The sequence below is a fragment of the Mya arenaria genome, chromosome 15 (genome assembly GCF_026914265.1).
Source record: "Mya arenaria isolate MELC-2E11 chromosome 15, ASM2691426v1".
Taxonomy (NCBI): Eukaryota; Metazoa; Mollusca; class Bivalvia; order Myida; family Myidae; genus Mya; species Mya arenaria.
The window spans coordinates 2,824,375-2,896,463 of NC_069136.1; the positions used below are offsets into that span (position 1 = coordinate 2,824,375).

The 72,089-nt window shown below is 33.4% G+C and overlaps 1 protein-coding gene across 1 annotated transcript; it reads right to left on the minus strand.

Annotated features, from left to right (window-relative positions):
* Nucleotides 1-9,248: 9,248 nt before the first annotated feature.
* On the minus strand, nucleotides 9,249-39,957 carry LOC128220624 (retinal guanylyl cyclase 2-like). The gene is given in 18 exon segments (XM_052929095.1): nucleotides 9,249-9,724; nucleotides 10,149-10,163; nucleotides 12,651-12,733; nucleotides 14,332-14,423; nucleotides 14,729-14,827; nucleotides 15,594-15,768; nucleotides 16,313-16,431; nucleotides 16,434-16,504; nucleotides 19,495-19,635; nucleotides 23,201-23,372; nucleotides 25,667-25,816; nucleotides 29,020-29,176; nucleotides 30,120-30,191; nucleotides 31,065-31,169; nucleotides 31,535-31,612; nucleotides 32,428-32,556; nucleotides 37,809-37,914; nucleotides 39,852-39,957. Coding segments are annotated over 17 exon segments (2,196 nt in total). The 5' UTR covers nucleotides 37,893-37,914; nucleotides 39,852-39,957; the 3' UTR covers nucleotides 9,249-9,270.
* Nucleotides 39,958-72,089: the final 32,132 nt, after the last annotated feature.

The following is a 72,089-nucleotide window of genomic DNA, read 5'->3' on the forward strand; positions in this document are numbered from 1 at the left end:
GAAACGTTGTTATCTGTAGCTGTAGAGTAACGTCTATCTGGTCGTGCGACAGACAAGACGTTACCAATATAGTTCGTTTGTAGGGTTAAACATTTCAGAATCGTTGCGAAAGAAACACCGACTTTGGTGATTGATAGACTAGCATGATAAAAGGAATTTAAGTCGAATGTGCAGTGCAATAATGTATTCAATGTTTCTTAATATGAATCAAAGGGAAGAATTGGGGGAGGGTAATTCCAGCAGCTATACTATTTGAATAAGACATGACATTATCAAAGCGTAAACGAACAGTTTTAAAGAAAAGAGTGATCGATAGATTACATCATCTTAGAATTGACTTGTTTCAGCATTTCAAGTACAGAACAGAAGTGTCATGCCATGTCTCTCCATGTTAAGTGGTTCGAGAGATAAGAAGGCTCTGCCACGGATTTCACTGGAAGATGATTGATTATGCCTCTCCTAGTTAAATTACGGTGTTGAACATCATATTTATAACAATTATTGTTAGTCTGGAAATTTAAAGTTCAATGCAATATGGCTGTTTGAGTTGCACTTTATAAAGATAACAACATTCAGACTATTACGTGTAATCATTCACAGTTCAGTAAGTACACCCGAAAAGCTGCTGCTGACATTCAGCATTTCGTTCTGGCATATGGTATATATCCATAAGAGACGTACGGTATGTTCTTATTTAGTGTCGAAATCACTACAGACTAACATAATGATTCATATGTATCGGGTCTAATACAGGCATACGTAAGGATTCACATGTTATCGGATCATTTACGTCTAATGTAACGATTCACAGCATATTGGATCCATTACTTGAAAAGTTTGCAATTTAAAATTCAGAAAAAAGCATGCCTTTAGTTATTCTATTTTCCGAAGACAAAGTTCTTTGTACTTTGATAGCCTTTCTGTCGTCGACGGTACCGATAGACTCACTCTTGTGTAAAAAACTTTAAACTTACTTGATTATACCCAAAACAACACTAAAAGTATTAACATGAAACTTAGTACACGTTGTAACACATAACTCTGATTTTACCCCAGATACCTATATCCGGTACGTCACGTCATCTCATAACCCTGAACAATCTTTTACCTAAAAAAACGTCATACCTACGCTTATATCCAGCATGGGCAATTGCGCACGTGCAATAACTTCGACATTCAACTTCAACAAGCAAACGACCCTTGACTGAGTAAAGTCAAATCTGGTGAAAAACAGTTGACTGTTGGCATCCAATGTATTCATTACCTCTGTGAATGCTTTAGTCTTAATGATAATCGAGATATGCCTGTTCATCCGTTTTAAAGATCTGCCATGTTTTAACCACGTATCATATTTGATGGAGGACAATACAATTCAGGAAATTCATTTAAATTATGGACATAAAATGTCAGGTAGTTTAAGCGGATTTGATAACGATGAAGTGCAAGACCAACGCACTGCCCGTATCTAATTTACGATTTAATTGAATTAGGTTAGTCATGAACTACTCGAAATGTTCATAACTATTTAGAATAAGAAAACTAGCCCTAATTTAACGTTGTATACTTTTTGCATAAATCGCAATCTTACACAGTCATATTCAATGGGTAAGGGCTAACTGCTATATGATTTGATGTTTTCAACGCCTTCTAGTAACGAATTAACGCTTTGTACTCTTTGCATGAATCGCAAACTCACACAGTCATATTCAACGATAAAAGACTTCACTGTGAACGAAGAGCTGGGGTTATCATCAAAAAGAACTAGAGAGAAAATTGCAGTGTTACAGAAATCTTATAAAAGATTGAAAAAATAGTCCCGAGTTGTCTGTATTGCACAGAGTAGAATGATCAAATGTTATCATTTCACTCGAGCCAGAGTGACATGATCAAGTTATCATTCACCAATATTTTTCATTCTTTCACCGATATGCATGAAATAAATTGACTTAATTATTTATTACATAATTCATAGCAACACAATGATACCATTTTAAAGGTGTTTATAAATGCATTCATTACACAACATACTCATTAAGATGATTAAAGAATGTTTTCATTAAAATGGAACATATTTTTATTCCCGAACTTGAGCACACAAGATCCATAATATTCATGAGTACTACGACACGAGTCTCCAATGGTAAAAAGTTTTCATTCAACTCATGATTGTCTTATTTTGTTTTATAATCATGTTTAAATTATTTCCCCGAGTACAGAGCTGTTCAATTGGGAAGGAAAAAGAGAAATACGGCAGAACTTAAGACGATTTAATATGTTCGAACACTGCCAAGTGTCATGAATAAATTTTCGCATATTTGTTCACACATGTTTAATTGAGGATTTAATTCCTAATATCAAATTTCTTTTAAGAATATAAAATTTATTATTTGAAACATTCAATTCCGTTAGCCATTAAGACGGTGAAAAAGAATTGTGTTTACAATTATTATTAAAAGCTGTCGTTCATTAGTATATAAATATTGATCGCCTTGAGGATTACAGTGCATAATGTGAGGTAAATACTTTCGACCGATGCGAAGCCTCAAGGCAGTCAATAAATATCTTATTATTCCGAAGAAAAACTGTATTATTTTAAAGTATTCGATTAATATTTACATGTAAATTAAAAGAAAGAAATAGAGCAACACTCCTGCGTATTATCTGAATCTTTTGAGGATTTAGTGTCAAGAAATCATTTTCACTGACAGTTACGAATCTTGCTGCCATTTTGGCCGAAAATGTCGGCCGGTAAACAAAGTGCTCAGGTGATACAGAAAATTATATCAGTGAATCCCTTATTCGTAGCGTAATGTCAATTGCATATGTTCTATAGAAGTGAATTATAATATTTAGTGTATTTTAAGGTTGCAATGCCAGTTTTATCAATTGTAATTTTCACATACAAATCCAGCATTGAAGAGTACTTGTAGCGTATTGTCAGTTTCATGGCGTCAGAGGATAACAGTGCAGAAGAGGGTGATAGTGCAGGGTGATGGTCGTAAATAATGCATTGGCGTTTTAACTACACTTGAACACCATTAATCCGAAATCGTAGGGGACCAACAATTTATTTCGGAATAGCGATATTTCGGATTAACACTTTTCAGAAAATGACAGCGTTCGCGAATTATTGATGACGCAAGATATAAGGTCATGAAGATTGCAATGTCGGTTCTACGTTACCAGTACGATACATTCGGTTTGAGTGAGTTTTCGTATAAATTTTTGTGGAATATTGTTTAATAAAAGACTACATATTCGTTATTATACTCCCTTATCAAAACAACATTAAACATTTAAAACAAAATGACAGCACATGTATGCATTTGGAAAATAGCACAGTTTATAAAAAGCATGTTAAAATTGTTAGGTAGCGGTTCATATGAGCGATGCAGCGATCGAATTCGATAAGATGGACATTTTAGAATGATATTCAGGTTGTGTTAACTAGCAAATATATACACACTACATCACCCAAATGAATCGCTCAATTTCTGACATCGATGTTTGTAACATACGGGTAACATACGCGTGCTCAATGTCCTTCTTTATCAAACGCTAATTGTTCTCCATTGTAACCTCCAGCCGATGCCCGAGTGCATTCGTTGTATGGTGAGAAAAACTATGAGATGATCGAGTTCGAAATAAGGATTGATAATAAGGTGTGAAATACCAAAACGGGACCGTAATTTTTACTTCGAAATAGCGATTTCGGATAATAGATTAAAACTTTAGTTAAACAAAGAAGGAATAAAAAACGGGACCGAAAAATAATTTCGAAATAGCAACAATTTCGGATAAACGGTTTTCGTAATAGCGGTGATCAACTGTATATGTTGTATTGAAGTAAGGTATAATAAAACAACATATCCAGTAATACGTTTCTTATGAGGACTATTATAACCTTTTCCTTTTGAAATAAAAATCATGGATGTGGAAAAAATGTTGGCTGGTTAAGGAGGATCAATGAACCTTGAAGTTAATTGGACAACAGTATGATAATGCCTCTTGTTTTGGCACATAATACCGACTTTGGATACGAAAATATATTGTCTAATGGTGTTGATGGGATTGGTCATGGCTCTGCCTTGACGTCTTTGAAACAAAGATTGCATAAGCAAGAAAGTATGTGCAAAATTTTGATTGAAAACAACAAGGTCCATTTCGGGGCCTTGCTTTAGATCTTAGTCGTATTTGATCAATATTTTGTTAATTGAGCTTTTATGACAGTTATCTCTACTGTTAACAGTCTATAGTAGTATTTCAAAGTACAAAGGTTATAATAAAAAGTGGATTATAAATGCATATGGCCGTTACTTAGTTATGACAACATATAAATATATACCAATTACACAATAACACAAACGGTATAGTGTCATATTATAAATGGAAAACTTATGATTAAATTTTAAAAAAAGTGAATATATTTTTAATGTCATGGAAGCTTTAATAAAGCTAGTTCATGAAATAGTTTCTCGCACCAATAACCAAAATTAGGTCATTAAAGTCCTTTACATTAACAGCTGTCCGTATTTGTGTCTAACTACCAGATTAGACGTACTTACAGGGGAACGTTTTATTTTGTTACATCTATATTACAGAAAAAACATTAAAGGCATGTAGCATGTTAGAACGGCAAAGGTCATCCAATTTCCAGGGTTGTGCATTACTTTGAACAGGGTATAGTTCTTGTTCACTTCTCTGTTATTCTCCGATGGTTATCCATCCAAGACATTCGTGCTTAAAGTAAAGCATTAGATAACCAACTGAATCGTTTCATATTGTTTTACTTAAACTGTAATAACGTAGATCGAATGAATGAAACTCCTTTTAATATGTTTCAAGTGTTATGTATTTACATTTAAGTAAACAAAAAATTATCATTTCCATAGCATGGAACACACAGTCCTTGAACATGTCTCCTGCTTGGAGCGCCCTGTTTTTTAAATGGAAAATTGTGTCACATTCATGAGATATGGATGAAACTGGCGGGATATGCTTCAATAATAAATATGATCTAGTTGTTCCTTTCATTTATTTAAAATATGCGTACGTATAATAATCCGCAAATGCATCGTCAGTTAATTTGTAAGTATTCAAGGGCGACATATCCAAGCCAGAGTTGCTATCTGGCAAGCTATCTCAGTTGAACTTCCTTGAATTATAAAGGCTTTAAACATTGGAACACGTCTAGTAAATATTGCATAGTAAATGCCATGATAATGGATAAAAAGCAAGATATACTGATTCAATTGGGATATTTTAAAACCATATTGTAAATCCAAAAAGGAAAAAAAGCAATATGTCGGTATACCGGACCAGGTCGTGGTATTCGCTAACTTTAAAACCAAATGTGTTTACGGACGGATTAGAAATAATCATTTAAGAGAGCGTACAGGGTATTTTGGTGTTGATGTGTAAATATGAATTTGATGATATTTTGAACACTCAAAGGCCATTAGTCTTGTAAGTCTGGTTGAGATAGTGTGAATACAAATGTTCTTAGCAAAGTGTTTGGTGCAGTTTGTGTAACAAGCGCAGACAAAGTAATATAACTTTGGTAATTTTTGTAGAAAAAAATGCCCAAGTAAGAGAGGGTAGAATGTGCATTTAATCAGTTTTGAACATTCAATGGTCTTAACTCTAGAGTGAAAGGCGCGATATGGCAGTTTACGGAACTCGGTCTCGAGATATATTACAACATGGACAATCAAAGTAGACAAATGAATAACGATAACTTCGTTTAAAGGCATTGGTAAAATGCCTAATGAATCACTCAGCGAGCAAGACAAATCATCACAGTACAACAAAGACAGATAATATATATATTCCCAAATAGCATAACAAATTGCATTTAAGGTGGTCAGTGTATCACGTCCTTTTCAACACTGATAATGGAACCCTTAAATTTTGAAATTGATACATCATGCCAAAACTTCATTCGATCTCGTATGTACACATCCAGCACCAAGAACAAGGTTTATTAACATATGATGTGTTGACAGTAAGTAATACAACGATACCTAGAGTTTTCTAATGTATTACTTAAAAGTGTTTTTTTATTATTATACATGTAGGTGCAAAACATATTGTATGACCACGAACTGTTGACATGTATCTGAAGTCAGATTAATCCATTACTAAGGAATGTTACAAAAAAGAAGCAGTCGAAACGGTGATTTTTTCATAACTGATTTATCTATTATGACGTGATATTCACCAGTGCCGAGATCAATATTGGTTTGGTCTGGTAAATATCTTCTTGCCATTTGTATACTTACATATCCATAAGTGTTTTGTTACCATATGTATTTATTTTGAAAACTAAACATGTAGTTTACAAATAGTTGTTGTAGATCTACAGTTTGCTCATGTTCTTACACTTGAACTATTTTTTTTTTGTGGCCTACCATGTTTGAAGGCATATTAACCGTAATTGATATTAAAAATGGAAGAACCCCAAACCATTAAATTTACAACATATCTAATACAAAATACATATTAAAGATGTCCAGACCAAGCAAAAACAGTTTATATACAGAAAATATAGCGGATGGAGATATTGGCATGGAATGGCCAAAAGCGGGCCATGAGGTATAAAGCACGTGTTGAAATGGTAAATTAGTTTAAAAAGTTTCACAACTTATCGCCATCTACATTAAAAAGTTAGATAAACCTAAAATGTTTTCGGCTAATAGAAGTCAACATTACCCTAAATACAAATTTTTTTTTTTCAACATCATTTTTATGATGGGCAGCCTTTTACTTCATAGAGAGATGCTGTTATAGCTATAATAACCACAATCATTATCAGCACAATTATTTATTTCAGACAGGAAACATGATATTGCTGGTTCAAGTCTGTCAGCTAGCTTTCGAGGTGATGTTGATAAGAAAAGATGAAGACATTTTGTCTTTGAAGTAATCACATTACGTAGGTATTAAAAGAAAGACGTCGAATGTGATTCTGGGATTGTTTGTCTAAAGTTCCAGGACTGACATTACCCAAAAGTAAATATAAGAAATACTAGTAATAATTGCTCCCGTTGCGTGTAGTGTTTATCCTTAATATATATGCGATGTTTTGCCAAAAATTGTCTGCAAAAAATATGAGGATGCTTTTCAATACTAAACTATGTCGCTCTGAACGGCATTGATTGCAATACGCAGTCAAACATTATGATTAAATGGACGTCTGTGAGTATCTTAACGGCAGGGGTTGTAATCTTTGGTCAAAAATTGTGATGGAAGGGACGTCTGTGTGACTTTTCACGCAGGGATTGTAACACGCGGTCAGAAATGGAGATGGAAGGGACGTCTGTGTGACTCTTAACGGCAGTAGTTGTAATACTTGGTCAAACATGGTGGTGGAAGGGATGTCTGTGTGGCTCTTTACGCAGGGATTGTAACACGCGGTCAGACATGGTGGTGGAAGGGACGTCTGTGTGGCTTTTCACGCAGGGATTGTAACACGCGGTCACACATGGTTGTGGTAGGGATGTCTGTGTGGCCACTTACGAAGGGGGATTGTTATTCGCGGTCAAACATGGTAGTGAAAGGGATGTCTATGTGGCTCTTAACGCAGGGATTGCAAGACGCAGTCAAACATGGTGATGGAAGGGACGTCTGTTGGGCTCCAAACGACAGATATTGTAGCTTGTAGTCGAATTTTGTCGCTCGAAACGGCAGGGACTGTTATACGGGGTCAAACACGGAAGTGTAATGGACGTCTGTGTGGTTTTAAACTGCATGGATTTTAGCACGCGGTCAAACAAGGTGGTGGAAGTGACGTCTATGTAGATTGAGATTGCGGGGGTTTGAGTGTTTCTAAATAGCATGGAATGTTACACACAGCCAAACATAGTTTGTACAGGACAGTTTGTGTTTCTCTATACGGTAGGGTTGGTACACATGGTCAAACACATTAGTCAAAGGGACGCCTGTGTGGCTCAAAAAGGCAGGACTTTGATACGCGGTAAACCATAGAGGTGAGAAGGACATATGAGTGGTTCTAAACGGCAGGGATTGTAACGAGCGGTCAAACATGGTGGTGGAAGGGATGTCTGTGTTGGTCAATATAACAGGCATTTTTACACGCAGTCAAACATGGCGGAAGAAAAAGAAGATTACGGAAAAGAAGAAGAAGAAGAAGAAGAAGAAGAAGAAGAAGAAGAAGAAGAAAAAGAAGAAGAAGAAGAAGAAGAAGAAGAAAACGAAGAAAACGAAGAAAAAGAAAGACAGATACTGTATGGCAGTCGTAGGGAAGACATTAATATGTCGAAGGTTACAAAATGTTGCGAAACATGTGATCTGTGGTCAAGTCTCTTTAAAAAGAAAACAAACGAACAAGGCAATGAGGTAGGAAATCATTTTTTAAACTATACAATCACATTTAAGTTCATGAGAGGGAAACAACATGTAACAAACTATAACGATATTTTGTAAGACATCCTGGAATGAAAGTAAATATAATCAAAAAGTATTTCAATTCAGTGAAACTTATCATCTTACTGCTTTCGAGCTAAATATTTAAAAAGAAGAATGATATAAGATTTGTTTTATATATCACTGTTTAAATGTGTGGTGTGGGCTTCAGACTTGATCAGACCAAACTCTCTTGCAAAGTCACAGAATGGTCATTATGGTTTATTTTACCATTACATGTATTAATTTCTTCCAATTTCAAGTTATGAGACGGCAAATTACTGTCTGAAGAGAGAGACGTGCGGATTCTACCCACGGGTCTCGGACTATGTATATCAATGTCTTTCAAATCACAGGAGCTATCACCCGATTCTTTTCTACTGGTTGTATCGTCGATTGAAACCTCGTCTGTAGTTTTACTATCACAATTCTGAGCATTGTCATCAGTCATATTTTCTTGGACGGATTTATTCCTGTTCATTGATTGTTTACGGGAATTATTTTGCCTTAGTAACCTCCTCTCTATGTTATCAGCTGAGTTTGGGCGACTGCCACTCCTGCTTCTGTGTGTTGGTGTATGACTATGTCTGTCTCCCTTCCCACTGTGTGTTGGTGCGTGAATACGTCTGTCTCCTTTTCCACTATGTGTTGGTGTATGAGTATGTCTGTCTGCCTTCCCACGGTGTGTTGGTGTATGACTGTGTCTGTCTTCCCTCCCACTGCGTGTTGGTGTATGACTATGCCTATCTGCCTTCCCACTGTGTGTCTGTGTATGATTATGTCTTTCGGCACTCCCACTTTGTCTTTCCGCAGATTGAGGCCTACTATGAGATCCCTTGACCTCAGTTATGCATCCATAGGAATTATGATACGACTTCTTGTCTTCAACTTTAGGGTAACAAAACTGCCTTTTCCCTCTGCATAATTTGTGTTTTGTACTTTAACTATAGGGCTTAAAGGCCTTTCGGGAGGTTTATTTAATTCAGAATTTGTTGCAATCACATCATCCGGTTTTAAATCACAGTTGCTTTTAGTGTATTTCTTAATGATAGAATCTGTTCTACTTTTTGTTTGACGGTTACCAGTGCATTCCTCTCCTTTAGTTAGATCAACCTTATATTCTCCTGATGTTTTATGATGTTTCATAGGTTGTACAGCTAAAACCTTTGCATTTTCATATTGAACATGTTTTGAAATTTCACCCGGACTTGCCATGTCGCTGCTACTTTGGCCAAGGGTTAAGCTCTGCGAGGTGTCCGTTCGCTTAAGTGTCTTAACTTGGAATTCCTCCAGGCTCAGTCTGAAGTATATAAAAATGGCCTACATTAAATGCCACGTTGTTTTATTTAGATGTATTTTAATTTGATTACTTCAGAACCTCGTTATGTTGTCATTAACATTGGCTGAAGTGTATAAGATCTACTTGCTCATTATATGACAAATATATTTTTGAGTTAACTGCATTCTTTTTAAATTGAGATAATTAACGTTTGATTTTGATGCTGAATTTGACATCATACAATAAATGGAAAGAACTCCACAAAACGAACACTTCAAATGTCTTTGAACTTTTAGGATCATGTTTAGCAATAAATTATTTACTTTATATTTCAAAAGAAATAGTTGCTAAGCGAATTGTTTAGATGTCTTATAGATTTAATCTATATCAGTGAAAAACATTTTTCGAAAAAATAAATAAACAGAAGAAATATTAGACTACAAACCCATGATTGTCTCCACTAAGATAGCATAAAAATAAAAAAGTATCAAACATTATTAGATAACTATTAAATAAAGATAAAATACAATGGACAGTTTCAATCCATATGTAGAATTTGTTAGGGATTATTAAATATGAATAAATAATCAGAAAAAGAAATATTGGGGATTAATTCATCGTTCATGTTCACTGCAGCTGAAATAGAACATGCTAGCAAAACTTTGGTTTATAACAAAAGGTGATGCAAATACGTAAATGAAGCATTCATTCCTTAAATGAATTCCATCAATCTATCAAAATAGCATAGTATTTTTATATAAGCGGTAAATTTAAATGTTTATTTGTAAGGAAACAAATTCAAACGTATTTTTCGTTAATTTCCCCCAAGTTTATAGCTTACACTCGTCCAACTATTCCATTAATTCACATTTAATAACCCTTTGAAAATCGGAACAAGTATGCTGTTACAGGTATTCATGAGTGTACAGTCAAAACACTTCTTTATAGGTTGAAATTTGCAGCCAAAGATGGTGCCGTTTTGTTAAAAACCGTAAATGAGACTGAATGGAAACGTTCCACACATCTGATATAAATTAATGTGGACAAGCGAAAACCTGACATTTAGTGCAGTGTTGCTTAATAATATAAAAGGAAATGTTTTGTAACATTTTCACATCAAATTGAATTAAATATTCAAATATTGTTTTCCTGAGGCTGTCTTTGCTGTGGTAGAGCCTTCAAAATATAATGAGATTGGCTAAATGATATCTATCTTTCACATCATGCTACGTTACGCTTGTTAAATAACAGGGCATGCAAAAAATAAAATTTGACCTCTGTTGTCACTGCATAGTTAATAGCGTGACAAAACATGCTCTTTCCACCCGAAATGCGTTAGTTGTGCAATTGATAATTATAGCATGGGCTTCAATTTGCAAAATCCTATTGAGATCAATAACTGCCAACTGTTGCTTGGTTGTGTCCAATAAAGTATTTTATTATTTATTTCAAAAAAGTTTTAAAAATATAATTACCAGCATAAAATATGTGGGTGATTGAAACATTTAAATCATAACGTTATATTATATGCTTCATTCGTTGCACATAATGCACATAATTCTTAAATGAAAAAGGAACCCTGTTTGCATAATGACTATAAAAGAAAACATATTCCACCAAATTGATCATTTAAAAAATATTTCACGGGCTGAAAAACAAGAGATAAACTTTGTGAAAAACAAAAAAATACGAAACATGTAAAAGCTGCCTTGTACTTTAAATCATAGTTGCTATGACAATATGCACCATCTTACATTTCTTTTTCTGCAACGCTATGGATTAACATGAATACAACCTTGTAAACGTTTGGAAGTGTAACTTTAGCTAAAGACAATGTTTCGTTTTCCTAACCAATCTAAAACCGCCAATCCATTGTAGTACTTGAGGTGTAAAAAACATCAGAGTTCATAATAATGTTATTTACACAAATCTTATAGTGCATACTTAGATCTAATCCTACGTTATGTTTATTTCACTCTAAAAATGATGAAGATCGCATAACATATTCAGAAAATGGCGGTTAGACACAATTGACGGAATAAAGGCTTTCCAAGTAAAGAAAAACATCAAACAAGCATTATTTCGTCAGTATTTACAAGAATATGAGTTTAAAATATCCGACATAAACATACTAGTTATATTTATCATATTCGGTGTTGGTAGAAATGCACCTACAGTTCTAAGTGAATGGTCATAGAGAAGAAACAAATACTGGTGTCATTTCTGAGCGGCTAAGAGGCCGTTCCCAGAGTTAAAACCAGTACTTGTGTACTCCTTTAACGGCTAACAGAACATTCCTATTGTTAAAACCAGTACTTGTGTACTTCCTCGGCGGCTAAAAGAACGTTCCTTGAATAGAAACAAGTAATGGTGGCATATCTGAGCAGCCAACCAGTACTGGTGTCATTTTTAGTAACTCAGAGAACATTCCCAGAGTAGAGAACAGTACTGGTGTAGTTTATGAGCGACTGGACGTTTCCAGAGTTAAACCAGTACTGGTGTCATTTCTGAGCAGCTAAGAGAACGTTTCATGAGTAAAAACCAGTACTGGTGTAATTCCAAAGCGGCTAACAGAACGTTCCCAAAGTAGAATCCAATACTGGTGCTATTTCCGAGAGGCTAGTACTGGTGTCATATCTGAGCGGATAAGAGACGGCTTCTAGAGTAAAAACCAATACTGTGTCATTTCTGAGCGGCTAGTAGAACGTTTACCATATAACAAGATAATGTTCCTCTCCTTTTAGATTGGTTTAAATTCGCAAGGTATCTATTTCGCGATTTGTATATTGATTATCGCCGGTATGCATGTCACCAAAATGATAATTTCCGTACACATGTTAGGATCAGTTATGTTATGAATTAATGCCAAAATTGAATCGCATATAAACATGATAATAAAACCATTGAAAAATTAAAGTAATCAACGGAATACTGTATCAATATTTACCTTGCAATTGGCGGTGGCGAAGGTAGCTCTTTCGTGAACCCGTCTTTTGTGATAAGCCAGTACGTCTTTGCCATACCTTTACCCTGGAAAATATGTTATACATTAATATTTATGGCCATTTCATCAATTATGTTTTACGACTTTACTCTGGAAAGCATGTATAACATCGATAATCTCGACCATGGTAGAACTTATGTTTTACGCCCTTAATCTAGAAAAAATGAAATACATTGATGTTTTGACCATGACAACAATTAATTGTTATGCTCTTACCCTGCAAAGTATCTTATACATTGATATTCTTGACCATGGCAGCAAATAGTTTCATAAACCCTTTATTATAACAACTATTTGATGTTAATGATTATGGTAACAATTAGTATGTGATTATCCTGAAAACGACAATGATTTTAAACATGGTAAAAACTCTTATATTTTGAAAAGAAAAAAAATAATACTTTTTAACACGGTAGTAATTATAAACTTCTTGTAATTGAACACATGTTGTATTATTGAATTTGGTAAACATTATTCTGCCCTTCTCATGAAACATGTGGTTTTATTGAATTTGGTCAACATTATTCTGCTCTTCTCATAATGACATGTGATATTATTTAAAATGCTAGAAATGATTATGCCAAATATACATACATATACAAATGTATAAAAGGTAAACATGTTGAAAACTGTCCATAATGTCAAAACCTCGAAGTGCCAATGCCGTTTTTTCTCTGACATATCTGACAGTAAGAGGAGTTTCAAACATGTTTTTCACGATGAAACAGCGTTAAGGTCGTGGTTGCTGACGTCATTGGCAACGTATTGGAAAATATTTCCTAACTTATCTGATTCTATTCAGCCAAGCTTTCCAGTATTTTTCTGTACTCAACTTGATACCTTTACTCCTTGAGTCAGACTTATATTTAGAAACACGAACAAATCAAGGCTTAATTAATTCAGATTACTGATCGTATATCTTTAAAACAAGAACTCCTATCTTATCCATGAACATCAATAGCATTTAGTCAGGACTTTATTGTGCGCATGTGTCAATCTGACGTTGTCCATTGAGGAATCTAAGCGGATTTCGATTTGCGATCTTGATTGTCAGAAATAACGTTGGTGTACGCGCAATCAAAGGTCACAATCTCTACAAAACTTCTTTGAGACTATCATTCAGTAGAAAATTGAATTCGTATCAGTGTTCCGTTGATTAAATTTGCTAAAGTTTTTTCAATCGCTTGTGAGATAAAAGCGGAGATTTCCTTTGTTTTGAAATTACTTATTGTTATCTTTTTTTGTCACTAAATTAGTGCTTAACAATAGATATATAGTAACACCTGAGGGCCAATAAGATCCTAGCTCACTTACCTGACATATGGAACTCTGAAAATGGCAAGTTTCAATCTAGGGCTTTAACCACAATCAAACGATTTCTATGCTTTATCTCTTACGTTATTCTCCTTAAAAGCATCTCGTAAAGTAATACTTCACCTGCTACCGTTGATCGAGATCCTGTAACAATCACCTGATATATGAAACTCCGGTCATGGCAAAATTCTAATCAACGTCAATAACCATAACCAAACAAGTCCTATAGTCATAACAAGTTCCTCAATATCTTACTTTATTCTCTCTAAAAGTATGTCGTTAAGCAAAATTAAACTATCATGGCCTTTACCTTCAATTCCACCTCGCCTCTACATTGAAAATAATAGCCACCCAAGTCTTCAAGTATGGTCTTGGTAGCTTCACTCATATGTATTCTGTAAGCTGCAACACACGAAACTTATTAGATCCTTCATACATAGTTTGTATTTTCTGGATTTAACTTTCTGTTTATCGAAGAAAACACAAAGGCATAACCGGCATGCTATAACAGACTCATGTAGGAAATGTAACTGAAGCAATGATAGATTGTCGGTAGATAATAGTTGACAATACTATTAGGATACAGTCACATTTGACTGACAATTTGGTTAAACGCCTCCAAAATTAAGCACGAAGCAACGCTTTGATATACATTGATTTATCTCGAGGGTAAGACCAGTTCTCACAAATAGCGCATTTAAATATACCAGCGCCTGTAGATTCCATCCTGGATGCCGTGTTGACTGTATCCCCAAACAAACAGTATCTCGGCATCGTTAAACCCACTACGCCCGCGACGCATGGTCCTGAAATAGGGAAAGACAGAAGATCGTGAAAACGGAAAATATATATTTACAAGACCATAAAATCACGATACTTGAGACAAAGAAAACGCACACATGTTAATTGAAAAGTAAAACGCCTGTTGAATCACTTCAAACACCTTAATTATTAACAAGAACGAAAATCCCTAAAACACTACATTCTCAACAGAGTGGCTTACAATAATAAACAGACATATATAATTGAAACGTAGACAGACCAGTCCGATATATAAGGACATGATATTATAAATGGACAGGTATTATGAAAATTTGAACAGGTTGCAAACAATAAACGCTTAAAACAGCATCATTCATCCGTTCATATATGGATACCTTGAAAATTAACTTCAACAATATCAAACAGACCTCAAACATTAAATCGGTTAGATAAAATCATCACTAACTAGAATCAATTGATAACACAATTAATATTATGAATCATATTCATTCATTTATCAGATTGGGTCTAAACACACGTATGAAACTAAAGCATGGATAGTACATAGGCAAGCTAAGAAGTCTGGAGTTTATATCATGTTTAAAGGTGTAATGATCATGATCAAATACTAACTTATCGAGAAACAAAACCACACAAAACACATTAAAAGAATATCAATTAAGCCAAACAATAATTATCTCTGGCGAATGCATTTCTATGTTAATGAAGTCATAATCGGAAATTTGAAACATTGTTTGTCAAACGTTTGACCGATAAAATAAAAAATGCAGATGTATAAATACCACCTACCAGTATGGAGCCCTATCCGTACGCGTAGGGGGACCTCATGCATATGTTTAATTGTGAAGTGGCCACACTCGGACAATAGGTCTAGCGCCATGTTAGAGATCTCCCCGGCGTGACGGTTTCCGTTCCTCAGTGGTAGTCCACTACACACCATGTACGCGTCACCTATGGTCTCCACCTGTAAAACGGTAATTATTAGAAAAACAAATATGCTCCAATAACTTGTTTATCAGAAATGTTGGTTCAAATTCGTATAGTATTACCATTTTGTACCAATTACTTAAAAAATCATATGCATCACACGCATGCATGTATGTCAAATCAATTTACGTTTGCATGCATCCTGTTTTTAAACTGTGTTCTCCATTCTGTCTTAGCATTCTATGGATTATTCAATCATCAACGCAATAAAATAGTCCATTCATATTTGTCTTGCATATTCTTTCGAGGAATACCTTAGTTTATATTCTCACCATATATTATAAGTATACGTACAAACATTGTAAGTTGTGAAGAAAAGTGTGTTTTTTTCCCACGTATAAACATGTTATAAATAACATGTAAACTAAACCATTGCTTTACCAATCGGCAACGATTCTTCCCCCCTGTGGTTAATTATGTTACATTTTGTTATAGATTAACAAAATCAAGTTTTTGTGCAATTAACCATTTAAACAATTAAAAAACTTCCAATGCAATTTATTCAAAAATGAAATACATACCTTGTACACATCATAGGCGTCGATTGTTGCATCAAACATTGTATAGAGGTCATTGAGAAGGGCAACCACTTGCATTGGCGTGCTGTTGGCTGATATTGTGGTGAAGCCGACTATATCAGAAAGTATATAGTGACTGCGGTGAAATGCTCAGCAGCGATTGTCCGTCCCACTTTGAGACTATCAGCAACAGTTCTGAAATTGAAGGCATTTGGTTGGATGATAAATGAAGAAAGAAGATGTATGGTTTAATAGAAAGCTGCCGGCCTCTGCTTTAGAATGCCGTAGCTTAAAGCGCCTCTGGTGAAACTGTCGTTCAGACCATTATTTACTTAACATTATTTATAGATCAATAGTTCTTAGAATAAATTCTTACGTTCCGATAGCTTCGATCGTATAAAACATAGATCTATATCCAATGCCTGTCATTTTTCTTTGTTTCTAAATACTTTACGCGATGTAAGGACACTCTGAGGAGGCTCGTGTAAATTAATCGAAATAACACATTTGCTCCCTCTTCAAAATGCGTTTAAGCTTACAGATACAATAGCATTACACTGTTGATGTTTGGATGATGTAGTGTTCATTATCTTTCGACAAGTATTTGACATTATATTCACCAGGCCATTTAATACAAGAAATCTTTTTATTTGTAAACGTTTGGCATATTTTTATTTTCATTAAAAGAATGTGATTTTTCATGTTCTCTTTGTGCTAGTCCTTCTACTGCAATTCACATTTAACTAGGTATCGAAATGGTTATAAAAGTGCAGGAAATATACAAATTACAGTTATTTATTGAGAAAATATAATCCATTATATATAAAACGTCTCGCTCAAACTCAGTATCTCCCTTAAAATGTTAACCTCGTTAATAGCTTCCATTTAACACGCTTGAAATGTAATGAATGGATGTTCATTAAGTCGAAAAGAACTGCGATTTTTTTTCTTTTGTAGACCTTTACCAAGGGCAGTCCAGTCAAGTATACTTCATTGAATTCTAAGGCTACTTTATGCAGCAACGTGAGCAATGCATCTTAAAAGGATAGTATAGTTATATAGTGTACAATTCAATTCAATTTAGGTGATATGGAAATTTATAAATAACTAATACATAGAACTTCAACTGAAAGAAAGCAAATTGTTCTTAACTAACTAAGATAATTATAGCATATCTAAATTTGTATATATGCAGTTGGAAAAGCAGTTGGAAATTATTGTTTTTAAATATATAGAAAACAGAGAATTATATAATATTACTTTTTGGTTGTTTAAAACGTAAAGGTAAGCATGTGACATATTCATGCCTTTTGGAGTTAAAACGTTCAAACATTTCGAATAAAATTTCAAAATAAAATAATACAATTCATGAGAATTAAATTAAACTAATAACGAAAGCAAATTGCACTTCTCCGTCGCGTCAATTTTACTATTTCATATTATCACTATTCACAAATAAAATCAATTTATTGTGTTTCTTGTTCTCAATTAATACCTGGGTGTTGCAAGTTCAAAAAACGCCGATAAGAGCAGGCCTTAATATCAGCCTTACAAATTATCAATTTTATAACCTTAATGAAGATTTGTGTTATGGTATTTTACCAGCCTTAGTCAATACAGAAGTCATGTTTATTCAGCATACTCATTGGCTTGCATCTGTTTCGAATTGCATTGCTATCATTAGAATAAGTTCTCGGAATTAAATAGATTGAAATCAATGTCAACAAAGTAAAAACCTCGGTTAATTTCTACTTGAGTGATCTTCAATATTATTTACGAAAAAGTCATTCAATCACAGTATCTAGCGATAACAACTTCATGTACAAAGTGAATGCCAAAGGCGTGACACAAGTTTGTGCATGATATTGTAACGCTAAAGGCTTTTCTGCAGTGCTTCTTCCGACACATATTTCTAGTTATTTCGATCAAACAAAAAAAGAATCTCATTAAACACGTGTTCTATTCTCGGTGAATTTGCTAGTTTCTACATGGGTTGACAAATTGGAGAGGCGTTTACGTTGTGTTTCTGTTGCAGAAAGGACAAGGGTACGTTTACACTTATTATAGGAATTCGTATACTCATTTGAAACCGGATGATTTGTCGTTGCCTTTTTACTCTATAGACATATTGTATGTTGTTTATTTTCCAGTAAAATAATAATCCTATGTAAGTTTCGATAACATTGAGATTTTGCTATAAAATATATTTGGCTAAATCAACAAAATTCACTTTAAGTGTTTTTTTGCCGACGGAAATGGAAAGTGAAGGATATTAGTGTTCGAACAAAGTCTAACTTCATTATCAAAATTCAGTCGATTCAAGTTGACATATTAATATAAGAGTGTATGGGCATCGGTTTTCCAAGAGCAATTACATATTTTGCAGACGAGCTAAGGTGCCCGGTCTGCTCGAGTCTTTATTTTAAAAATTATATTGTACACAAATCAAACCCTTATTTCAACAACAGCGATCATCTGATATTGCTTCCCTAATTATTCCACTTTAGTAATACAGTTATTTTGTTCAGTACCGTAAAAGAAAATCAAATGATATTTCATATATCATATATTGATTATATAGTGTCTGAGGGAGGATTAAACTACATAAGTAAGTATACGTGTTTGTAACCTACTACAGTTCAGCTCGCATGTTTTGTTAACATTGATACATACATGGGGGCTCCGATTACCATTGCATTGGATGACAGTCTAATTTTAGGTTCTGACTCTCCCGGGGTCGATTTATTTCAATGATATTTCTTCCCTTCTCGGGGTTATGTGACGTTTTGATGTCATTAATCGATGTTACGCAGCCACATTTTGGTGGATTATTTATTCCCTATGACTTTATACCTCCTTCAAGGATGAGGGTAAATCCCTGTTTGACTGTAGACACCTTAATTCGTCTATAAACTGCATTTGAATACGAACGGTCAAATTATAATGCAGACAACTGTCGCAGAAAGACCTCAAAAACTAAAAACGTAATCCTTAGATTAGTTATTTACATTTTGTCTATAACATGACCAGGGGTTTACCAATTACGTCTTTCAATTTAAGAAATTGTTTGTTACATTTCAAACCAGTTTATTAGACATTCTTTGCTAAAGTTAAAAACAAGAAAGTCTACTTTGTGTAGTTACAATTTAAGATGGTTATTTTCAGATATCGAATTAAAATCATACGGTGGAAGCATTCTGTAGAGAAGCACATCTGTCTTCTTTTTCTCCTCCTCCAATTGAAGAGTCCTCTCCTTTACCAGTTCCTCAAGGTCAGTAGAATACTTCTCCAGCATTCTGAACATTGTGTCTACTATGTTCATCTTCCTGAAATAAGCAAGCTAAACAATGCATTGTGAATAGGACGGATCTGCAAACTCTTGTTTAGACCTGTGTGTTCTTAAAATAACATGTGCATGATTGTAGAAAACTAACGCAAATTGCATTACATACAACGGATAACGACGTCATTGTACATTTCAGTATTACACCCTGATTGGACTAGCGCAACCTCATATTACCAACGGTATACCGCGTTACACATATTCCAGCTATAACAAATATTACAACAAAGCCATTGGTGCAAAGCATCAGGGTTCGCGATAAAATGGCTTGTAGTCCAAATTGATTAAATATGGCATTTACATATTGTCAAGAATAAAATGATACAAATGTAGCAAAATATGTTCAAATAAAATGTAAAGGTCAAATAAAATAAAATAAAAAAATAACTATTGTTATAATATCTAAAACAGCAATTGGAAACTGGTGAGAGCTATTTGAAAATTAAATGGTTCTGATAAGAGGCACGAGGTGTTAAGACACAATTTGAAGCACGACATATCCTTTACCGCGTAGTTGTTCACGTCTCCGTACGAGACTTGTTCACGTCTCGAAAACCATACCGGTTCCCGAAACATAATATGAATGTTCACATCCGCTCGTTTTTAAATATATTGATAAAATTCATTGCACTTGTACGAACATTATTTAACATAAATAAATACGCTCCCTTTCTACAGCCAGCTGGAGCCGTTGAAAACTTTAATTTTAGTGTAAATAAGAATTATCACAGTGCCATATCTCCGTTATTATGCTACATATTTAACCTTTAAACATTAAAATAATATCACTCAGTTGATGAAATAAAAAACAACAACCTTATTTTGACGTTTGCGATGTTTATAATGATTTAATATTATTGAAGAAACGACTGAAAGTTCTTATTGAAACGACCGCATGCTGTTCAGAGAGTAAGTGACATAGTACGTCATTATTATATTTCCTAGCGTTCGAAAGTTACAGTATAAATGCAGTTTACATAAATGTGTGTGTTTTCATTATGCGCAAACAGTTGTTCTTACTTATATATATATTTCATATCAACAATTTAACCATCGCCAAATAAACACGATTTAGGGAAGAATGCGTATATAACTATGATAAAGTCCCACATAATGTTTGATTAAACGCGATGCTTTATTTAACAGAAATGGATTGGAAAATAGAAGGGAATCAGTAACTTGAGCACTGACTCACTATTCACTTATGAGGTAGAAACGCGGAGGTCCATTGTGCTTTACAAACAGTATCTGGGCAGTTTTATAACCTTTCTGGGGTTTTAGACTCGAAAAGTAACAATTTTAAATAAAATTTCGCATTAAGAAAATTAATTTCCTGTTTCCGACATAACCTTAATTTCAGCGTTTTAGAATGACAAAAATATGTTGTTTAGTAAAATATTGTAAAAGATTAATTGTGTCAAAACCCAATGCCTTCTTACCTCCCTTTTCATCAGTTCAATAATAATTAAGCTTTTAATTGAAATATTTTATCCAAATTTATGTGTATGACTTTGTTGTTCAAAAATTATGAAGCCAATAACTTCTTAGTTAAAAAAGAAAATCATTAGCTTATTAAACAATGTAGAACTTCAACAATAAGAAATCACGTAATATGCAAAAAATTTAAATCATTATATAACCTTGTGCGAGCAAATCATGGATTATTTATTCGATTTCGTGACATGTTTGCTATTGCGACATTGGGGTTACCAAATGTTAAAAACTTGGATATACATACAAAAAGGTAACATTACTAAAGGATACCGGGACTTTATATGAAACCACCAATCAGAAATACAGAAACAACTACGACAATTTATTAGCATTATTTAAAGCTGCCTTTTTTATTTTTCCAAATACTGATCCAGCATCCTAAGCATAACAACGGCATACCACAAAATATTGCATTTTATCTATAAATAAGGCTCCATGGGCTTGACAAAGACCTTCCTTGAATCAAATGGTTCCAAACATCTGTTGTGCATTTGAATTTACTGCATTCTGTGCACGCAATATCTTTTGGCAAAATTATTTTAATGTCTCTTTTAAAACAATATTTTTGTATATATGTAATATTTTATGTCAATCATTTGATATCTTGACATCTAAATGAGGACTCTCAGTCTTTTTTCCCTTTAAATGTAGATTAAAGTTAGACTTTATGCCGGAAATAACCTTTTTTTTATTCTCATTTGGACTTGAATAACAAATTGTACACTTGTTAAGGCACACAAATGAACCTAGATAGCCTGTTAACAACTCACACTTAATTGCATTGATAGCAATGGTTCTATAATCAGCACAACTCGATGCTGATATGAAGAAAAAACAAAAGTTATGATACAATTTTACTGAAATGGCATTTTGAGGCTCTTTTCATAAAGTCGATGTCTACTAAGTGAAACAAAGTCGATAACTCATCATTACCTAAGATCGCACAGACAAAATAGACTGTTAATTATGTTCGCCGATCTATAAACTTAAGCAGAACACCCGAGTTTAAAAAGAATTATTTACTCCTCAACTTCCATTCCTTAAATGAACTGCCTTGCGACAATTGCGTTCATCAATCGATGAACGCAACATCTTCGGATATGTTCGGATCGTAATTCATTGCATAACAATATACATGAAAGCTATTGATCTTGTTATTGGTTGTATTGTGTCAGCAAGTCCCGTATAATATAGATCAACATTTTAGAAAGTGTTAGTTTATTATATTTTAAATATATTGGTGCCAGAAGTGTTTCAATTTTTACGTTTTAAAGTGATTTCAAGTGGTTGATCTTTTCCCGCGTTATTGTGACGTGATTTGAAAAAAAATGTTTCCGGTTATTGTCGGGTCATTCTATTTACAGAATGGGTAAGAATTGATTACTGAAAGGTTTTCTTAAATGAAATGAAGTAGTTTTTTAACAATTCTTGAATGAAATAATGAGCTATTGGTGTAAATATAAGGAATGAATTGCGGGGTTGATGTCAATATCGGGGATATGAACGCAATTGGGTTGGTCAAAGTACGCGTGGAGTCCTTCGGACTCCACACACATTGACCAACCCAATTGCGTTCATACCCCGATAATGACATCAACCCCGCAATTCATTCCTTAATTAAACTCATCATTTATTGTTCCCAACAATGCATATTACATTTGGCTGATGCATTAAGTTTTAGAAATTCCTTCTTGACTGAGGTGAAAACGTTGTTATTTTTATTACATAAACGTAGACCTGTTTAAACTGAGGTGATTTCTTACTTACTTTTGAATGCTAAGGCAGAATCACCGACATTTATTACTAATAAGGATGTCTTGTGGAGCCGTTTCTCCTCTTTACTGTTCGTTCAGCCTTGAAGATGATATTGGAGGGATGTAGGGCTAATACTATTATCTTAGTTTTAACACACCAAATGACTTGCCACATTTTATTCAGTCAACCAAAATATTGTATTTTACAAGAACATGTATGAGTTAGTTCCTTGAACGATTCAACTACCATTTGTTCGTTTTGGTTAGGCTAGATATGATACAAACATTAATAACACATACTTTCCTCCTGTGAACAGCTTGTACTGCTGGTAAATCTCCTCCAAAGAAGGCCTCATCTCAGGGTTTTCTGTCCAGCACATCTTCATCAGCTGAATGTACTGGGGCGGAGCAGCCCCGTGGCTAACAGACGGCCGCAACAGCGGAGGCGGGTGCTTAAGCTTGTTTATGATTTCTGGAATATTACGGTCAAATATCGAAAATCCGATGGGGAATGTGTTTAAAACTGTACGTTGACATGACTATTCAGAAAATTGTCCACATAAGCTTACATTTCCGTAATATATAGGAAAAGAAAGATGTATCAAACAAACAAAAAACACTTTAGAATCTTAATTAAGTTTGTAACTTTCTACCGGTGTGTTGTCACCCTATTCTCAAATATAGAGTACATCTTGAAAGGAAATAGTTCGAGATCGGCAGCCATCTATATTGACATATTATCCACTGCTGCAAAAATGCATGTCTCTATAAACAGTTGTTTGTTGGTAAAATAGCAATTCGAGTGCCCACGAACTTAAACTTTCGTTGGTCTGTATTTGTAAGGATTGTGATCATTAAAAAATGTACCTTATCTTTTAATAAATGGGACATTCAATTTTTGAAACAGTTAAAAAACGTATTTAACACATTCAACTATTGTCAATGAGTTAAATAGTTTACATTATTGTTTAATATCTCCACCTGCTGCAACATAAGGGGCTTTTAAATTTACAACGTGGAATGGCGTTTGGCTTAATTTGATGGACTTGCTACGACTTAAGAAATCTTTTAATGTCAGCAATTAGGGACAACCGTAATTCAAGTTTGAATCAAACCGATCAGTCAAATCATCGTTCCGTTAAACTGCATAATATACAGTTATACATAAATTATAAAAACACTTAATGGCGGACAGTAATATACCATGCAAATCAATATGTATCAGTTTTAACCATACACAATGTTTTGTACACAATCGAATGTCGTACGTGCATCAAAACATGCTTCATTTCACATGTTATAATGCTTAGTTGAGTTGTGATGTTAACATTGGTATCTTAATTCACACTTTCATGAGTAATGCAAAGCTTTTATGCTTAGCAATACTATAATAAGGAACAGTCCATCAATGATCGGTTCATTAGCTAAACAGGATAGAGACCTATTCTAGTGTTTATAATGACCTAAATGTCCGCGTAACCTTTTCTGTAGAAAAACTACAGAGGTTATTCCTAACATAATTATATAAAACCATTTTAATAATGTTTCTATTTGTGACAATATAGAGATCGTTTTCTATCGTTTCAAGAACACATCCTAACCCGATAAAACGAGTTCAGTTATGAGCCCAGATGCGTTTTAAATGACGCAAAAATAAATACTGCATCTTTGTTATAGACACATGAGGTTACCACTTACTCCCAAAATATCGTAGCATGCAGCACATGACAAATTATCTGCACAGGCAAGAAATACCTTTTTTTCAATATAAAGTTATGAGAAAGAATTTGGAGCATTTTCAACAAAGATTTTATTTTACTTTTCGCATTATAAAGCCAATTGTGTGTCATGGATCACAGATTTGGAGATTACATATATTGATACCATAGAGTATGTACAAGACAAATTTTGCAAGATACATTTGTATGTGAAAATAACAACAAACACGTGTATACTTTTAGGCGAATGTGAACGCTTCCCTCTGTGTGCTACTTACTTTTATAGTTGCATTATATACTGTTGTAATCTTTAAACTCAAATCATATACAAATATTACCCTAAAATGTTAAAATTACTTAATGATGTCGGGCGTAATTGTTGGTCATCAAACATAAAATCTGTGTTATTCGTGTTTTTATGTTTGGAAACATTTTGATTGCACCAAATACACGAAATATATATCAACATATATAAACTTCAAACAACAATTAATTGACTATTTCGTTCAAAACTGGCGTAGCTTGTATATCAATGTTAGTTATTCTTCGCCATAACATTTCAAAACATATTTAGTAACAAAAAGCTACCTACATCTGGAAATTCCATTAAGGTATTTAGTTGCTTTTGTAAGATTTCGAAAGAAAAATGATCTAAAATAATGGAAAATATATAAATACTCCACAGTATTAAAAACGTTGAAAATATTGTCTGTATCAAAAATTTTGATTGTAAATATTATGCATTCGATATTAATCGTAGATAATTTATTTTGAATTGTTTTTTATTGGTAACAATTTAAATCATTTCTACCCTTCATGCCTACTGAAAATGATACTACAATATTAACGCTAACAAACTATGTATTCCATACGTTAAACATGACGAATGTGTAAATATTTTATTGCAACTACAATGCAATTGTTGTTGTTTTTTTATAGATTTTGTGAATTTTTGGCCGTTGGCCTATGTAATTGAATGAACTTCATTCAATAAAAAATGAATTAATTATATGGAATGCCTATACATATAATGCAATTCGAAACATACCGTGCGGTGAAAGGCCTGAGGTACAGTATGGATCGGCTCTCAGGATAACACACTGCATGATGATTGAGATGCTGTATACATCGCCCTTTTCTGAGCCATGTAGGGGAGGCACGGCGTTGCGGAGATGCTCCGGGGCCATCCATAACAGATCTGGGGAAATCATCAAAACATCATGTAAACGAGAAAAAGAGGGTAAGGAGTCCTCCATAAGTTAGTTATGTAACACAAAGTTCGTCACATTGGTAAGAAATCATATACAATCACAAATTAGTTTTATTCTTCAAGTATTTGTTGTAAAGCATAAATTGATACCACTTGTAAAGAAAATCAACGTCCGTTTTCGGTCGTTGCTCGATTCCAAAACATCAACATCGATGTTAAAACACACACACAAACAATTTTATATTTTTCTTGAGTGTTTGTTTAAGATATATGGTCTAATAAAATAAAAAATAAAATTTTCATTTTGTCAGGTGTACAATTCCTCGCATCAACATTATGCCCTATGCCGGGACAAGACTCGACGCCATGACAGGCGACAAACACAACACCTTATATGATCAAAGCTTCCAGATGTTCATATCCTCGGATATAAAGTATGTCACAACACACTTGTTGTTATTGAGATTTATGAGGTTGTTTTAACGTCCTTACTGCGAGAAATATGAAAAGTTTACTCATGTATGTAGAGTGATACACATTTATTTGTATCTTGTGGCACGCACTTTATACCAAATTGGGTAAATTACCTGTCAGCTATACTCGATCATAAGATGTATCGTGTCTTATTTTTCCATTGTATGTCAACGCGTTTTTACCATTTCAGGAGCTATTAAAAGTATATCCGTAGAACTGTAGCAATTTTATAAGACTACGTCAAAACGATCCCTGAACGTATCATTTAATTCTCCCCCATTTGATTGAACTGTTAGATTGTTTGTCGGTCAGTCTATTAGTCGGTCGGTATATGATGTCTTCGCACATTGACTCGAAAACGGTAAGATCAGGAACCATCAAACTTCTGTGATGTTCGCTTAGCCAGTATTTGTATAATTGTTTTTAGGTCAAAGTCAAGGTCAGCAGTCTGGCCGCACAAAAATAATGACAGTTTGACATAAACCCACTAAACGTCAGTGTTAAAAAGTTAACATAGAATGTCCGCAGTAGAAATGTTTGTCCTCACTTTCCTGAAACTAATTTCAATAATTAAAAACAATACTTTTTCTTCCTAAAACATCATTATTCAAATGCGGACGTGTTACTAACAAAGTAGCACTCAGAGGCCATAACTAACATAACTTGTTTACATACGTTTATAACATTGAATATAATTAGAAAACATACATAAACATATCACGTACATGCGTAAAACCACTATACAAAGTCACTTCCTAGACATTTGCACAAGCTAACTAACAGATTGGCTATACGTACTTCTTTATCAATGAATTCAATATTGTATAAAACAGAGCTATTCGCATGCATCAGGGCTTTGTCCGGATTGCATGATTACAAAAGACGTCAATTTCCCGATTAAGCAACCAATACCATTTCTTAGACATTCGTCTTAAATCGAGAATATTGTTATAAATAAAACAGTCCTTCATACAGAAGGTTATTAAAAGCGTTTTTTTTTCTTAAAATATTACATGCTATTTTTTTTGGAATGACTTTGATTAAACGACCAGACTGTTGATGAACAAAACATAATCTTGAAATGGGGGTTAAAGTTAAGAAGACATATCAAAAGTATAAACAAACATTCAACAATGTCTCAAATAGATATTGATTAAGAAGAAGTTAGAAAACGTTGAACAGACATTTGGTGAACGAGTTGGTGGCTTGGCAACATTTCCTTGGTTTGGTCAAAACTAGCCACAATGTGTATAGATATTTTAATATATTATTCAATGATTACTATTAACCAATAAGCCATTCAAATGTACAAACTGGGCAAATATACATTCGGACAACTAATGAAGGTTTTGTACAATTAGCCAGCATTCGAACCTATCTGATCTTATGTCATGGTGTAGTAGTATCCAGAACGAAATATATCCCGACTTCCTTAAATCAGCACGTGTCCGGCCACTGTTTGTTTCCGGATCAAGAGGATCCTGGTTATTTCTTCTTTTTTTCAATATTACCCATTATCTCAAAAATATTTGAAAGATTCATTGGAAATCAATCTTAATCTAACTTCAATACTAGTAATGTTATAGTTTCAAAGCAGACCAGGTTTAGAGTAAATCAGTATTGCAGTACTGCTATAACCAATTTAATAGAAACATGAGTTAGAGATGTTGACAGTGAAAAGCTTGTTAAGGCGTTATTTTTGGACCTAAGATAAGCCTTTGATTTGGTAGACCGCCATATTAATTTGCATAAACTAAAATTATAATATTTTCCGGAAATGTCCTTACAGTTCTTTCAATCGTGTCTGACTGACAGAAAACAGTTAGTAAAAGTTTGAACTATGCAATCTGGTTTATTTCTTATATCATCAGGTGTGCCGCAGGGGTCAGTTTTGGACCAACTTTTTTATCAATAATATAAAGCACTTTGTAATAGTAAAGTCTCTTGCTGATGAGTTAACCTTGCACGAATCTGGTTTCAATTTATCTAGCATTGCATTTCGCATTTCAACTTCCAAGTAATTTGTCTTTGATTGGTGCAAATTAATTATCTTGTCTTTATATCAAACGTAATCAAAAGGCATCATTATCACAAATTAATTTTGTTTGCAAAAAATAAAATCAAAGATTTCGCTTCGGTTTTACCTCACAGATGAGATGAAACGTCATACAAAAAAAGTTTTACAATGCTTATATATATCCAATTTGACTATTGGTGTCATATTTGGGGTAAAAGTGATCATTGTTAAATAAAAAAAATGGAATCAAAAAAGAATTCCTCAACAACTCAAAGGATCACAATTAATTGGATTACTTTTACTGTGCAACTATGTAATGGTCCCTTGTTACATGACAGAGATTATTTTTGTTGCAGACAGAGAACATAATTCACTCAGATCGGCTTCACAAAATGACTTAAGTTTAACGAAAGTACCACAAACTAATTATTCTAAGAAATTTCTTACTACAGTATGAAGGTATGGAATTACATCCAAAATGACATAATATCATTATGTCCATAAAAACACTTTATCGGGTGTCTGTCGGTGAATGAATGAAATTAAATAAAACAAATTGTTATGTTACAATAAAAAATACAGTTTTTAAAAATTACTTATATAAATGTAACATTATTGTGCAAATGTGATTTAATTAGTTCTGATATGTTTCTGTTAAAGAAAAAAACATTGTAAATATAATACACAACTTATAACTTACCACTGTCTGTGAATTCTGGATTAAGTTTTGCAGCACCAAATAAAACCGGTACACCGAAATCAGAGACCTTTAGCACCCATCGACTATCTATGAGGCAATTTCTGCATTTCAGGTTTCCATGCCAATGTATAGAGGAATTATAAATGTATCGAACACCCTGAAATAAATGAAATATGTACGTATGTTATATTGTAGGTTCAAGACGGTAGGATAATGGTTGTCTTACATTATCATTACTTGTAAAGGTTTCGTATTTTTAACATAACAACATTCTAATATTAAGTTATAATTAAGTTATATAGCAAACTTAAAACTTAAAGTAAAGGTATAGTGTGATTTTCTTGTCCCTGTTTTTCTAAAAGAAATCTAATTTATGGATCAAGTTGTATAACAAAACGTTTATACGATTACTTGTAATTCAAAAAACATTTTTGAAACCATTGTGTTTTCGTCAAATTTATTCATACGCCTTTATTGTTCGGATCTTTTAAATATGACCTATTTTCATATAAAAGCAATGCTAGTTTTTCTTTAAATTCAAAGATGCAAACAACGTTTTCACTAAGATTGTTTTCTTACATGCGTTTTAAATACGGCTCAAGATCTATATTTCTAGTCTATTCTTTAAATGCATTTGCATGACTGTTATGAAGGAAACAAAGAACCTTTTTCTTTCGAAGAATCAATTTTAATTGTGTAAAACTGACATCAGACACCGTGGTCAGACTTATAGGTTTATTGCTCTCAGTAATATATATGTTTGGACACTTGTGTGGCCAGTGTCTTCACGGACGGTTTCTTGGCGCGTTAACCCCGACAAATATAATTAATAACGAATTTAAATGCTTATGTAATATATGTATCGTCTTGGGACGTTGCCTGTTTTTTGTTGTTTTTCGCATGAGCTTGATCAACATGGAGCAAGAAACACATACTAATTTCTTGCAAACATTTTAACCTTACAAAATGAAGATTTCAAACGTTTTGTTTTTCTCTTCCCCAAATTTCGTATTGATGAAGAGCAAGAACAACACCAACTTAAAATGTTTGGCTGTTAGAGATGGGACCTTTAGTTTCCATTGTATTATTTGGATGCTTACCCTTATAAGATCCGTGAGAAGCGACACTTTAAAGTCCCAGTCTAGTTTGATATCATGGTTATTGAGAACATCCTGGAATATAAATCAACGTTTATACTGGCGATTTAAAACATACCAAGCAAAATTCGGACAGATATAAAACTATACACATGTTATGGTCACACCCGGTTAGATGACGTAATAATTTGTGATATTTTCATGATGTAATTTCCTGTCAAATAATAAAAAGTGTAAAGAAAGATTTAAGAACGTTTTTATGAATTAAGAGAAAATATCAAGTGTTTTTCTTATGAATTATCTTTTCACGTATAGGCAAACCGATTATTTTACACAAAACATTAAGTACATGCAAATTTGCTATTTTCGAATCTTATGTGTTTTTAGTATACATGCATATATGTCATTGTATTTCGGAATTTTTCATGACAACAGAAATAAAGGCCTTTTTGTTAATGTTTTTATTGAGTTTATATTAGTCTGAGGGCATCCTATAATTCTTGCATTCTATAACGTTTAAATTTTCGAATACTGGACTTGTTAATGTCGTTTTTTTCATATAGATATTGACCCCGTCACATGCAAGTGTGACTTTAGAAGTCAAATCGAGAATTTTACACACATCTATTGATTAGATATATGCTAGAGGAGTAATTTTGTACCTTACGGGGGGACAAAAATAAAGGATTCAGATTTTGTTGATATACAACAGTATGGTTAAAGGAACACTTAAAACAATAGATATGAAAACTCATTGAGAAAAGTGCGGAGTCTTGCGAGCCGGAGCCTAATTATGACATCTGTTCAGTTGTAAAACCGCCATTTCTATCGATCAAGTATATTCATTGAAGGTCAAAAGTCATCTTGTATGCTTAAAATATATGTTACTATCTAATTTTGAACATAATCCAAGTGATAGCTTAACTACCAATCTGAACGATGTCATACCTCTAGACTTCCTCGCGGACAGAAGTCAGATATGAGACATGGGCAACTTGGGTCGTCATAGAAACCGACAACTGCGTTCACGTTCTCGTGCCTTATGTCCCGTAACTGAAGAAATACACACATTTATATTAATCTTGGCTGATAGAAAAGAAAGTGTTTGCTTTATAATTAAACAATGTATATATATTCATAACTTCTTACTTGACGTAAGACCCATGTTAAGAGAATGTTGGTTGGATAAACTATGTATATATTGAGTATTTCATACATGACAAAACACTATGCTCGTACTATGTGATATTTATTCAATATTACCACTTGGTGTTAGAGTAAGATTGTTCATTGTATACGCTTTATATAATGTCTTGCATGACGGAAAGGAAATTCACCATGAAAGCTATATGTTATCAGAATTTCTTACAAGCTAGGAGATTGATTGTTTTATCAGCTATATGTTCAGTATTTCTTACCGTTTTAATCACGTGGAGAACTTTACTTTTAATTTCAAAGTTCTTCGTTTTGAGCTCCTTCACATGAACAAGATCCCCCTGAAATAACGAAAATAGGCGTTAATTATTCTATACAACAAATACCCATTCTTCCATTACTTTATTACTACGCTGAGAAAATTCGAATGCTATCTATAAAGGCTTAACCATAGGCGAAAATTACATATAACATAGCTACAGGTGTCCATTATATAAAACATAGCTTCAGGCGTACATTTATAGAACATCGCTTCATGCGTTTATTATATAGATCATGGCTACAAGCGTCAGTTATAATAATTAAACATAGTTACAGTCGTACATTACGTAAATCATAGATTCAATCGAGCATTTGATAGAACATAGCTACATGCGTATATTTAAGAAATATAACACACCACTGAGGGTCATATGACATTATAAGGACCGGCCAGTCAGTAACCGAAAGTGTATATCTATAATGCCGAGGTACATTTACCATCGGGGGCTGACTAATCGGTCCTTATAATGCCATATGACCCGAAGTGGTGTGTTATATTTCTTTTATTATACATTTTTTATTACAATTCAATATTTTTGAAGCGATTTAAATGTGTTTTATTGAACAAAGCTAATACTGTTTACTTGCGATAAGTTTTCGCCGTTGTGAAAATAGCAAGCCGCACTTACCAATTGTATGACGTCAGCGGTCCATATTACGCTTTTGGCGAGGTCCGGACCGGCCAAAAAATATAATATGGACCGCTGACGTTATAAAACGTGATATACGGACCGATCGAGTTTATATATACAAAGAAGGGACAAATTTATGTGAGGTATAATAATACATAATATATAGCTACAGGCGTACATTATATAGAACATAGCAACCGTACATTATATCTGGCGGTTTCAGTTATGTCGGCGTACTCATGAAGGCTGGCCAGAGAGCGGCTGGTCGCGTGTCGCTCACCTGCTGACCCTTTAAGCAGATCCGGCCGCTCCATCATACTTCCGTTGATCAACTGGAAATAGAAGATTATTTGTAAATATGTTTTGCTTTTAACCCTTACTTAGAGGTTTACTTAGTGTTATGTCTTAAACTGTTTTTGTGACACGGAAACTACCCCAACACTTTTCCTTTTTCAACGAAGAGATAATATGGAAAGCGTTTTCATCATTGACCTAAACGTAAAGGTATATTTAGTATTGTTTTATTCGAAAGCATTTTCATTGTTGTTGCATAGATGTTTTAACAAGTAAGCGATTAATACAAGTCATGATTTAAACATTGCATTGCCCTTTATATTATTTCTATAGGTAAACAACAGAACACTGATAACATAACAAATACATAATGCAAAATACACGTTCTTCCACAATTAATAACAACATTTTAATATAATTGTCCTCAGAATACCTAAAGGTGTTTGCGGCTAACGTTTAATATTTGGTTCCTCGCTTACAGTGTATGCGTGACGATTCAAAAGGGATACACGACAAAACACAACAGCTAAAATGAGTATACGACCGAGGCTCAGAAAAGCAAATTCTAAAATACAAAACAATATCATTAATATACTAGTCTTTTTGTGTATAATGATGTTAGTGTACATATTTGTAAAACACATTTGCTGGAAACAAAGAGCAATTCACATAAATAAGGAATATCCTTTCACAATTGTAAAATAGGAATAGAATTCGAAGCTTTGTGTTTTGCATCAATGTTAAAGACGCTTGCTGTTTTCCGCTAGACATTACTGTCAGTACGTCAGTGGCGGGGTAAAGATCAGAGATCGGAAACTTGACGGTGTATTTAAGTCTGCAAGGCATCAGTTCTTGAGTATAGTTACTATAATTCTTCTTTCCCTGCTTTGTTGTCAAGTATCCAGCGGCTGTCAAACTCCAAATTCATTCAGTTCTGTCATGTTGATATAGCAACATCAGTATTGACCTTAGGCATGGACAAGTATTAAAACATGAGCTTGATTTAAGAAATGGAAAGGGAGGAATTCATAGCGAAACCGAAACTTATACATCAATTCTCGTTATCATTGGCTTATGTCTCAGTCATCCATAGGTTCTATTACTCTACCGTATATAACGTCTAGACTAAATCAAAATTGATCGCGCCCTGACAACTGTGCTTAGCATTGATTAATGGACTCATGCCGATATTCGGAAATTACAGTGTGAGTAATGACTCTGGGGTAAAAACATGACAAACTAACATTAAAATTGTTTGTGGCATGTAAATGGATAAGATTATAATTCCTCTTGTAGTTAATCTCTGGACTTTGTTTCAAGCACAGCACATCGGAGGTTCTGTCTTATGAGAGTAGGCCAGATGATATAATAATGTAGTCCAATTGTAATACCTTGTGCAGACAACCAAACAAAACAATAACACGTTTTTATAAAGAATAAGGACTGATGCGCTGATTGTCGGGAACGCTTTAACCCGACCCCACACTTTTTTGCCTTGGTATTATTTTTGTAAGTAATTTCCTAACATTTAATTTTAGTGAAAAAAATAAAGTTTAGCCATTTTTTATCTATCATTATCTTCAATAGTGATATACCCTGATATATGTCGGTTCGGAATCCAGGTTAAAAAAGATAGTAACAAAGTTATGCCTACCAATCGACCAAACCTTTTTTAGGCGTTTATGGAAACAAAGATTTATATCTTTATTTGGCCTTATTGTTTGAAGCCAAAACTATTTAAGAACGATATAAGTGTACTTGAAGCAGTTTCCGAAATATATTAAAAAAGATAGCATCATGTAATAAAACTGTTGGGAATTGGTTATATTTTTAATAGTTATCAACGAGGGACATTCGGATGAATGATCTAGATGAAGTTTTTCTACGATTTCAGAAAATCGATGTAATGCAATTCGGAGATCATAAAACAGACAGTGACTTAGTAGAAGAGAAAAAAGTTCGCATATTGTATATGTAACCTATATGCTGTACGGCCTTGTTGTTTAACTGTACTGCTTTATTTACACGATTTACAAAAGGGTTTTATTTCCGCACACTCATTTTAGGATTGTTTCTTATATTTCATGCAGTTTGAACGCTCCACCGTGATTTTGCAAAATATTGGCTGGACGTTCGTACTGCATGAACGCACGTGAAATAAGATTCAATCCTTTTATATACATTTCCTCTTTTTGAAACGTTATTTTTTTGGTAATAATTATCAAAAACAAACATTCATTGTGATTGTCCCTTTTATTTTCCAGAGCGTGTAAAGATTTGCGGTTCTTATTATTTCTTAACAATTGAAACGGGAACAGAATAGAAAAACACTATTGAATTGAAATGAAATTATTAGAAAGTTTTAAATATATTTAAATTTTTGATCTTCCCCTTTATTAATATACTTTTGTTGTTTATCTATACAAGTTTAATGCATAAAACTGTTGAAAATGTATGTTTATAAAAAGAACACAAACTATTAAACATCGGAGGTAACAATATTCAATCATCTATTCAAATATCTAAACCGTTAGCTGAAGAAAGCATGACTTTTAATTAATGCTTGTAAATGTCTGTTTGTATTAACTTATATGTATTGATTCGTTGTTTTCTTTGCAATGTGTAAGTTTATTGTGGAAAGAAAGACGATTCAAATGAATTTAATTAAAGATGTTATTGTTAATGGTATTGATATGAACGCTGTATCTGTAGGAATATAAGGATTTATATAAACATAATTATGTGGACCATATACTTACAATATAAATATATGCTGTAGTTTCATTTTTTTGCGTGATAGCCAATGATATAAGTCATATACAAATTGGACATTTAACTTTGAAAAAAAAAGTGTTTTTTGTCACGTGCGGCGGACCCCAGTATTGTTTAATTAATGTCGGAAGGATTAAATTATTACACAAATCACCTCTTACAAACATTCTTCGAAAGTTCAATGTTAACCATGACTACGAGAAAAGAAACAAAAGGTTTTCCAAATGCTGGAAAACCAATGCTGAAAATGATCAGGAAAATACACATGCAACCTTGCAGTATTTCTCCAAACATCTTAGATCCCTTATAACAGGATTAAGCTAAGCTCAAGATGTTGGCAATATTCCCATATGCTGTAAATGTGATGGAAATATACCATGAACTTTTTGTATCAATGAGCTGGTTGTGTTGTATTTATTTTCCAGTTTTGTTAATACGCATCTAGGTCAGTCCGAACGAAGTCAAGATCGAATTGCAGTTATGTTCTAATTTAGATAATGTTTTTAGAAAATTCAAGCATAATACATGATGTTATTGCTCTTAATGCATATTAGTAAATATAAATACATTATATATTTATCGATATTTATTTCGGATTAAACTGCTACATAGATTAAATCAAAATCATGTCCATGAACTCGCTTAAAACACACGAATGATTATGTACTTTGTGATTTGATACGTATTTACTGTTTTATTCCTACTTCATAATAGCGTTTACTCATTTAACAACATGCTATTCTCAATATAATTTAGTCAAACTAACCCACCCACTTATGGTCATAAATTTTGTAACATCTCAAAATGTCTGCAACTAGGTCAAATGTTGGAATTAAGGCCTCATTGTTTTGGTGACGATTCAAACGTATCATTAATGAAATTTATAATTATGCCATCTTGCGTCCCATTTAAAGGTAACAAATCATAAGAATGAACACACAATGGTAACAAAGAAGTTTCAAAATTAATACGTCATAAAGACTGTATAAATATCTTATTCAAAAACTCCAATACACATATCATGCAGGCTCTATCATATTTACTATTCTACAGAATTGAACCTTACAAAGAAGATTATTTGGGAGGCTAGATCAATGCTTGTTACATCCTTGTATGTCGCCTCAAAAGGGTTATCGGTCAAACCTAACGTAATTTGGATCCCCGTCAGGAAAGTGATTGCTCTCGGAGTTTCGGTTTTTTATCGGACGATTTACATTTTCAAGCGATTGTTCAGCATGTTCTGCTTAACCGTTCTAGATTAATAACCCAGTAGGTAACCTTACAAAACAGAAGCTGTATAACGCACACAATAGCCATAGTTTCAGAAATGTGAATATTTAATACTAACAAAACATCACAATAATGAATATTATTATTTTTTACAAAATGTTTACAAAAAGGGTAAAACTATGCATGTGCAACATATACAGCCATTTTTATCATCACCACTTGGCGGATTCATTCTAACAGAGCAGAAATGCATATATAAGAAAATATAGAACATAGATTTAAGAATATAATGACAATAGATGGTGATTGTGTCATCTACCTTTTGTATTTTAACTGTTAAACTTAAACGCTAACATAATTGAATACCTCACACAACGTCTAACATGGCATCCAAGTTGTTAAGCGGTTTCGGTTATTTAACAATACTACTTTGTATCTATTTGAGACCATTTAAATAAACAGTTCAATTTTTGTTAAGGCCACAAATTGAATTTGACTCCGGGTAACTGCATCAATGTTTGTAACTGTATGATTTTATGGGAGGTTCAGGTATTGAATGTGCATAATTTCGGAGAATGATGATATTAATATACTTGTCTGTTTCATGATCGCACGAAACCTTATTGTATTAATCGTATACACGTGCCGTGTTTTACGCAATGAGACACAAAAGAGAATGTATGAAATATTTACTTATTATCTAATATGTTACAGAAGATACCACAACACTGTAAGTTCGCGCTTTAAACTTTTTAAATATCCAATTAAAGGATAGAGTTATATATTGCTCGTTGCAAACAGGCAAACAATTGATCATTTAACAAATATATATATTGTTCTAAACCTTCGAGAGACGGCGAACGTATATGATTGTCGTGTAGTTTAAATTGACTTGACGTTATGTAAGCGCACAATGGTATTGCAATTACCTTAACACCGACGTAGCATATCGGTTACTACTGAGACTCTTGTCATTACTAATAACTACCATTCTAAGTTTCAGGTAACTATTTAATTACAATGGAAAATATTTACATACTTTTGTAAACGTCAATATGCTAAGAGCTGTTTGTTTTCAAACTGTTAAAGAAACCCCATATTCCATCATTGTTTTGTCTGCAGCGAAAACCTATCAATATTCCGTGTTATATAGCAAACCCATTGGAAACATGTAACACTTTGACACGCATTGCACACGAAATAAGACAAAAACAGAAAAAAACAACAACACCAACAACATCAATAACAACATTATATTAGGGACAGTCCTCTATCCATTTAGTATTACCTTAGATCCCTTTTGAACGTCCCTCTTTCTCAGAAACACAAGATCCTCACTGGACAGTAGAACTTTGTGTTGCCCTTTGGACATATCTCTGTGGACCAGCTTACGCCTGTAAAATAGATCCATACTAATCTCATATCCCTACTCAGATCGAAACATTTCGCTGGAGCATTAGTACCTCGTACAATTAAAAATAACAATGTTAAATAAGTGTAGTGATTAAATGTGTAATTTGTATTTAGTTCATATTAATTTCAATTAAAATGTACTGCATAAATCATAAAAAATCAAACGAGTAAACTCCTAACCCCTAACTTCTAAATTGGAATTACTACCTGCGTAGTTAAATTAAAAAATATAGCATGTTTGATTCGATGGAAAAAGATTTGACTGCTAAAACTAATCAACGCCGTTCCAAGGCGATACCTAACAATCTGATAAACATACGTAGTTTTTTATGCAGTATATATGCACTGTGATGTTTGTGGAGTTTTGTGGTGTTGTTTCATGTTTCTTGTTTGTGAATTTTCTTTTTGTGTTCTATGTCTTTGGCGTCTACCCTGTGCCATTAAACGGGATTTATGTTTGAACTTTTGGCCACTGAGTTGGTTTTCGTAGTTTATCAAATAAGTAATATTAAAAGAAGAATGTCAAAAATCGGCGTAATACTGAATGTTAAACAATTCTATATGGTTCATTAATTTATAACTATCAGCAAAACTAACATAAACATCATACATTTTGTCTTTATTTTCAAAATATAAATAAATGTTTAACGTCGCCACATGCCGATTTAGTGCCCTGCTTCTGGAAATTTAGTTTCTGAAGTAAAACCCAATTTACAAGGACACATGTGTAAAATTTAGTTTTAACGTCATTCCCATGCCGCTTTAGTGCCCTTGTTCTCATATTAATTTCCAAAGAGAAACACATTTTCAAAGAGACATTTGTTATACCTTCTGAAAGAATTATGATCTTAGAAATCTTGAATTCTGAGAGGAATTGAAACCAGAGACAGGCAATAAATTGACAAAACTTGTGATTTTGTATTTTGTTTTTAATGTATGAGTCGCAGTTGTAGCACTAAATTTCCGCTAAAGGTCTTCTAACCCATCATTCAATTATTCACGATATATAACGGAAACACTATTGAAACTAAAAAGTAAAAATAACCATTAAATAGAATTACACTTGCTTAAAGGATAAGACGTTTTTTGCAATATGTGTGGTGTTGGGCCCAAGAGGTTAAACTGTAGTTTGACATGCAATGTGGGGTCTATTTGAGGTGTTTGTACGTTTGTTTATGGTGTTTCTACGTTAAGCTTTGTGTTTCTAGTTGAGTGTCCTTGCTTTATGCCACTTATGCCTCTAAACAGAGTTTATAATTGATTTACTCACTTCGCGACTTGTTTTAATTATCCTATATGTGTTTTCAACTACACGTAAACCCATTATATAAATAAATTGGGAGATTCGTTTTATCGTCTTTTCGGAGATATTATCCAGGCATTTTTATTACCCATTGCGTCCAACGATTGCGTTGATGCTTACGTACAATCATACGATATTGTTTGATGTGTCGCTAATAACATTTGGGAACAATATCCCTATGACGCTATACCCACATCATTCAAAACGCAGCGTCGGTTTGACTGAGACTTCAAATAAAGCAGATGCACATACACTGCAACAGCGTTCTCCAGCACCAGATAAATTGATACACCCTTAGACCCAATAGACCGGGAACAAAACTTCAAAAAGCTGCATCTACCACGGGAATGCAACATTGCAGCTTTATATCATATTTCTTAAACGTTCAACTTTTTCTGACTTTTGATCTTTCTCCAACTAACACTTTTGGGTAATGATGGATTGAAACAAAAGGATACAACGAAGTGAACTAAATACAGAACTTACTGAGACGGTATCAATGTTGCTTATGTCCAGGAATTAACATTACGTGAATTACTAATGCACACGTTCATATATTTTTAAGGCCTAACAAATCTCTATATATATACGATTGTAACTCTTGACAGTTCTTACCATACAACAATAATAATCGCCGTTGTTATCCCTGCAACAAAGAGAACAGAAATCGCTATAGCGAGTATGTAGAGGGCGTCGAGACCACGTGATACTTCGTTACACGTGGCCAGTAGGAAGCAACCATCCGGGGAGAGAACCTGCCCGTTGGGCCATCTCACCTAAAAAGGATCATGTAAAGATAAGCAATTTAATCATAAATAACACCTTATTATATTTTATTCAATAAGAAACCATCTCCAATAAGAAAGAAACCTTCATCGTTTTTATTGATGATACAATTATAATCAGTTATTCTTTAAGTCGATGTTAAACGCCATTTAAACACCATTTTTGAGTTTCATAGCATGGTTAACAATAAAATACGCCTTTTCTAATGATTAAGCTGTTGTTAGCCTTTTTTGACACAGTCGGTCCACGTAAACAACAAACTCTATCCCATGGGTTTTACATTTGATTAATTACGTGCTAATCAGAAACTAATATAAAGCTAGTGGAATAACGCGCTTACGGCGATGCTTGATTAATAAAACGATAGCGGTAGAGATCTAAAACCCGTTTTGTTTCCGTCATTTTGCATTACCACTAGCATATCACTTTAGGTTTATAAATGTGAATATTATCTCTGTTGGTTTTTCATTCCTTCGTACAGATAAAGATTTAATTTCAAATGTGCGATTAATCGGAAAAAAAATCAGTATTCAACTTAATTATGTTCTATTGAGCTAAATGTCAGTGCCATGCATTCGGCAAAAAACAACAACAACGAATTAGTGTCAAAACAATGTCAAATATTTGTTGATGGCTCTATTGCGGGACGGTTTGATAGCATTTTGCTCCTTATAATAATCTTACTTTGCAATGTCAAATTTAAGAAGATTTTTGTTGCTTTTAAGAATATATTATATTATTAAATAACTATCGCAGCCATCTGATTAAAATTGTTATTCAGTCAATTACCATTAATGTTACCGGCATTTCTTTCAAAATATAGCAACCTAAATCAGTTTTAGAAGGAACGTAACAAACATAGTACAGTAGGATTGAGGCTTGAGACTAAGCTAGTATGTACGTCAAAAACTTATAAATTGTACTTTATTGTTTGAAAATTGAAATAGACAATGTAATAAACAATACTGTTCCTTGATCAGATTGAAAATTTGGAATTTATGTGAAATTATTTTGAAATCAAACACTATGCATGATATTTGAAAAAAAAATGAGATAATAAAAACTGTAAGGTCAGAACAATAACAATATCTCCAATCAAACTCCTGACAGAAAGAGTGAACAGATTTAAAATTATTATGACTGTTACCCTTAGAAACGTCTATAGTACCGTTTACCACACTTTCAAGCGAATATATTAATAAAAAACCGTCATGTTGTATCAGAAAATTTTGACCTTTGACCAGGCGTGGATTTTAGAGCGAGAAATGGGTTTTGCATCATGTTTCGATGTGTAGAACATGTGACCTAACCTTAAATTTAACATGAATTGGACATAAATGGTAAAACTGTACACTGAATGTGACAATTTTGTAATTGTGAAAGTTTAATTGACAATTATGGTGAAAAAAATACTGACTGTAGCGGGAACAAAATTCACTAACTGGGGCAGAAGATATTCAGTGACGCCAATTGTGGAACTAATTACTAACAATGATGTTATGGAAACTACTGAAAGTAATGTCATAGTGAAAATGTTCACTAACTGTTATATTATGCTGATACTATTCGCCGACAGTAATTTTGAAAATGTTCACTGTTTATAATTATAAAATTATTCTTTGACTGAAATGATGAAAAACGAATTGAAGGGTCTAATAAATTAACATTGAAAGAGTGGCGTTCCAAAAAGGGCGATGTGTTTGCACATTGCTTGAAATTGTCTGTTACATGGTGATAAAAATAGTTATGAATATAATTATATGTTATAAGACGGTCGAGTGTTTTCCCTTGAGCAAATAGCCTGATTTATTCAAGTAATGAACAAATTAGTAGGGAAGTGTGCATTGAAGAGCATGTATATAATTGACTTAAAGCCGGCACAAAGGGTCATATATACGTAGTAGCAGGTGACATTTGGTTTTATAACGTTTATGCCTCATCTGTAGGCAAACATAACGACGTTTATCGAAACCATAACTCGTGACTTTCTTCGCAGGAAAATATCTCTCTTCATTCTTTTTTTTTTCGAAAAACTTTTACATAACTTACAAAGAGTAAACCTTTTGTTATCGTATTTCGCTCACTAACATTGCAGCAAATGTGCGTCATCTATAATCTCATATGCAACTATGCAATGTATTACTTTCGGTCATATGAAGATAGTCTGTAAAATAAAATACCGGAGCAGACACAAATCAATCTAAAACGTAGATGTTCTTACCAATAAACAACATACTTGGAGTTTGAATTCTCCATTAATAGAGAGTCGTTTTGACATTAAGATAATTTAATGTCACTTTATTTAGAGTAAAAGCATTATTTGTAAATGCACGTTTAATCACATCTGCCTCAACTTCAATACATTTCATATTATGACACGGGTCGGTATTGATAAAATACCTTATGTCATATTCTGTCATATCCTAACAAAGTCATTTTCCTAAGTTAAGTATTGCACTTCTCAGACGATTAAATAATAAGAAACAAACGCATAATATATAAATATTTATATCAATATTTATATTCTTTCACCCGTATATTTTGAAGTAGACTATGAAAATGACCATGGATACACATTAATGATCAGGAAAGCTCGCGACAGATTCCATTGAAACCTTTATCTTGTCAGAAGTTTTCTTAGCTCACCATATGTCGTGTCATTTTAAACCGATTATGTTTAACGGTAATACTTTCATTTTAATGACAAAAGTTTGTTTTCCAGTTTAAAAACTCCGCTTTTATAACAGTTTTGTCACAGTTTTATTCATTTGCGAATATTAATAAATAGTCGAAAGTTTCGAAAAAATATTGTAATTAAGTCAATGTTTTAAATCGCATTAAGCTCATGTGCGTAAAATATATAAACAAAACATACAGCTTGATTAGAACTTGAGATAAAAAAAATTCTATAATTTTTGTCTGCTGATAAGCCCATAGCTGCCCTTTATTTCGTCTAGATACCGGATTTGATACTAATTTTTATAAACCCATTACAAAATGAATGCGTTCAAGTTTCGTACTCCGACCATGGGTTTAACAACGGACTTTGAATTCACAGCACAATAACACTAACAAAGCTACAGTTGTGAAGAAGTGTAGACATGTTACTTAGAAATATAAATATCCCATTTATGTTGATCAAAGTTGTTACCATTGCTGGTTTGGCGGTAAACTACCATGTCCCATGCGCAATACCACCTCTCGATATAAATAACTATAATGGCGATAGTTATTGAATAACACAATGAACGTCTAGATCGCGGAAAAGGAGCAATTACTTGAAAAGGGAGTAAACATTTCTGAAGTATAGGCAATTGTTACGAAATAAGTGTTAAATACGAAACGAATAAAAACTTATATCGTAGAAGAAACACACAAACTAATGCCATATAAAGAAAAGGTATTGGTTGATGTCAAAATAATTGGTGTACCCTTATTGAAAATATAATTGATATCCAACATCGATAGCGAAATTGAGCTAGCTAAAGGTGAAATATTTCTATCTTGCCTCTTGTGGTAGAGATTTTTCTTTCTCTGAGTTAAATATCATCATTTCATAACCGTTAAGTCTCCTTAAGGATATAAACCAGTTTAAAATAATGACTTATAAAAAAAACAGAAATGTTTTTTTAACGTTGTGAACACTTCCAATAAAGTACATGAGATATCTTAATATGCCTTGAAAAGGAATATATACGCTTCCAGGCATGAACCTTAACTGAAATCGGTTATAAAAAAGTTTTAAGAAACGTTATTACAAATATTATTAATAATAACAGTTAAAGGTAGAAGCCAGACATTTAAGTATGCGATTGTTTAAATGCACAGGACTGATAGACAAAATATCGTTGCGGCAGAAAGGCTAAAAGAAAATCATTCAACGAAAAACGTTGTTGGGGTGGTATAGTACCTTGGATGTCCACCTCCCAGACAATACGTTGTTGGTTTGATCCCTACCAGGGGAACTTTTGAAATTGAAATTTTGAAATTCTAAAATTTTAAATCGCAAAACGGAAAAAGAAGTTGTGAAGAGGAGTCCCTGGAGGTGTTGGATATTTCCCTGTATCAAAACTTAAAGAGACGTGGGCAAAGGGTTTGAAAATATTGCCAATAAACGAGTTTTCGTAGGGATTAAATAATTAAATTAATACAAAAATGCTTTTGACATTGAACACTACAAATTTGACAAAAGAGCACATACGAGCAAATTGTGATAAGGAGTCACCACCCGTATTTGTTTCTGTCAAATCTCTCCTAAATCAAACTAAATGAAGTTCTGTCATGTCCCCGTAGTTTGCATTTATTATTTATACTACTGGCATATATATATATATATATATATATATATATATATATATATATATATATATATATGTTTCTAACCTCAGCTTTTCCAACTAGTTTCCATCCTCCTTCTGGTAATTGCGTAATCTCTTGAAGTTTTTTTGTTTCCATGGTATCAGCATATAGGTCATATAGCCCGAAATCAAACATTATTCTGCTGTTTTGGTCTGTATGTATTTCTCCTGAGAATAATTGAAACGTTTGTCCCGCAGCAAACTGAATAATATCATGGAAATTCACATTATCACTGCCGTGAAGAATTTTGTCTATGAAGAGCACCGCGTCGTATATAAAGTTGGTTTCAGTAATCGTTGTGTCAACTACAGCACGTATCCTACGCCCTGGGGATATACTGGTATTTCTATTATCTGTATCACGTTTAGTTCCTTCGTGGGTGTTCGGTATAAAAATTGGAAGAAGATAAAATACGCTGTCGAGAATAGTTGACGATGCAAGATGTGTAAAAACGCCAAGATCGGGAAATATGTAGGGGTTGGTGTCCATGATAAAAACGGAATGCTGCTCTGAGAACGATGATGTTTCGTTGAAAACAAAAAGTATTCCAGCCTGCAAGGATGGGTTTACCAGGACAACTATTGCTGAAATGTAAAAGAAAGAGTTGATCACACATGTATGGAAAACAAGTTATGACTCCGATTAGAGGTACACGCTTTTCAAAAAGCCTTATTCCTTTTGGCCTTTTAATTTTATAATCCAATAATGAGCACACTGAAAATTAAAAAAAAAAGAACATTAGGCCATCCAAAATTGGAACATTGGTTGGATTTACCGCACCTATCTCTCCGAAATTGTAATGTTTTACAATCGCTTCTACTTTTCGCATAAACATTCGAAAAAAATCATGGCTATATTTTGACGCACTTTAAATCCAAAACCACTTTTCTATCACCTTATTGCGCCGAATATCTGACAATGTCAAGAGGACCCTAACAGCTATTATAAAAGAGCGGTGTGTATTACAAAATCAGTCTTTGATTCATTAGCAGCGATAAGAAGTGTCAATTTAAATTTGCCCTCAATGTTCGTAACATTATATACATTAACTGTTCTAAATAAACAGGTAAAGCACACAAACAAAACAAAAATACACGTCCCTAGCCGTGATGTTTTATGTAAACTTTGACGTTTTTATTGAAGTATATAAATCATCATATTGAGCGGTGTAATAATTCAAAGTTGAAAGAAGATCGAAGCATAATAATGATTTCATTTTGTGTATATTTTGTGGATGCATTTACAACACATCGTTTTTCCGACGGAACGAGTCCCAGAACAATTAATTTGATATTATATATTAGTGCATTTTATAAATCCTATATAATACTCCAGTACCATGCATGATTCATAATATCTAGGGAATAATAAACAAATGCTGCAATTTGAGAGGAAATTAGTAACGTGTGTCTTATTACCTATTTAAAGGGGCATATACAAGCAAATTTACCTTAGTGGCTTAAGCTTTCAAATAGTATGCTGTTCACAGTGACATAAAAACAACAGTATTCCCCTTTATGCAAATATCAGCTTTGACGAGTTTATTAATCGTGTAATGCGTTTGAAATCGTGGCCTGACGCTCTCAGTCAGTTGGAGTATCTCTAATGATAACATCGACCGTTCCTCTATTCGTGTCTATCCTATATTGGATTATGATTCTAGGGCATTCACTAGCTGAATACGACCAGATTTAAAACAATCAACCCAGTAATGGGACAAGCAAATGATATTCTTGAATGAATAAACCAATTTATAAAATCCAAAAGCTTTAGGTGTAATATGACTTAACTGCCTGGCATTGGTTTATTTGAATAATTTATTGACTTCCTGTAAATATAGCAGGTATATGCTACAATATCATAAATGTGAGTGTAAATAACATAAAGGTCATGGCAATAGTTTCAAGCAATCAAATTCCACGCTTTGTTGTTGACACACATTCCATATATGAGCATTAAACAGTAAACTTTCATAATACTTGTTTACAAATGATTTTATTAATTTCCTCCTACCCTCATACCACAAGTTCCTGATTGGCTCTCGTGTCTTCCTTGTTTGAGAAAGATTGTGCTAAAAATGCGTCAGGAAATGAGATAACATTCAAACTTTACTGAAAAAATACTGTTTCCTGTTCACGTCCACAAAATTGCAGTACAGATAATACGTTTCTTTGCATTTATTAGATTCGTTCTCACTGAAGAAGACCTGTTTAATTGTTTAAGAAGGCGGAAAGGCATTTCCTGTCGGCACAAATTTACAATAGATAAACCATATATTTGTTATTGAAGCAGAAAGTGTACACTTCTAATTACTTTTTTCGTGAGTAATAAAAGAGCTTATTTATGGTTGAAGCTATTGAAATGAATTATCAGTGTTATATTTTAAAACACGATCAAGTAAATGAAAAGAATATATCAGTGAACTTAACATGTATAAACAAAATTTAAAACATAAGATAATTGACTTCATTTCATTGTTTAATTAACATTTGATCCTAAATCAATTTCTAGTTTGAGGGCTAACTAAGCTAAGCTAGAATCAGTCCTTAAGTTTGGCAATCAGAGCGATGTATCAGCATTATAGACATAAGTGTGTTCAATATTTTATATTCAGAAAAGGAACTATCAGGTTAAGGCTCTTGAAGTTGAGTGCTCCGAGAGATAAGGTGATTCTGTAGAGAATGTTTATTACCAGATCGTGATAAATCCTATTCATAATGACGTTGAATATCAATGGACACATCTATAATGATATCGTTGTTCGTGTTACAAAATTTTGAGAACGTGTTTTAAACAAGTGCAATGTGTCAAAAGACAAAACGCACACAAGTCCAGTTGCCAAGTTACTTCTTCGACCGTGCCAAATGGTACAGACATCCAAGATGAGAATGGTTAACAGGAGGTAGAACAAGCGAGCCAGACAATTATATTTTCTTACTGATATAACTATCTTGATTATTGTAAACATTAAAACAAAATATGAAGTTAGAACGAGGCATGTTGAGCAAATCTTGCTTGTGTGCGATTCCAGTTTCTTTTTGTAATCAGATAAACACCCAAACGCTTATTTTACAATTATCTCTTTATACACTAGAGTCCATAACCTTGGTAGAAAGCAGACCTGGTGTCCATTTCGAGAAGCCACTAAAAGGGACCCATTAAGGGGTTCGCACCCACAGACTTTCGGATAGGAGGGAGACATCTGAGCCTCTAATCAATCTCACCCAACTATTTTAATTAAGATACTACTTCCATCTTTCCGTCATATGTATGGCGGTCATTTCGAGAACCATTGCTTATGTTTTACTTGCATTCAGCCGCACTACTCAAGTATTACAGTATTTTATTGATATCAGTCATCATCGATTTGAGAATAAGTGGATTTTTGGAAACAGCAACTGCGCCATCATTTAGTAATCATACGGATATATTCAGGTCATCAAATTCTATAATGCCATTGACATTGCTACTTATACTACCTAAAAGATATTTAAAGAAAACAACAACAACAGAAAATGCTACTAGGTCGTACATGGTCATTGTCGTCCTGTTTATCGCCTATGTTTGAGTTAAGTGAAGAACATACTTCTGTAACTGAGGCCGCGTGTAGTCCTTTACAAATGTTCTGCTTATATTCAAAAAATATGTTTCTACACATCCGCATCCTATGAGTCTTGTCAAACATGATTTCCAAATTCAAAAATGTAACGCTTGATTTTGCTCATGGGCTTTGTATAACGAGCGTGTAATACAAATATGCAGCTTAGAAGCATCATATGAGTCCACTTACAAATAAGATTTTCGATGATATATTCTTGAGCTTAATTCCGCAAAAATAATTAAACTCATGAGCCCCACCGTCTAAATATTGGTACAAATCTCTGTCCAACCTTCTGGAAATACACCAACCTTGATAACTTCATCATGATGACTAATAGTTAATGAGAATGTTATAATACTTAATGTTTTCGCAAATCGTAAGTCACTACCAGGACTTTACGAATTATGTTGAGACATCAAGTGGGGTGTTTTTTCGTGTGTTTTTCATTATTCGTTACATGTGTCCCGTATTGTTTATTTTTACCTACGATATATCGTTACACTAATGGATCTCTTATCCCTTGTTTATATTCCTTTTAAATACGAATGGATGGTATGTTTTGTTTACGTTTTATGTTGTTCATTGTGTGTTTCACACTTAAACTCGTTTCATCACTGCAGTTGTGCAAAAACAATTTCCCTCGTTGGTTAAATTCCCTTCGGGCCCTTTATCATTCTTTATTAAACAATTGTTTTTCTTTTTCACAGTTTTGGTCATCGAATGAGATCGATTTTGATTTTTTTGTCAATCACTTACAAGTGTTTCCGACCAAATGTGCTTCGTTGATCTGTATGTATCTAGTAGGTATCACCATGGTAACAATTAAATGTTACAGTCTAGTGAGTATCTGGCGCCCAACCCTGGGATAGATTGAGGCTGTCAAATAGCATTTGGATATTGGTCAGCACAGATACTCATAGTTAGGGTATATAGTGTTGGTTATTTATTGTTGGTGTTTTTGTCAGTATCCCTAGCTTTAACAAAAGCAATGGAATGAAATCATATCCAAGTCTTTAACTTCAACTTTTTTCACAATATAAGCTGTCATTATCAAATTTTATGACAATGCCAATGCAATGAAATCATATATCAGTCGTTAAATATCTATATTTTCCACAAAATCATATTAAATGCAATCGCACGACACAATAGGTTTTTGTAGTAGTTCAGTGTCCCTGTTGAATTTATGTTGGTTAGTAAAGTGATACTCATATCCATATTCCATATAACAAAGATGCAACATATTGAATGATAAACTACCTACTAAATAATGCATTCATGGAAATTAAAAAATACTAATAAAATGATTTTAACTGTGTATTTAATAGCTTTTACAAATATTGAATGACTTGTGGGTCTTAAAACATTTACGAGAGTATATCATATTCAAAGTGTGTTATTTCATAAATTGGAGATACCGTGATTTCTGCATCTTTCTTTCAAATTAAACACGGCATCCCTCATCATTGTTTTTGTTATGTATTCATCCTTTTCGGTAAATTAAAACAATTGTATTAAGTGTGGTACAGCTGTTTGGGAGTAAGAGTGCATCTTTAATGTTAATGCTAGTGTATAGTACTGATAAAACATACTTTTAAAACCTGGAATGAACAAACATTTTGAATACGTTGAAGTATTGTAAGGTAACAAATAGTATATATGTAATAAACATTGTATTGGAAAAAGGCATTACAAATGCGGAACACAAGACTGTAGTTTAACATCATATAACCGAAAAATGCAAAGATTTATTTCCCATATTTTGTTGTTAATAACTCACACTGATTATGTATGAGTGTTCTAATTGCTGTTGCGATATGTAATTGTAACTGCAAAAAAAAGATGGTTTTGTTGTTGAGAGCCGATTTACGTCAGATTATTTGCACTGGTTTTAGAAAGCTTTCTATAGCGAAAATACAGTTTTTGTGAACGTTTGAGAGGAAAAAGGATATAATGTTTGCCAAAACAAAACAAAAACAGGTTTAAGTTAATGACATTGTCAGTCACGTTCATACATACATGCCGTCGATACGTATGGATCTAAATAATGCATTCCTAAAGCCGATAAACCAAGAGGCTTAACATAATTCTGCATTTTAAGTTATCAAACAAAACCAATCAATGTTGCTTTGTTGATTATATTTCCCGTAACTTTCATTAGCATATATCATCGGGCATTGAATATTTATGAGTCCCTCAATAATTGCATAGTAAATTGTATATACAACATGCTCAACTATGTTAAAAGCTTAACTTGGTTGACCATGTGCACATTGTAATTGGTTTGATGGTCATGTTTCATGTTTTAACATTTTCAAACTCACAAATGTCAAATGTCAGTCTAGAGCCTTACGTTGTCTTGTTGAAAGTCACCTAATATCGAAGTTTACGACATTTGTTATAAAGCATTCGTTCGTAATTAGCAACAACACCTCCTGGACACAGTTGTAAAATGGCAATCAGATGCAAAATATACAATTTGAACCTTTAGTGTTCGATCTTGATTCTGAGCATTTAAATGACAAAGTATCAGTGCTTGTTCATCTTATAATAATTGCATATCAAAGCCAAATAAGGCAATTATGATTTGAAATCATTCTCGGCAATACAATAGAAACATCGGGGCTTACGAGGCTTGTTTGTAATGAACAATTACATATCAATATCGACACTGAATAGTTAAATACACATCGAATGTACTTAGAAAAAAAACCTAAAGAGAAAGTTGAAACACCGACTTTTGTGATTGACAGACTTGCATAATAAAAGGAGTTTAAATCGAATAAGCAGTGTAATGTCTTCACCGTTTCTTCATATGAATCAAAGTGAAGAATGGGGGAGGTCAATCCAAGCAGCTTTATTATTTGAAAAAGACATGACATTATCAAAGCGTAAACGAACAGTTTTATAAAAAAGAGTGATCGATAGATTACATCATCTTAGAATGGAGTTGTTTTCATCATTGTCAAGTAGAGAACAGAAGAGTCATGACATGTCTCTCCATTTTAAGTGGTCCGAGAGATAAGAAGGCGCTACCACAGATTTCACTTAAAGATGATTGAGTATGCCTTTCCTAGTTAAATTGTTAAATTAAGGTATTTAACATCATTTTTATAACAATTATTGTTAGTCTGGAAATTTAAAGTTCAATGCAATATTGCTGTTTGAGTTGCACTTTATAAAGATAACAACATTCAGACTATTACGGTAAATCATTCACTGTTCAGTAAGTACACCCGAAAAGCTGCTACTGACAATCAATATTTCATTCTGATACATTGGTTTATTAACGATCATAGTTATGTGTCATCTGATACCTCATATGTATCGGGTCCATTGAAGTCATACTTAAAGATTCACAGCGTATTGGATCCATTAGCTAAAAGGTTTGCAATTTTAAATTCAGAATAAAACATTACTTAAGTTAGTCTGTTTTTCGAAGACAAAGTTCTATTTACTGCTATAGCCTTTCTGTCGTAGTCGGCACCGGTGGCCACATTCTTGTGCTCTAAACTTGATTATAACCCAAACATTACTCAAAGTATTAAAATGAAACTAAGTACACGTTGTACCAGTAACACCACACAACCTTGAGTATACCCCAGATACCTATATCAGGCATATCACCTCATATCATTACCCTGAACAATCTTTTACTTCAAAAAACGTCATACCAACACCCATATCCAGCATTGGCAATTGTGCACGTGTAATTATTTCAACTTCGACTAGCAAACGCCTCTTGACTTAGTAAAGTCAAATTTGATGTAAAAAGGTTGACTATTGGCATCTGAGGTAATCATCACTTCTGTGAAAGCTTTAGTTATAATAATATTCGAGATATGCCTCTTCATCGGTTTAAAAAAAATGCAATGATTTTAACAACGTATCATCTTTGATGGGGGCCAATACAATTCAGGAAGTTTTAAATTATCGACATAAATTTCAGGTAGTTAAAGCGGATTTGATAACGATGTAGTGCTAGTAGACCAACGCACTGCCCGTTTCTAATTTACGATTTAATAAAATTAAGTTACAAATGAACTACTTGAAATTTTCATATCTAATTAGAATAAGAAAACTAGCATCTATTTAACGTTGTATACTTTTTGCATTAATCGCAATCTTACACAGTCATATTCAATGGGTAAGGACTAACTGTTTTTTGAGTTGATGATGTCAATGTGTACTTTATGCCTGAATCGCAAACTCAAACAGTCATATTCAATGATAAAAGACTTATCTGTGGACGAAGAGCTGGGGTTATCATAAACAAGATAAACTCGAAAGAAAACTGCAGTACACCCGAAAAGCTGCAGTACACACGAAAAGCTATTTTAATCGAATACTTAATACAGGGGTGCGTTTCAATAAAGATTTTTATCGTAAATTGAAATTATCTTAGTGTCATAGTTTCATTATTGTATTACATATTTGAGTGAATTGAACTCGAGTCAGCATTGAAAATGAACACCAAATTGAGTAAATGAGAAATAATTGATGTGCATGTATTGTTAATCTTTATACAGGTTTAAGATAATTGAAGTTACGACTAAAATTCTTTATTGAAACAGCCCCCAGAATCAGAAAACCTATGCATCGATAAAAAGGTAATAATTGACAGCCAATCGGGACGCTAGATTCCTAAAATGTTTAGATTTTTATTTGTGAACGATCGTTCCTTATTGCTGACTCATGACGACTCATCATGAATAATTATATTGCTAAAACTGCGCATGCGCATATATCAACAACTACTGTTTGTATATGCAAAGTCGCAATAAACTGAACAATTTTAAAGTATTCGATTAAAATTAACATGTAAATTATTAGATACTATAAATAAATCCCGTATTTGTAGCGTATTGTTAAATCATAATTATGCGGAAGTGAGGTATAATAATAAGTGAATTTAAGGTTGTAATGCCAGTTTTATCAATCATAATTTCCACATACAAATCCAACATGGAGGAGTACTTGTGGCATATTGTCAATTTCATGACGTCAACAGTGCGGCAGAAGGTGATAGTGCGGGGTGCTAGTCGAACAAAATGCACTAGCGTTTTTGATATATGTTATATAAAAGTGAGGTATGATAAAAAAACATATCCAGTAATACGTTTCTTATGAGGACGGTTGAATATCCAAATATTGCAATGAAATATAAGCTTGAATAGACCTATACAAATCATTTAACCTTTTTCTTTTAAAATAAAAATCATGGATGTGGGAAAAAAATGTTGACTGGTTAAGGAGGATCAATGAACCTTGAAGTTAATTGCACACCAGTATGATAATGCCTCTTGTTTTGGCGCATAATATCGACTTTGGATACGAAAATATATTGTCTAATGGTGTTGATGGGATTGGTCATGGCTCTGCATTGACGTCTTTGAAACAAAGATTGCATAAGCAAGAAAGTATGTGCAAAATTTTGATTGAAAATTACGTCAATTTCGGGGTTTTGCTTTAGAGCTAAGTCGTGTTTGTTCATGATTTTGTTAAGTAAACTGTTATGATAGTTAACTTTACTCTTAACAGTCTATAGTAGTATATCAAAGTTCAAAGTTCACCATTAAAGGTGGCTTATAAATGCATATGGCCGTTATTTAGTTATGATAAAATATAGACATACAAATACCACAAACGGTGTAGTGTCATATTATAAGAGGGAAAACCTATGATTATATTTTTAGAAAATGGTCGAATTCAAGCGTATATATATTTTTAATGTCATGATAGCTTTAATAAAGCTAGCTTCATGTAACGGTTTCTCGCACCAATATCCAAAACTAGATCATTTAAGTGCTTTACATTAACAGCAGTCCGTATTTGAGTCTAACTACCAGATTAGACGTACTTACAGGGGAACGTTTTATTTTGTTACATTTATATCACAGAAAAAACATTAAAGGCTCGAAGCCTCTTAGAACGGTAAAGGTCATCCAATTTCCAGGGTTATGCATTACTTAGAACAGGATATAGTTCTTTTTCAATTCTTTGTTGTTTTCCGATGGTTATCCTTCCAAAAAGTTCATGCTTTACAAATTGCATAAGGTCACCAATTGAATCGTTTCATATGGTTTAACTGAAACTGTAATGACATTAATCAAATGATTTTATAGATTTTATTTCTTAGTTTATTTATTTACCTTTAAGTAAATGAAACTTTCATAACATGGCTAAAACAGTCCTTGAAAACTTAGCTGTAACAAAAACAAAGAAGCGATCATATATTATTCAGTGAGCCCATCATTTCAACTGTGTCATGTAAATAAGTTCCGATGTTGCAAATGAAATGTCCGGGGTAAATTATAACGCATTGACACTGAGCTGCATAATAATCATGTGCACTATACATGCTATAGTTCCCCGTATTGAATATGTCTCCTGCTTGGAGCGCCCTGTGTTTTTTAAATGGAAAATGCTGACACATTCATAAAATATGGATGGAACTTGAGGGATATGTTTCAATAATTAATTTGATCTTTGTTCTATTATATTTAGTCAACATGTGCGAACGTATAATAATCCGCAGATGCATCGCCAGTTATTTTTAAATATTCAAGGACAATATATCCAAACCAGAGGTGCAATCTGGCAAGCTATATTGGTTGAACTTGCTTGAAATATTAAGCCTTCAAACATTGGTTCAAGACTGATAAAGATAACACAGGGAATGCAATGTTAATGAAGAAAAAGCAAGGTAAATTGATCAAATAAAAATAATCCAGGGAATATTGCATATAAAAAAGGAACAATGCAATATGTCGGTCTATTGAACAAGGCCGAGCTATCTTTAATACCAGATGTGTTTACGGACGGATTAGAAATGATCGTGTAAGAGAACGTACACAGGGTATTTTGGTCGACTTTGATGTTGATATTGAATAGTCACGATAAAGAGCTTTAAGATTTGTATTTAATGATATTTTGAACACTCAATGGCCATTGTCTGGTTCAGATATTATGTCCATAATTACTCTCAGAAAAATGTTTGGTAGAGATTGTATATCAAGAGCAGACAAAGTGAATATATTTAAATTAGGATGCAAGGTGAATTTGATCAAAGTTCGATCATTCAAAGGGTCGTTACTCTGAAGTAAACGGGGCGTTGTGGCTGTTTATGGAACTCGGTCTCGAGTTATGAAGGAAACTACATTAAAAATACACGGAAAAGAAATCAGACAAAAAATGAACGATTACCTAGTTGTTAAGCATCAGTGCAATGTCTAACATTCACTCAACGAGCAAGAAAAATCGTCAAAGTACAACAAAGACAGAAACAATGAACGGACTTGAATGTGTTACGCCGCGGACAACATGATCCCTTTATGCCTGCCGTGTTATCAATGCGTCACGATGTCCGTGTTAATGAAACTGTTATACTACAATTGTCATGTCAGTGCAGCATGTCCTTCTCCACACTAATGAAAATACCCGTTTCAAATTCTGAAACTGATGGATCATGTCTAAACGAAGCATTGACTGCAGCTGTCATGGTATCTCTACATAAACAGCACAAAGAACAATGTTTATCAACATATGAAGTGTTGACAGTAAGGGTCAAATTGATACATTCATCTGTTATGTATCTGATTAGTCAAATTAATCCATTCCATGGGAATGTTACAGAAAAGCAGCAGTCGAAAAGGTAATTTCATTCACAATTTTTCGATGAAAACGTTCCTTATAATAAAGACCATCAGATCTAAAGCTTGAGAGTTTTGATATGTTCCTGCATTTCAGTCGATGACATAAAAAGGCTAACACATAAGAGGGGCACCTTGGGAGCTCTCAAAGACTTTTTTTCAAAGAACTAAACATCTTTGCTATTTGGCTTGTTAGAAAATAATTGCCCAAGTGCACAAACCTCGTGATGTTGAAGTTTGACCTCCTTCATCACCTTTAATATGTTATATCTGTAGTAGTTTATGTATACAGATATGAACTTTGAAAATATTTTGCATTTGGTACTCTGAATTGTATTCCTTCGTCTGGAGATAATGTCGGAATCCCGAATCATAGAAGTATTTGGGGTTTACCTAATTGTTCATTATTATTTGTTTTATTACTAGTTTAAACCTCCAGTAAATTTACATTGTACTGACCGTTCCAAGGTGGTACCTAACAATACTTGATAAACATAGCTAGTTGTTTATATAGTATATATGTACTGTGTTGTAAGTGAAGTGGTGTGCTGTTGTTCAATGTTTCTGGCTTGTGAGTGTTTGTTGTTGTGTTCTATTTCTTTGGCGTTGAGGCTATGCCACTAAACGGGGTTAATGTTTAAATTTTGGACTACTGTGCTTGTTTTTGTAGGTTTTCATATACATATTGTTATTTATTTAATTTGACGTGATATTCACCAGTGTTAGCAATTATGTCCTAGGCGTAAGCCGAGATCAATATCAATTGGTTTGGTCTGGTGAATATCGTCTTGCCATTCATATACTTCATAAAAAATGCGGCTTTTTGAAGCCAACATAGCTCTTAATACAAATATATTATTTTTTTCGACATCGTCTATATCGTGGGAAGCCTTTTACTACATATGGAAATGCTGTTATAGCTTTAATAACGACAATCATTATCAGCACAACTTACTTATTTCAGATAGGAAACATGAAATTGCTGGTCCAAGTCTGTCAGTTTGCTTTCCGGGTGATGTTGATAAGAAAAGATGGAGACATTTCGTCTTTGAAGTAATCACATTACGTAGTTGTTAAAAGAGAGAGAGACGTCGTATGTGATAGACAGTTCTGGGATTGTACGTCTAAAATTCCAGGCCTGACATTGCCCAAAAATAATTATAAGTAATACTTGAGTAAAAATCACTCCCGTTGCATGTAGTGTTTATCCTTAATGTATCTGCGATATTTTGTCAAACGGTTGTCTGCAATAATGTCAGGATACTAGTCAAATATCGATATTTTTAAAGCTACAGAGCACTTAAAGCGTCATTTTCGACGCTGTGTAAATGTTTGTGAATATTGGAGCATCTCTGTACGTGGCTTTTCCATTAAAAATAATGTGTATGTCCTTGTAGTAGGCTAACCATGATTTGATAATTTTATTTGATAGATATAGTGAAAGTGAGAATGAAATAAAGAAGAGAAAACTGTTTCTGAATAGATTACTTAGTAATACGAGTATAAACACATGTTTCTTAAATATAGTATCTATAACTATACGTCTTTTATGGATAGCGAGATTCCATAATAGTTTTTGCTTAAAGAATTTTACACATCACATTGTATTTAAAATATAAAAAATATCACCGTCTAGATTTTCAAACTGGAACGAGAACGTAATAAATAAATGTTCTATGGTTATTTTCACGTTGTCACAAAATGAGGCCGTTTTTACCGTTAGCTCTATTGTTGTTTATTTGCTATCTATACTATCTATACTGACTTTAAATTGCCTTATCACGTATTTTCAATTGTAGCATACCATATGAAAAAACTGTTTTATGTAGATGCATTGCTCATGCTTGCTCATAAATTGTTCTGAGAGATTGAATAAAGTTAGCGAACTTTGAAGTTCTTAAACATTTTTTTTTTTTTATTTTAATTTTTTTTAAATTATTCGTCAAGTTTAAAAAAATAAGTAAATGTTGTTGTTTGTATATGTAAATATAAATCTACGTTTGTATATATGTGTTCCCAATGAGGATCTTTAGAACGTTAAGTAGCGTTCATAACATCACACCACAAATAACAACACGGTCAGTGTAGCCACCATTTTGGCTCCAGGGAGGTCCGTAAAATGGTACTAATGGGCATGTCGTGTTGGACACGGATCAATCTTGGGTGGTCAGTGTTTGGTCCTCAACAGTCCGTAGCTGATCCAGGATGGCTTGGAGCGGTCCTGGATGTCATCCGTGGTTGTCCGTGTTGATCCGGGTCATTCCGGGGCGGAGCTTTGCTTTGCCATGGTTGTTTCGTGTTAGCTCCATGTATATCCATTGTGGTACCTTGTTGGGTCAGGGCTGGTCCGATGTTTTAAAACCGTCGATGGACCGTCCACTGAATTTCACCAAGGACCACAATCGACCACCCTTGATCAAAATATCTCTTGATCCAGTGTGTTCCGTGTTAATCGGGGTGGTTTGTGTTAGGTCCGGCTTTAGTTTGATTGTAGGATAAAAGCAGTAAAACAAAGCATACTCGCAGTACAATTTTGAAACGAAAATACAGTTAAATCCTGTACCGCCTCAACGATGGCTTCGGGCAGTCAGTTTCAACTCTTTAAAGAGTTTCGTTTGTATCAGCTCAGTTCTTGCGAGCATTATTCAAAGCTACGATTCAATTGGCGCGGGTTTAACTAAAACTAATACACCAAAATGCTGACGGAGGCAATCGGGTGAAGTCTATTGGCAGTTGATAAAGGTAGCTTGTTCTTGTAAACATGAAGTTTAGTTTAAAATTCGTTGAAAATCTTAAACTTAAACTTATACATAGACTTGTATTATCGTTCATGACCTCATGACATTGTAAACATGTACAATGTACACATAATTATCTAGATGACGTAGTTCACAAAAATAAGTCCACACGGACAACTGCCCGGTTACGTAGTAATTCGTAACCCCTCTATCGAAGTCAAAATTAAGCTTTCTTTTTTTTACTTATATCTATTAACTGTAGGCTATTTGCCTCGATATATGCGCGAAAATGATCTCTTCACATATGGTATACAATACTTCCATTGGCCTATTTCTTCGGTTACAAAAGCATTTAGTATTTTATTATAAATTTTGTTTTTACAATATGTTTTCTTTACCAACTGAATCATAATTCAGTCACTTAAAGTTCATGTTCGGCAATAAAATCACATTAGATTAATTTTAGCCCAAACATTAGAAAAGCGAAGCGTTCAAAAAGCTTTTAACATGCTTTTAAGAGCAAATCATAAATTCAGAAACTTGCCGGTTATTTAATTAATTTCAATACTATTGCTATCCGACAAAGGAAATGTGAAAATTATAGAAGGAAATATAAGATAAATAACATATGCGTTAAAGCATACGTTGTATAAACACTTATTGATTGTATATTACGAACATATACAGTCATTCAAACATTAATATCAATACATCGAAACCGCCACAGTAGAGTGGAGAAGATACTTGACAGATGTAAGTGTTAACAATAGTGCAACCTAAGCGGAAGGCGATCTTTTAATGGTGCGCTCAGTATAAGAATGAAAATCTGTCAGTGTCTTCGCGAAAGTGGAAGTTCAAGTACAATTGCCTCGTCTGAAGAATGTCAGAACCAAACAAACTTGGCTGTTATCTGGCCTTTGAACTAAAAGGAAAATATAGCCTCGTGTAATGTCTCTATAAGAAACAAAATTATAGGACAAATGTGGAATATTAGTTCCTATGGAATGCACTTGGAGGAGTTAGAAACATGCAAATATGTTGTTTCGGTTTCGGAATTGTTTAGTTATTTTATGTAATTGTTCTTAAAGGCATATTACCTGAAATTATGAAGTAGTCAAATGAAAACATTTTTTTAAATCTTCAAATTAATGCTTTCGAAGTATGTGTAGACTTACAACTATTTCTAAAGCTAAAAATAAGAAAGGGAATTTTAAACAACCGATCATAAAAAGGTTTTGAAACAGACCGTTACCAAAGAACCACAGTGGGAGCTATGTCATGGGTGATATGCTATATAATAAGCACACGACATAAGAGTACAAGATTGTTTCAAAATTGCATAGGAAATTTTTAGAATTCATATATGCTCAGTGTTTTAGGTGCACACATTTTAGGACAAAGTTATTAATATGTGTCGCCTCATATCGCTATAAGGTAATAGTTTATAATCAAGCGTTCAAAAAGCCATTTGCAACCAGTCATTATTTTTATATTGTTACTGGGTATATATAAACATACTCCTCAAAGCCGAACATTTGACTTGAAACCAAAAAAAAAATGAATATAAGTTTTGTTATATCGTTGAATTTTAAAAAATATCATTTAATGATTGATTTTTTGTTTGTCGTGTATGCAGTTTGAACGCTCGACCGCGATTTTGAACACACATGAATGGCGCCAGCGCTTCTTTGAAAAAATGCAAATTCGCGGCCGATCGTTTATACTGTATAAACGCAACAAAAGAATCAATTTTCCCATCATTACTTCATTATTGCAGGTAATAATGATTTAGGTTTATAAAGACAATAATCGAGATTTTTGTTTAATCTTTCAAACAGAACTCCATGAAAGGTCGACCGGTTTATGCGAAATAGACGCAAACTTTATTTAACAGAATATCGAGTACAAATGTAAACATTTGACAATTATCCAACTGACTAAAATACAGTTTCATTTATTGTACTTATAATACACATTTTATGAAGAATAAAATAAAACAAATTTAAAGATAAGAGCGTTTGCAAAATGTGTCAGATTGAACAAACGGTTTTAGAATTAATAACTCCTTTTATAAATGATCACTCAAACAAGACAAACAGTAGAAATGGGAAACGCCACAAGCACGAGATAAATGAGAAAAGATTATATAAAATGTTGACAACGTTTCCGCTAATATGTCGCCTATTTCCTAAAAAAGAATGAGTTGTTTGTCAGTTTTCTATGGGTAATCTACATGACTAATATGATTATGACAAAGCCATGCAATTATGACCCTAAGGCTATGTTCAAAGAGAGAAATTCCTTTTAGTGTACAATCATTAATTACGAAAAAGCTTTTTGTGTTAAGAACACATGGTACTGTATCAGCAAAACTTATTAAATATTCGATATTGTTACATGCTGGATCTATTTTAAAAATGGGACGTCGTCTGTGAAAGTCAATATTTAATTAATATAATAATTCGACATTATTTCAACCGATTCTTTATTTCAACACACACACATTCAAAAAAAAAATACAAAAAAAAATGGGAAAACGTAAATATGAGGACTGAAAATTTTCCAAAAAGCGCTTGTGCGCTCTGAACCCACGAAGAGTGAGAATAAATACAGGATATTTGTTTATTGCGGTGTAAGATCGTATTTTGTTTCACAAGTGTCATAAAAAAATATAGCTTTTCTATGATCACGAGTGTAACAAATTACGACCTTACACTGAAATAAACAATTTTTATGTGTTTTTTTATGCTTATTTTCCATGTTTTATAGAATATTAATTTATTATCTTAATTACCCCTTTTTGAAAAGGGTGTTATTTACGCAGCTACCTGTGGGACCCCCCTCGTGCAAAATTATAGCTGTCAATTTTCGGATTGTTGAGAAAGAATTATCTGATATTTTTTACTGTTTATTATTCGCTCGTGTTTTTGGTGCAAAGATTTTATGAACAGTTATCAATGAAGTTTTATAAGTATATCCATGTTTCAAAAAATAACAAAAACACTTTATATCAAGCTTGGTATGATTACATAACGAAATATTTTAGATATTCAATCATCTTACTTTCAGAGACCAGTCTGTTTTGCTTGAAGGAAGGTCGATTTTCGATGATATTTTCACTGTTGTTATTTCACTGATAACCCTCCGTATTTCATCAAAAAGCATGAATGAAATCCTTATAGTTACATGTTCTTTTTTTATGGAAAAAAATGAATTGGTTTGAATTGGTCTTGTGTACAAATCAGTATTCATGTAACCTTTTAAGAAGCAAAGACAACGTTAATCGGTTGGGAATGGAACTCATTACCTCTTTTGTTAATGTCGGACACAAATTCTTCTAGACCACTTTCACTTGCTCTTCAGATGTAGTAAAGTGTAGAAATGCTTGCTGCCAGTGCTCTTTTACGACAGCGTTGGGATATCTCAATGGTAATAGACGTAGAGCAGTCTTAGTGTATTTTGTATTGTCGGAACTTGTACTCTCCTCTCGGCGCAATTGTCGTGACTGATTAAAAGTCGTACATGAACCGCTGTTATTTGCCTTCCCGTCATTCCCGTCATTGGATAATAGCATGCGTTTTATCTTGATAGACGCAAAAGAAATGCGTCACTAGCAGGGCAGCGATGGATCTTAGTGAAAAGTAGTCAATAGTGGAAACATACGTGCATTAACCTTGAAATATCATGTATTACAAGGAATGCTTTTTTAATAACTTCACAAATACTTTTTAAACGGTACAAATCGGAGAAAAATCTGGACGGTGAGAGCCATGTTACGATGACCAATATACATATAGTACAATGGACCAGTGTGTTTGTTTCAATCCCCATATCCTCCAGTTCTACTATGTTCACAGTTAAGGTAGTGTTATAAATTATTACTGCCGTTAATGTAAGGCGCACCATGCATACAAGGAGGGGAACTACATTGATATGTGTCTGCTGTTCAATGTAATACTTATATGACATGTAAAATTTGAATTATTTGTAGTCGGCCGTCTTTGTTATTTTTGATTTGTGTCTGTCGATTAGAGTCGGTGAAAGTGTCTCTTAACAGCGTCTGCGTTATTGTATTGCCTCATTAACCTATTTCATTAAGGAACACGTGTAGCGTAAATGCCGCACTGCAATGTTGAACTTTTTCAGGGTTAAGTGTAAAAGACAATATTAAACCAGAGCTGCAACCGAAATCTTTCTACTTTCACTTTTTATCTCTCATTTTGTCTACTGAAACATTATATTGCACGGTATTTCTGAGATAGAGTTAACCCAAATGCAGCGCATTCAAAATATGTGCGCAAAATTAGTTCTTAGCCGAGGCAATTATGACGGGACCAAGCAGGCTCTGTATGGTGTGCACTGGCTGCCAATTATGGCTAGAATCAGTTCCAAGATATTGACAGTTATTTTCAACTGTAGTACTGGTGGGGCTCCTGCTTATTTGACTCAGTTAATGTCCGAGAGTGTTAGTCGCAGACAAGGATTCAGGTCAGCTAATGACCCTGGTATCTTATATGATGTACCATTTAACAAGAGAACAAGGTTTAATGACAGAAGTTTTTGCCCAATCGGCCCAAAACTATGGAATTACCTGTCATAGTATATTATGCAGTCAGTGTCTATAAATGTGTTCAAGAAAAACCTCAAAACTCGTTATTTTACACAGTTTATGACTTGGTTTAAAGCAGGCTCGGATAAGAAATGTATGCTTTATCGTTTGCTTTGACAAATTATGATTTTAATTAATGTACATATATAACTTCTTCAGTCATCTTTAATCTATTGAATGTTGCAAGTTTTAATATTAAGTTGTTTAATTGCTTTCTATTGTTTCTATATCCATATATGTTCAAATTATATGTTAGATATATATTAAGTGTATGCATTTATTGTACAACGCCAACGAACATTATGTATAGAAATAGGCGTTTAATCCAATAAGCAGTATAACGTTTATTTGCTATATAATGTATCCATGTTGTTGCCATAGTATTTAAATGCAAAGACAATGTTTTAGTCATACCGCATCCTTACTGATTTAATGCGTCAGATTACATTATTTGCATCGGTCTGAAACCAAAATATATTGCGTAGCCGTCCATAATTTAAATTGTTTTTCGCCATTTAAGAATATTACCTAAATGCGCAAAGACGTTTCCATCTATAACTGGTAATGAAATAAATTAGCGATGTCCACTTTAGTTAAACATAACATTGTATCACTGCGTTCTGTCTAATTCAACACTAAACATACATCATCTGAAGAAAACAAACACATTACAAAATTTTCAAAATATAGCCATTAGTTAACGTTTGGGCGAGCTCAACAAATAACTTAGAGTTTAAACCGGTAAACGATTAAACGGTATTTGACAATTGAAATGATATGACCATACTGTTCAATATAGTTGTATATACATGACATCAATAATACAAACAAAACTACGGCACAAACCAGGAAGTCATATAAGAAAACCTTTTAAATAGATTTCAATGATTTAAATTTGTTACCATACAGTTACCCTGGAAAGTACCATTGATGTTAAACATCATAATGCAAATAGTGTTACTTACTTTTATCTGATGTGACATACTTTCATGATAAAGGAATAAATAAGTATAAAACAACAAGTGTGTATAAGTCTTTATCTATATTTAATATCGAGGTTCCCTTATGTGATAAAAATATCAATTAATTCGGAATGATAAAAATATATGTTTTCTTCTTCGTTCATTTTGAGGATTAAACCATCCCTCATAAATTTTGAAGCTAAGACAAATAACAAATTAGATAAACAAGTCTACCTAATTTTACCATTGGGAATGAGGCAATAGATTTTGACAAACCGCTGCAATTTGATTGATTGATAGAAAAAAACAACTTAACAATGTATTCAATAGTTGCAACTACCAAGGGAACACTAATTGTCTCGCTCAATATGCAGGCGACAGATTGAGACATCATTTGTCTTTGTCTGCACGAGTTTATCTCCACAATCCACAAACGGTAGAAAATGAATTAAAAGCGGAATTGTTTTGAGAAATTGTATACTACTGTTTGAGTTATGGAAAGTGTACATTGCCATCCTTAATCTTACCAAGCATTACCAAAGTTATTTAATCTAGATAAAAATGACCGAGTCTCTGCGGTTACTCAACCATTGACTGATAACGATATATTGATACTTAAGTAGTTCTTGTTGTCTTGTTGAGTTAAGACTAAGCTCACTATATTTATTTGTTTATAATTTGCATAATTATTCCTTTCAGATAGTATAGATATTTACAATCAACCATTTTTCAATTATCAAAATCAAATTTAAATATGTATTTTGGCTTAATTAAAATTAGCTGCATAAGCCTTTTAACCTTAAGAAGTTTCGAAAATTGGGGTCTGGTGACAGCAATTTGACAAAGTCAATATGACAAAGACATCAGTGACTAAAATCATTTAAGGAATGAATTGCGGGGTTGATATCATTATCGGGGTATGAACGCAATTGGGCTAAGTGTGTGGAGTCCGTAGGACTCCACGCGTACTTTGACCAGCCCAATTGCGTTCATATCCCCGATAATGACATCAGCCCGCAATGCATTCCTTATATTTACACCAACAGTTCTTTATTTTATTCAAGAAAATTTAAATAATACTTAATTTCATTTCAGATTACCTTTCAGTATTCCTTTCTTACCCATACTGTAAAAAGGACGACTCGACTGTTACCGGAAACATTTTTTTTCAAATGACGTCACAATAACGCGGGAAAAGATCAACCACTTGAAATCGCTTTTAAACATAAAATTGAAACACTTTTGGCAACAAAACGTTTAAAATTTAATACCTAAGCACTTTCTAAAATGTTGATTTATATGTTACGGGACCTACTGACACAATACAAACATTAACAAGATCAATAGTTTTCATGTATATTGTTATGCGATGAATTGCGATCCGAACATATCCGAAGATGTTGCGTTCATCGATTGATGAACGCATTTGCCGAAAGGCAATAATTTTTCATAAATTCTTACTAAATTAAACAAACAAAAGATGAAGCTCATCTCAACTCTATGAAGGCTAAAATATAATGTAGATTTATCAACCTTATGATTCCCGCTGGACCGAATAGTCAATGTGCAATACGTTTATAGTTATCAAAGTATCCACAGTGTTTGATGGGAAAAAACATTGTGTGATACTACACATATAAACTCTCATGATTAAGCTGAAGCTGTTAAGAAATCAATTAAGACAATCTACATCCTAAATATGTCGATTTGCTTTTTCTGTACGGGTCCCTGTTAAAAATCAGAAAAAGGAAACGTAGGCGTAGAAGAAAATGTGCAGCAAAATACTCAAGCAATAGTTGTGTCATGTTTTTGATAATTGCTTCTACCAGGGGATCACTTATTTCTCTCTGCAACCATTCATCTTCGCAAGCCAGAAATGGTTAAATATAAATGGGCGTAGAAATGAATATGATGCATGGACTAATATTAATTTAAAAAGAAAAGAAAAACGGAACATGTTTGAGAAAGTACAGACACCCGTTCCTACGTGGCTATCCAACACATTTATGTATTCGCCGTCCATCTTGTGATTACTCGGCAATCTGTTTCAAGAAAGGACTGAAATGTTTGAAATTCCATGTTAAATTATGATTTAACCATTCTGTTATGCTATCCAATGTTGAACTTTCAAATGTATTCAACATAACCTATCACATTCCTATTTCAGCTAATACTTTGAATTTGAAAATTCGAACAACATTCTAGATTGTTGTTTTATTTTACTTTTAAAGTTTTTTTTTTCTTTTCTTTTTTACAATAGCCATATAAATGTGTAAAAATACCTAAAATAATAGAAGGGGCAAATATTCCTACGTTGGCATATTTGACCCCGGGAGCAATTTTAACAAATGGGTAAATGGTCGGCATATAAACGCAATATAGCACATCATATTGCATACATATGTTGATTGACGTTTTTAGAGATTGCCTAGACAATAAAACAAGGCACTTGAACTTTTCGAATTTAACACATTATCTATGTTGTTTTTTTATGTCGAAATGTAAATCAAGTTGTACGAAAAAATTCATTACGGTTTGCGGCATGTCGTGTCAAGAAAAACAATCAGACATAATTGGAAGATAATTGGTAAGTGTGAATAATTGAAGTTGTTTGTTTATGAATTTGATTAAATAGTTAAATAGCATTGTTCAAGCTCCTGTGTATTGTTCTCAAAATGCACGAGGACGCCAATGCTCTACACTGCCTGAAGAAAACAAACATGCATGAACGCCTTTTTCAAACCAATCTAAACAAATCTTGTATCTAATTCAACGTATAATATTGCTGAGTCACGAATGTGCTATTTTTTCAAAGGTATTGTCATATGTGCTATATCTTTTTTTCACCATGTACAAATGTTTTTGATAGTTTTATATTTGTGATTGTTCAATTCATTAACGTGAATTAAATAAATTTGAAACATATAATTCATTTTATTTTTCAATAATAATTTTGCTGTTTTCACGACGGTAATTTGTAACAAGTCCGTTCAATTGCGGATGTAACCATCGGACATAGATCGGACTAAAATGTGTTTGGATTGGTGATATATTTTTGTAATTCTGATGTGTCGAATGTTCGTTATCTCGATTTTTTTCCTAGATCCCGACGAACTCGTCATTACGTGTTTCGACTGTATATCAATTTTCAACATTATTTCATGCCTCTGCACCTAAATGATACGTTGAACATGACCATTTTAAAAAGGTCATAGTGGACATTGACATTCTGGTTTATAACTGTTACTCTCTATTTTTTGTACTTCATGGTTTATTAACAAATGCTCTTCTTCAAAGTAAGCACTTATATTGCGTGTTTATGGATTTTACTAAATCCTTTCATTACATTTTATGGGATAATCGCTGGAGTTCTTTATTAAGTTAGCATTATTTATGCGAAAAGCTACTTACGTCGAAAAATATTCGGTATCATTAAATCTATTAATACACAGTTAAATCCATGGTAAAGGTATTGTAACCAGTCGAGTGGAGCATATGGATGTGTTATAGGTGTACTACAAGACGAATGTTTAATTTCTCTCGTGTCAATGTTTTTCTAAGAAAAAGGTTTTAATAGTGACATTATAGATACTTTTAAACCTTTTTGTAATACTATATGCTGCTGCTGATGTTATTATTATAGCTGAAAATGCTCCGGACGTGCAAGAAAGTCTTAATTTATAATCAAATTCTGTAAACGTTGGAAACTAATTGTGAATACTGATGCAACTAAAAAAAGGATAGCTCCCGTCAAATATTCATGTTTATTACAATAGTAATGAGATTCAGATTTTTGATCAGTTTAATTATTTGGGAAAATTACATTTAAACGCATTTTTAGATGAACAAGTATATAAAGTGTAAGTATAAATTTACGAACCTTACTATAAAACATATGTTAAATTTGATAAGCTTATTTTAACCATTCTTCATTATGGTGGTGAAGTCTCAAGTTTTGTCAAAGGCAATGTCATAGGGCGAATGCATATAAAATACTGTAAAAGATTGCTGGGTGTTAAAAGAAGTATACATAATGATTTTATTTATGGGGAGCTTGGACGTGTTACTTACCAGACAATTATTTACAATACTACATGTATTATAAAGTATTGTGTTAAGCTATTACGTACAAGTGTTAATAAGTTAAATAAAAAAATAAATCTAACTTTATTGAATGACCGTGAAAGATAACCTTATAAAAAGTTTGTGTTCGTTTTACGAGATCTGTTAAGTTAACTCTGTTTTAATGAGGTATAGGCCATGGCATTCTGAATATTCTGTGAATAAATCTTAAAAATCTTCAATCTATAACTGGTCATAATAGAAGGACATTTATTTCGCGGTCTCGGTGTCATTTTTTCGCACCGTTAGCTGTATATAGACAAATAGCAAAATGAGACGTTGCTAAGTTTATACATATGTACAAACCAATGCGTCAACCCATGTTTGGCTTCACTTGAGGTCGTTGTTACCATAGTAATGTGATGAAAGAAGGCGATTTCAGATAAAGCGTTTATGAAAATGAGAACTTTCAAAAGAAATATAGAAGGTAGAAAAACGTTGAATAGAAATGCACAAGATTTTATATTTCTATAGACGATAGCAATATTATTTTTCTTGAAAACAAATGGGAATGTGAATCACATAAGTGATTTAGACAATAATGGCTATATCGTTATCATGAAAATACAATACTGAAAATGAATTGATTTTGTCTAACTTAATTCGCACGAGGTAAAAACCATAAATATTTCAAAGCAAATGCTGCAGAAACAGTTGTAGTAATGCAGTTAGTCGGTAATATTAAAATAAATTTCAATACGGTTCCCCTGGAGTGAACAAGAAACATTTAATACTTCTAAAATTATGATACGATAAGTGTATTGCGTAAAATATCATACAATGTTCAAAGCATATAATCATTTTATCAATTGAGAAATTCAAACATAAACATTAATGGAGCATCTAAATATGGATGATATCTCATCCTTCAGTTGTTATCTTGTGTATGAACATTAATGAAATGTCATTGCAAGTCATAGATTCCACATTATTGTTATTATTACATACAAGCCTCTGTTATCTGGTTGGCAAGGTCGATTTGGATCAACCGAATTGTGTTTTATTTGAATGAGAGTTTAGAAGAAAATTAAATTTTATTATAGAGTCAGAGTTTTGGGCTGATGTGACCTTAGCCGCTTTAAAATGTTTGTTTCCACTAACCTTCCCACCCATTTTTTCCTCCCGTCCCTACAATCTTTTTGCCGTAGTGTGGATTTCCGTTCGTTTTTTCCTGAACAATGTGCACTTTTTTAGGTGAACATGTTAAAATATAACCCTTTTATATTTAAAAAAAACGTCTACATATCGGTCAAATAGGGCGGTTTAGTACAGGATCATGGTTCTCAAAAAAAATATGCCTAACTGTCTACTAACTTTGTTTGGAGATGTAGTGGAAACATAGTGGAACCTTTTTTTATATTTTTTTTTTGCACTGATTAAGATTAAACTCAGTTTATATCACTGTTTCGGTATATACCGAAGGGTTTCCTAGGCTGTTATAACTTTCACTAAATAAAAAATGGTTCCTAAATGTATTTGTCTGCATTCCCGTAGAGAATAAATCATCACTGTTAGTGTTTAGCAGAGAAAAACGCCAAATTAAGACGTCGAAGAAATTGTCTACCAAATTCGGACCATAAAACATTTAGGTGGAAATGAGGCGACAGCTTTTCCCCGAAACGCTGCAATTTGTTTGATTGATAGAGAAAGCATGAATGTATTCGATAATAATTTATTGCTACCACCAAGGGAACACTGTCACGCTCAATATGCAAGCGACAGATTAGAACACAGTTTGTCTCTGCCTGTATGCCTGCAGGCCTTAATCTCCGTCAGCCAGAAATGGTAAACTATTAATTAAAAGCGGAATTTGTATTGGTCTTCAAGTGGTACAATATTGACGAATATTTATTGTTTAGAATGTGAACATGTTGCACGATTAGACAATCAATCTATATAATTATAAAGCCGCTTTTTAAATATTATAAAGCATATACTAGCAGATGCTATTGTCATCAATATATTAATCATTTATCTTTAACACGATTGTCAAACACCTGAATGCTATTTGAAGGAGCACAATAAAGGTTGATGCCATTTTTTTCTTCATTTTTAATGTTTTAAACGCATATGATTTGTGTACAGATCAAAAATAACATTGTGGAGCTTTTTTCAAGTGGGAATTTCGTGGCCACGTAGTTATCTATTCCAACAACCCATTTAAAAAGCTTATCCTTTTTTTCTGTACATATTTGTCTCTAAAGCCTAGAAGTTAAAATATCTTTAGAATTATTCTGGCATTTTTAATCTTGATATAATACAAGGTCTGCTTCTTATTGATTGTTCAAGGACCGTCTAGACAAGAAAAACAGCAGAGTAAAGAAATACGCCTTGAAATTAGCATGTTAAAATTAATTGAGATATATTTTAGCAATATTTTACTTCAGACTAGTATCATTTTTGTTAGTGTAACCGCACATATGCATAAATACATTCGTAACTCCTCGGCCATTTTATCGAAAACAACCACGGATGTATGCCGGTACATCAGTAGAAGTAGTTCGTAAAACAATGAATTATATCGTTAATCAAATGTAGTGTTTAAGCTGATATTTAATGAGCTAAGTTAAAATCGAATGCCAGTTACGTGTATTATTCCAAACATAATTAAGATTCTCAAGAGTTGAGTCATGACGTTTAACTGCTAAATTAAATTACTACGCGATCTACTTGCAGCGGACCTAACGTGTACCGATTTCTGACATTGTAAAGCGTCCGGATACATCCCATTTTTGATTTCGATAAAAATGGCAGAGGAGCTCCAAATATCATAAATATTCTCAATAAGATAAATTGTTTAATTTAAGATCCGCGTGCCTCTCATTTTTACACACGTATATTGTGTACTAGATTTTTTTTTGAAAACTCATTTTCTCCGATTCAGGTATCTTTTTCCCTTTTCATCATGCAAATGATGCGTCATGTCTTCTGTCATAATGGTCAAATATATTTTAAGACAAATCCATAAACACCCGCCATGAGTGTGTTCATTCCGTTATCATGTAGGTGTTCATGTAGTTAGCAAGTTATCTGTGAAATTTACGAAAGACCGGTGGGGACATTTCAAATTCAATTTTTCATGAGTTCGCTTATATTCACCCGTAAAGACGAAAATTATGACGAGGAAATCATGAAACATTAATTTTAATATGTCACCATCGGTCTGTCGTTATACCCTGCCAATAATCAAAGTGTAAGAAACGCGACTCTATGTACACTACCATTGCACTAGTTCATCAGTCAGCGTTCATTCTATTGTTTGCAGATTGCGATGTCTGCATAATTTTCGGGGAACCTCAGATAGTCAAAGGAAGTTTGATTGCAATAGAAGTATTAATTTGTTATGAATTAATGAAGTTTTAATGAATTTGAGAAAGACTGTGATTATTTTAAATATTCCGAGATAACATATCTTTTAGTGATGATATAACCATTCATCAATTTAAGAAGTGAAAACACTTTCAATATAAAAAGCGAAAGACCTCTCTTTGCTTTTACCAATTTGCATTTCTATTACCTTTATTTCTTCCAGATACGATGATTTCACAAGAGAGGTAAGACAACCGATCGATACTTCTGGGCAGTTCTGATATATGAAAAGTCTTATCCAAACTCTACTTACCTTTCTGACTCGGTAAAATTTCATCTGTAATGTGTTCAAAGTCGCCCAGCGTAGCAGAACTCTGGAGGTAAAGTATCCGTGCCTTAAATCCTGCTTCAGAGAGCTCTATAAACGCAATGGATGCAAGAGCCATTTGGTATTCGTCCATTTCGGCAATAATCACAACACTTCCCCAACGAAAATGGTTGAGGACCAGCCTCAAAGCTGTGGCCACATCCTTGTACGTGGCACCCATAGAAAAGACTAGACTGTTATTCCCCGTCACATGTCGGGGTTTACCGAAGGGGGTTAAAAGTGGTCTCTTGTTTATTTCTGCATACTTTAGCACCGTCGAGTCATAATTGTAATCCATGGAGCTAAGGAACATATCTACAGTTGTATTTGAAAATAGCGCATCCAGAG